The following is a 50,546-nucleotide window of genomic DNA, read 5'->3' as shown; positions in this document are numbered from 1 at the left end:
TCTTTAATACTCGTCATGACCTCCACTTTTCACTATTTTCAATACTCTTCATCGTCTTCCCACTTCTTCGTTTTTTGACACTATCATCTTCACACTTCCTCATCCTCACTTTTCATTATCTCCATTATTCTTCATCTACATTTTTCATAATCATCTTAAATATTCCTCATGGTCTTCGCTACTTTTCATTCTCTTCACTTTTCTTCAATTTCACTCTTCTTTACCTTCAATCTTTTTCATCTTCTTTATCTGCACACTTCCTCATTTTTACTCTTCATCATCTTCATTTCTCTCCACCATCTTCGGTTTTTTCATCTTCACTCAATAACATCATAATTTTGACTACTGTTCTCATTTTCAGTTTCACTTTTCATCATCTGTATTAGTCTTCATCTACATACTTCATAATCACCTTTAGTTTTTTTCATGATTTTCGCTACTGTTCATTCTGTTCAGTCTTCTTCAATTTCACTCTTCATCATCTTCACTACTATTCTTCCTCTCCATTTTTCATCATGTGCATTTCTCTTCAACTTTATTCTTCATAATCATCTTAAGTACTGTTCATGATCTTCACTCTTCTTCATCTCCAATCTTCATCATCTTTACGCATTATTATCTTCATGATCTTCCCTTTTCTTCATTTCGACTCTTTATCCTCTTCGCTCTTCTTCAATTTCACTTTTCTTCCATTCCACTCTTCATCATCTTTATTATCTTCATGATCTTCACTGCTCGTCATTATCTTCATTCGACGAAATTAAAAAATAAAATAAAAAAATTTCACTGTTCTTCATGTTTACTATTCTGTTCATTCTTCATTTTCACTCTTCATCTTTATTCTTCCTCTTCATTCTCTTTAATCTTCATTTGTCGTGCTCACTCTCCTTAATCTTCGTTCTTCGTCTTCATCTTCATCTACACTCTTTTTCCCCGTTCTTTATCTTCGTTCTTAATCTTCATACTTCATCTTCATTCTCATCTTTGTTCATTTTGCACTTCATGTAGGTATACTTTGCGTTATAATCCATCCTCTTCTTTAGTTAATTTTAGGGAGATTCTTGATCAAGAGATACTATGGGAAATTTTACAGATAGAGGAATTTCTTCTTTTCCCTTTTATGAATTATTTTTAAGAGTTCCTTAATCAGTAAAACCTCTTTTCATTGCTTTTTGTTATTTTTATGCAAGGTGTGAAAATTTATCATACATTTATTTTTCGTTTCCTAGTTTTTCTTCTTTTTCTTCAATTGATGAAGAAAACATGTTTTAACATTCCAGAATTTATCGTCATTCTGTCTTCATTCGCAAGTTTGGTTAATCGTCAATACACGGTTAGGTGTTTTAATTTTTTTATACAACTTACCTTTGTTCCTTTATTTTATTAATTAACCAAACATTTGTTCGTAGTCTTTTGCAAAATCCGAAAAAAGAGAAATAAGGAAGGAATTTCAAAAGTCAAAATGCAATGGAAAACACAGTCGGCGATACTTTACTTGTAAACTCAGTTGGCAACTCTGTTCCTTAACTGTCACATCCTATTGTCAACATATTTTAGGTTAAGAATTTTAATCATGCAGTCATGATACTTGAAATAATATGCTATTCACAGAGTTACCAACTGAAGTTGTAAAAGTGCAAAAGTTGTAACAATCTGGTCAGGGAATAATAAAAGGCTTCTGGTTAAAGATAATTTATATTTTATGAAAAATTGAGTCTCATCAACCCTTTCCATCTATATTATTCCACAAATACAACATGGTTTTACAAAGCAGGTAAACAAATTCAAACTAAGACAAAAAATCAATCCAACTTTCTGGGTTTAAAACCCAACCAAAACCCACTTTCTGGTTGTAAGTTAAAATGCGCCTTGCTAATCCTAATGGGTGTCTCAGTCCGGGCAACTGGAACTAGTTCAAATTTAGAAAGCAAATGATAAAATATAGTTTTAATTTCCAGAACAGCAAATCTTGACCCTATAATTCAAACACTGAATATCTACATTTCCACATTTAGTAACCCTACCAATGCAATTCCTTGGACCCCACCCAAACGGCAAAAACGTCCCCGGAACAATTTTCGCCTTATTATCATCACTAAACCTCTCCGGATCAAAACGATTAGGTTCTGGGTAGTAGCGAGCATCCCGGTGTATCCCCATTACAGGAATAACGACATCAACACCCTTTTCAACCAAAAAGGGTTTTTCGCCAGGATTCTTCGACTGGATCACGTAGTCCTTAGTACAAAGTCGATCGGTCTCAAATGCTGCAGGCCACAGTCTTAAAGTTTCTAAAAAAGAAAAATTATTTCTTTCATGGAAAAAATGAACATATTGTCACCTGAAACCACTTGGTCCAGATACTTCATGGAAAGTAAAGCCTCATACGGCACGTTTTTACCAAATTTGCTCCTAACCCCATCAATTTCGTCTTGAAGTTTTTTTTGAACGTCAACATTCACAGCCAATTCGTGTGCCATGAAACTCGCGGTTGTGGTAATGGTGTCAAAACCCGCCAAAAAGAACAACATCGCTTGTGCCATAATGTGCTCATCGGTGAGTTCGACGTGTTGCGTTGTAGAGTCAAAATGGACACCTTCGGTCTTGTCATCGTCTTCAAATTTGAGTTTGCCTTTACGTGCTTCCAGTAGAAGATGGATTAAGTCGGGACGAACGATCTCATTGTCTTGTCTTTTCTTGATGTTGTCTTTGATGATGGCCCGGAAGAACGTGGTGGCGGATGGCGGAAACACCTCGATTTGGAAAAACTACAAAAATCGATGCAGTGTTTTGAAAACTGGAAACTCTGAGTTACCTACTTCAGCCAGTTTTGGTGACGTTTGGGCGACAATTAGTTTGAGAGTTTGCCACAGGTTGAAGTCAGCCAAAAGTTGTCCCATTTTCAAGAATTCGTCGTCTGGTTCTTTTCGGCAGTCGATTTTGATTCCAAAGGCCGTGGTGGCAATTACGTTGCAGGCAACCTTTGAAAATGTGTCCCTCATTTCTAGCTCCATTTCTCCTTCTAAGTTGTCGACGAAGCTCGAAACACATTCTTCTATTAAGAGGTACATGTTTCTCATTTTGCTGCTGGTAAAAGCAGGGCTTAGAGTAGCCCTCATGTTCTTCCATTTTTCGCCGGTGAGGCTCACCAAACTTTTGCTTAGCATGGGGTCGGCGTCCGTTCCTTGTCCGAAAATTGCATGGTCGGTGAAATGGTTGAAGTCTTTCACAGTAATTTGTTTGATTAGTTCCAGGTCGCGAAGCAGAAGGCATTGTTGCATGAATTGCATGTACCCCACATATCTGAAAAGGTCAAAATTTAACATAAATTGTCTGGAAAAGGTTTACTTAGCAAAATTTTAGGATGACGTTATTAAATTTTGGTGGGGATAAAAACACATAAACAGTGATGTCTCTGACCCTATTTTTTATCGACTTAAATCCATCTGCTGGAATAGTTTAAGGTCGTTGCTCCCCTGCACGTGAATCTTGCATTTTTGCTGGCACGTGTTCATTTCTTTAGTGATTGTGTCACCTACCGCCACAATTTAATTTTTAAGTGACGTTTACTTATGAAATTAATAAATTAAGGTTAATTAAATTAAATTAATTAATGTAGAGTTCATAGTTTGTTTTAGGTTACATTCTTGTGAATTAAAAAATATCTACAATGACCAAAAAAAAAAAAACTATATTAAAATACCTTTCATCTACATGTTTGTTGTATAAATTGAACGAAACGTCCATAAAAGCTTCCTTTTTGAAAAGAACTTTTCCCATGCTTCCCACCCCGGGCCAACACGGCGCATGCTTGATTCCTATTAATTTCCAATAGTTGCAAGGTTTTATTAAAAAAATGTAAATCAAAACACTTAAAAGGACACCCAGGAGGAAGAAGAACATTTTCAAGGTTCACTCACAAATCTCACAGCTCTGACTGAACCATAAACAACTCTTGGTTGTATTTATAATTATAATCCCAGTGTTATTAGTTGCTAGCATTTGATAAATAAAAGTATCAATGGTTATTTTTTTTTTATTTTGGTATTTCAAAATGTTTTCTTCAAAGGGTACGCTTTAAAATAATTTTTATCTTTCTGATTAAATTTAAGTTTCAAATTAGGAATTATTTTCTGTTAAGAAGTTAGACAACCAACAATACACATGTCATTGAAAAACGTGTCGGAATCATCCACCACATATTTAATTATTATTAACCTATAAAATGTTGGATAAATCTCACTCCAAATGACTACGACTGGTTATCTCTTACTAAATTTAGCTCAGTTATCGATTTTAGTAGCTATTTTATACACAAGTGGTTGTAGGGGAACATGGGGAACCTTCAAACATGTGAAACATTTTATTGTTACTTGCATCTCACAGATGTCGCTGTACATGTATGTTGGTAATCTATAAAGTAATTTTCCTGGGCCACCAGCAATCGTCGCAATCGCTTAGTTGATAAGTTGTGGTGGTTATGTTGGTACCAAAAGTAAATTATTATCAGTGAACAGTTCCACCTTTATTTTCTGCGACTGTTTGATGCCATTAACAATTTGAAATAAAATTAGTAAGTGATTTAAAATTTGTGTTTTGTTTTGGTTTGATATTCAAAATTTGCATATTTTGTATCTCCCTGATATTACCCGTGCTGTGCTCCCTTATATTATTCACAGTTTAATATTTTTAAAGTTGGCATTGTGTTTCAAAAAGTTTTTTAAATTAATGACAAGTGAGGCAACAGGACGTGAATTTTAGTATCTTCCAGAGCTGTTCAGTACTTCAAGTAAAAGTACTTGAAGTAATACTTCAAGTACTTTAAGTACTTCAAGTACTTTACTTGAAGTACTTTTATATTTAGGTACTTGGTACTTGGTACTTGGAGTATTTCTAAAATGTACTTGAGTTTAGTACTTGATTTTGCCAAGTACTTTACTCCAAGTACTTCACTCAGTATTTTAAATACTCTTGAATTACTTGAAGTATGAAAGTGGAAATTTCAAATACTTTAGTTTCTATTTTACGAAGTTTTCACATCTCAAAATAGGGTCTGTTAAATACTTGCAGATATTAATTCAATTATTTGATTAGATGTATTTTTATAGTAAAATCGTGTTTGTGTCCTGGGAGGTTATATTTTGATCTGTGATTGTGGATATCTTATCCACAATATGACGTACATTTCACTTGCATAATGCCGATAGATAGGTAGGTAAAAAAATTAATGTCATACATATGTCATTTGAGAGCGGATGACGACAGCAGAAGGGTCGGAGATCTGTGTAAAATTTTCAGCGATGTAAAGTTGTGAATATATGAATTCTGTCTTTTTTGTATTTTGGTCTGGAACTTAAGTTTGCGGGTAGTTTTTCAGTACCTTCCCGGTACCCCAAAGGGAATCGGGTTTGTTGACGTACCTGCTAAAGTGCAAGGTCGGATTTGAAAATATTTGAGAAATGATTCAGTACTCGTTCAAAAACATATTTATTCTTTCATTAGTTTCTTAACCCCGCCGTGTATTTGTCAATAAGAAGACTGGTCAGGGCGGAGAACTCGGTAGGGGATTATCCCTTTTATTATAATAGCAATAGCTGATGGCAGGTACAGACTTTCATATTCACCTCTTCCTCGTAGAATTTAAACACAATTTTATGTTAAATATTTTGCAGTTTAATTTTCTTTATCATGTTAGACACTCGTTTTTTACCAAATTTTCTTTTTTTGTTTATACGTGGTTCAGCCATATAAACTTAGTTTGTTATTACTACTTATATTTTCTCACATTACAGTTTCAAATAATCTGTTAAATTGTATGAATTATTTGAACACCAAAAATTTAAAAAGACGTAATGCAGAAAAACAATGATTTTAAAAGTCACACTAACTAGTGTCATTTGTCTTTCCTGTGCGGATTTTATTTATTACCGTACAACAACTTTACGTATTACCAGTGAGTATAGAATAAATACATAGTCAGTGGTATTACATTGCATCGCTTATTACATAAACCCAATATTGTTCAAAATGAAATATGTTTTGTGAAACTCGGCTCGTAGTACCAATGTTTTTTGTAATCCAGTTGATACGACCATTATTGTATGGTTTTGATGAGTACCGAATTGTACTTTGATATTGCTCGAAGGACCTTTGTTTTGTTGTACGCGAAATAATAGATAGGGTTCGGTTTCGATGTTTAAATACAGGACGGTTACAGAAGTACTGAATTTACATTTGTATTTACAATATCAGGTAAAGATACCCAAAAGGGTCAGTGGCCGCTTCCGTAAATGGAACAAAATTCATATTCACATTATAAAAAAATACAAAGTTAATGAAATTCGCGATTAGTTAGTATAATTGCCTAGATAAATACACCCCTACGAAATATTTTAACAATAATAAATTTACTACATATTTACCTGAATTTTCGCAAAAGCCGTTGTTAGGCATTCCCTGAAATCATTGTAGTTATCAGTTACTAATGGCATCTTCTTTGAGTTTTAAGGTAAAAATAAAAAATAAGCCAATCGAAAATGTAAAGGAAAATTCTGAAAGTATTGTGGCATTAGAGGAACAAAATTTTGTATAAATGGACGGAACAGCATTACGAACCTTGTGCTTTGTCAGTGTAAAGTTACATACTTAGTTAGACAAAGATTGTAGTGATTAGTATTTACTATTTAGTCACTGTAGTATTTAGGTTAATTTAATAATTTTTAGAATACAGTAGCGGTCATTTCTACGGAACCACTCGATAAAAAGTCAAGTTGGTAGCCCTGTCATCTAGTACTTTACGCCGAACGCGGTTGGTAGCGGTAGCTGATATGGCAATCGAAACTAGCACAACACGAATGTTTCGGTTGCCCTCAGCTATGCCGCACTGTATCCCGTGCAGACTGTATGTTCTGTTCATCTATTTATTAAAATAAAATATCTACATTAACAATGGGGTCATCTAACCTGTCAAATTTTTGACACATATGTTTTCCCCCAGAAACCCGTCAAGGTCACTTACACCAAACAAATTTTGAAAATTTACACTAGGGAGTGGTTCTATAGAAAAGATCGCGACTTTAGTAAATACGTAAGTGGTAGACAGATATATTCAGGAATATGGGGCATTCATTCCAAGAAAATTCTCAGCATTTTTGGTAAACGCAAAAGTAAAAAACGACTAATTACTTTGATCACCTTGATATTTTTCAAGAGTTATAGTTTTCGCTGAAAATGGACTCTCGTTTTAGGCATTTTATTTTTTATTTAAAAAATTCATGTTTTTTTTTGAAAATGCAACATAGTGTCTTAAACATTTTTATGTCACGAGCATGTATATGTATCGCACTGCTCTTAAAAATTTTTTCTGAAAAATTTCAGTTTCACAAATCCGGCCCTGTGCACTTTCACAATGGGTAATGATTAAGGGTGCTGTAAACTACACACAAACTTAAACACGGAACTAGTTCATAAAATTCATATATTTTTAACACAACTTTATTAAAAAATCAGAACGTTTTGGTGTTGAACCAAAATTCAAAATATTAAAAAAAGGCAACAGAAGCCTGAGAAAATACCATACAGCGCCGATGTTTTTGTTATAAATTAATAGTAAGCATACATAGACAACGCCGTCATGTATTTTATTTTAAATTTTAAATTAGAAATAGACGTTAATTTTGTCGAAGGCATTGTGTCAACAGAAAGATGTAAAAGTATTTCAAAAGAATATTGTTTATAAATAACATAGTATTAGTAATAAGTGAGCTACCATTCTGCATTTAAGTTGATGCTTATGCAATTTTTTATGTGGCGAAATATGTATTATTGTATACTTAAATTCTGAGTATTAAAAAATTCAGTTCTAAAATATATTAAGCTTTTTTAAAAAAACAGGAAAAGTTATCTAATTCTACAGTATTTCAAATAATTAGAAAGTACTTGAAGCATTTTCAGTACTTCAAGTATTTGTAAGTACTTGAAGTATACCTCCAGTACTTCAAGTACTCGTAAGTACTTGAAGTAATGTACTTGGCTTGTACTTCAAGTACATCTGAAAAGTACTTGATACTTGAAATACTCTTGCTGAAAGTAAGTACTTGGTACTTTACTTGAACACTATTTCAAGTAGTACTTTGTACTTGGTACTTCAAGTACTTTTTTTGAGTACTTTGAACAGCTCTGGTATCTTCCATGTTTACATCTGGAAATAAAAATTAAATCTGAAAATATTAAGATTAGGTTTATCTCAAGAGGTATATAAAAAGATTACAAGGTTAGATAATGATTTAATAAGACATACCATTATAAATCACGAAGGTGGGAAATATCGCAAAACAATAAGATAATTTCTCCTTCCTGTCTTTTTTTTTTCTCAAGCCATTCCCAGTTAGTGAAAACTTGCAGCTGCTAAAACATTTTAGTTAAAAAATTACGGGTTTCATAATTTCTATAAATGAAAAAGTTTCCTAGATTAACTCCAAATGTGCTGGATTCTGGATATATGGTAAAATGCTAACCTAAATTTGTATGATTAATTGAACATTCCCGCCAAAAATTTGATGACGTGATCTCAAAATTTTATTAAGCAAGAGAAGAAGATTTCTGCGATAAAAATAATATTAATAATAATAATAAAGAAAGCAAGGCAGATTCATAAACCACAAGTTATAAAATTGCAATGGCGTTTATTAAACATAACAGACAGACGGAAATCATGCTGCGTTTAAATTTCCAAATACTTTATAATAAGTTTTAGGAAAAATTTAAGAATATTATTAATATATTTTTGGAATTAACTCATCGAAATCTATATCCCAGAATTTTTTCAGGATTTTTAGACAAGTTTTTCAAAATCAAAATTTTTTTTGAAAAACAAATTGTGAAAATTATCGAAATTTCCCGTTCACCTTCAAAACTTAACTAATGACGTTTTCTTGTGCATTTCTACTTTCAAAAGTGAGTTTCGGCCCCCATGTCTTGGATAACTCCTACCACTTTTCCAAAATCGTTTATTGGAATATGACAGTTTTATGGATTTTTTTCAAATATTGCATTTCAAGCCAAATATTTCTAAAATTTTGCCCCGGAACCAAAAAATTTGGACCTCCAGAAGTTGCTCCAGAATCCACCATATAACAATTTTTTAGATAAAAAAAATGCATTTCCAACCAAATATTTCTAAAATCTTGCCTCGGGACCACAAAAGGCTATATTTTTTAAATCAGCATGTTGAAAACTATATCATGCAATTTCAATATGAAAATTTTGGAACTTTTGCACCATTTTCGAAAGATTTCTAAAATGCCGACCCGACACCATAAAAACGCTATATTTTTGGAATCAGTACGTCGAAATCTATAAGCCAAAATTTTGTTGAGGACTTTTAGGCAAAGCAAAAATTTTTTAATATGAAAATTTCAGATTTTTTTCACCATCTTCGAAACTTAACTGAAGGTGGTTTCTTAAACATTTTGGCAAACAGAAATTACTTTCAGGCTCATTTTTTTGAAAATTCCTACCATTTTTCCAAAATCGTCCAATGAAATATGACAGTTTTTGGATTTTTTTTGTAAAAATATTTTAAAACCAATACTTGTAACAACTTACCTGGAACCCTTAAACGCTATATTTTTAGAATCAGAACGTTGAAAACTATATCCCAGAATTTTTAAAGTATTTTTAGACAACATTTTCGAACCCAAAATTTTTCAATACTTCCTTCTTATGAAAATTTCTTCTAAAATCTTGCACCGCAACCATAAAAAAGGCTATATTTTTGAAACCAGCACGTCCAAATCTTATATCACAGAATTTTTTGTCAATTTTTAGACAACTTTTCAAAGCCAAAATTTTTCAATATGAAAATTTCGGAATTTCTCCACGACCTTGAAAGCTTGACTAAGGACATTTTCTTGTACATTCCGACATACATAAGTTACTAAGGGCTTCATTTCTTCGATAACTCCTACAATTTTTCCAGAATCGTCGGTTAATTGAAATATACAGTTTTTTGGATTTTTCTCAAAAATTGCATTTCAAACGAAATGGTTCTAAAATGTTGACTCGACACCATAAAAACGCTATATTTTTGGAATAAGAACGTCGAAAACTATATCCTACAATTTTTTGAGTATTTTTAAATAAGTTTTTCAAAACCAAAATTTTTCCATAATAGAGCATTGAATTATGACAATTATAAGACAACAATAAAAGTGCTATATTTTTGCAATCAGCACTTCGAATAGTATGTCACAGAATTTTTGAGAATTTTTAGACGACTTTTCAAAGCCAAAATTTTTCAGTATGAAGATTCTTCGATAACAACTACAATTTTTCCAGAATCACACATGAAACGTGTCAATTTTTTGGATTTACAAAAAAAAAATCATTTCAAACCAAATATTTCTAAAATCTTATCATAATATATTTTTTAAATCAGGACTTCGAATTTTCAGACAACTTTTCAAAGGCAAAATTTTTCAATATGAAAATTTCGGAATTCTTTCGCCATCTTCGAAACTTAACTAAATACATTGTCTTGCACATTTCGACTTACCGAATTTTTCGACCTCGTTTCCTAAATAACTACCATTTTTCCAGAACCGACCACTGAAGTATTATAAATTTTTGAATAAAAAGATATATTATTTCAAATCAAATATTTCTAAAATCTTGCAACGGTACCATAAAACGCTATAATTTTGTAATCATCACGTCGAGATATCACAAAATTTTTGAAGAATTTTTGAACAACTTTTCAAATCCAAAGTTTTTCAATATGAAAATGCACATATGAATTTTCTCACTACTTTGGAAACTTGACTAAAGATATTTTCTTGTACATTTCGACATACAGAAGTTACCAGCAGCCTAATTTCTTCAATAACTCCTACCACTTTCCCAAAATGGACACTTGGAATGTGTCAATTTTTTTGATTAAAAAAAATGCTTTTGAAACCAAATATTTCTAAAATCTTGCCCCAAGAAACAAAAACCGCTATATTTCTGGAATCAGCATGTCTAAATCTATATCACAGAATTTTTTAAGGATTTTTAGACACTTTTTAGACAATACCTTTGAATATGAAAATTTCGGATTTTTTCAACCATATTTGACACTTAACTAACTAATTTTTCTTGTACATTTCAACATACAGGCTAAAGGTCTAACTGCTAAGATAACTCCTACCACTTTTCCAAAATAAATACTTGAAGTGTTTGAATTTTTTGAATTAAAAAAAATGCATTTCAAACCAAATATTTATAAAATCTTACTCCATGAAAAAAAAACACTATATTTTTGGAATCAGCACGTCTAAATCTATATCACGGAATTTTTGAGAATTTGTACACAACTTTTTCACAGTCAAAATTTTTCAAAATGAAAATTTCGGATTTTTATCATCATTTTCGAAACCTAACTGGACTTTTTCTTGTACATTTCCACATATATAAGTTACTAAGAGCTTCATTCCTTCGATAACTCCTACCATTTTTCCCAAATTTTTTTGGATTTGTCTCATAAATTGCATTTCAAACGTAATATTTCTAAAATATTGATCCGAGACCTTAAAAACTCTATATTTTTGGAATCAGAACGTCAAAAACTATATCATAGAATTTATGAAAATTTCGGAATTTTTCGACCACCTTCGAAACTTAACTAAAGACATTTTCTTGTACATTTCGACCTAAAGAAGATACTATCGACCTCTTGATATCTACAATTTTCCGGGATCGACCATTCAAGTAATACAATATTTTTGGATTAAAAAAAATTGTATGCCAAATCAAATATTTGTACAATCTTGGCCCAGGACCATAAAAACTCTATGTTTTTGACATCAGCAAGTCGAAAGTCACAGAATTTTTAAGAGTTTTTAGAGAATTTTTTGTTGAGGACTTTTAGACAAAGCAAAAATTTTTTAATATGAGAATTTTGGAATTTTTTACCACCTTGGAGCCTCAGCTAAAGACATTTTCTTATAAAATTCAACCCCCGGAAATTACTTTCCTCTTAAAAAAAAAGCGTATATTTTTGAAATCAGCACATCAAAAACTATATCACAGAATTTTTTGAGAATTTTCAGGCAACTTTCTGAAAACCAAAATTTTCATTATAAAAATTTCAAAATTTCTTTCACCACCTTGGAAACTTAACTAACGACATTTTCTTCTACATTTCGACATAGATAAATTATCTTCGATCTCATTTCTTCGATAACTACCACTGGTACCACTTTTCCAGAATCGACCATGAAATATGACAATTTTTTGGAATAAAAAAAAAATGCATTTCCAACCAAATATTTCTAAAATCTTGCCCCGGGACCATAGGAGAGTACATTTTTGGAATTAGCGTGTTTAAAACTATGTCAGGAATTTTTCGAGAATTTGTACACAACTTTTTCAAAGCCAAAACTTTTCAAATATGACAATTTCGAAATTTTTTCACCATTTTCAGAACTCAACTGAAAGCAACATTTCTTGTTTATTTCAACATAATAAGTTACTAAAAGCTTCATGTCTTCGATAACTCGTACCATTTTTTTAGAATCGTCCGTTGAAATACGACAGTTTTTTGGATTTGTTTCAAAAATTACATTTCAAACCGAATATTTCTAAAATGTCGACCCGACACCATAAACACCCTATATTTTTGGAATCACTACGTCGAAATCTATAACCCAAAAGTTTTTGAGGACACTTGGACCACTTTTTTAAAAGCAAAATTTTTCAAAATGAAAATTTCGGAATTCTTTCACCATCTTCGAAACTTAACTAAATACATTTTCTTGTACATTTCGACCTATAATATGTATTTCCAGACAAATATTCCTAAAATTTTGCATCGGGACCATAAAATGGTATATTTTTGCAATCAGCACGTTAAAAAGTATATCATAGAATTTTATGAGAATTTGTACACCAATTTTTCAAAGTTAAAATTTTTCAATATGAAAATTTAGGAATTTTTTCACCATTTTCGAAACTGAACTAAAACATTTTCTTTACTTCTCCTACAATTTTTCCAGAATAGACCATTGAAGCATGACAATTTTTTGGATTAAAAGAAATTCATTTCAAACCAAATATTTCCAAAATCTTGCACCAGGATCACAAAAGGACTATATTTTTGAAAACAGCACGTCGGAATCTACATAACAGAATCTTTTGAGAATTTTTTGATAACTTTTCGAAGCCAGAATTTTTCAGTATGAAAATTTCGGAGTATTTTCATCACTTAACTAACGACATTTTTTATGCATATCAACCTCCAGAAATTACTTTTAACCTCATTTCTTCGATAATTCCTATAATTTGTCCAGAATCGTCCAATGAGATATGCCTTTTTTTAATTATATTTTAAAAAATTATAACTTGCCTGCGACCATAAAAACGCTAGATTTTTGGAATGAGAACGTTGAAAACTATATTCCTGAATTTTTTGAGAATTTTAAGTCAACTTTTTCAAAACCAAAATTTTTCAATACCTCCTCATCAAATTTTCGGAATTTTTCGACCACCTTCGAAACTTAACCAAAGACATTTTCTTGTACATTTCGTCATTCAAATGTTACTTTTGACCTCATGTCTTCGATAAATCCTACAATTTTTGCAGAATCGACCATTGAAGTATGTATGACAATTTTTAGATTTTCAAGAAAAACGCATTTCAAACTAAATATTTCTAAAATCTTATCATAAAAGGGCTATATTTTTTAAATCAGCACTTCGAAATTTATATCACAGAATTTGTTGAGAACTTTTAGGCAATTTTTCAAAGCCAAAATTTTTCGATATGAAAATTTCGGAATTTTTTCACCACTTTCGAAACTTACCGACATACATAAGTTACTAAAGGCTCTATTTCTTCGATAACGCCTACCATTTCTCCGCAATCAACACTTGAAATATGACAATTTTTTGGATTTTTTTTCAAAAATTGCATTTCAAACCAAATATTTCCGCAACTCGCCTCGTCACCATAAAAAGCTATATTTGTGGAATTAGGACGTCGTTGGATAACTTTTTAAAATCAAAATTTTTCATTTTTATATTAAAGAAAATTAAGTAATAATATGGGAAATCCATTTGATAAATCTCAGAAAAATCACGTCATGCATTACCAGTATGTAGTTTTCGTCACCACAGAACAGAATATATTAGAACACAGCTTGTATTTTCTATAATTTTAAAAAACTTTAATTGGACAACACACATGATCAAAGAAATCCTTGCTACAAATTATTATTCAAAAAAAAAAAAAACGTAGACAAAGGTTTAAAATCCTCCATCTATCCGTTTCTCACATTGTGTTCAGATACACATTTTCTTTTAATTGGTAGCTTCAACTTGAATAATTATAAAGTACTGTTAAAATGACGTCATAATGATATCCTGGAAAATTCCGCCTCCACAACAAAAGTAAATACAATTTCCTGTAAAGCGTTTAAAAATGTTAATTTAATTAAGATAATTACTTAATGGACACTTAACTTAATTTACCGTTTATGTGGTACCTAAAGAGTCAATTTGTAACCATTTATTTTATTAAAAACTTGCCCTCTTTCGATTTTTCGCTTCTGAATTCCGCCTGAACAAAAAAACACAATTAAAAATAGGCGTCATTTTTTAAATCCACACCTTGCAATTTAAACCAATAAATTTAGAACAAACGGTGTAGGCTGGTCTGCATATAAATGTACTTTTAACCTTGACAATTATTATTCATGAAAAATGCATATTTTTAGAAGTGACAAAAATTTGATCAGTATCATCCTTCGTGTCACTTCAACCACAAATAAATTATCCCCGCAATTATTATTTTTTTAATCTGTGTGAATGACACGACGATAAAAATAGATTAATAAATAAAAAACTATAAATACACCCGTTAAACACCCAAACAGATCGTGAAAAATTACCAACGTATCGATCCTTCCGATCCTCGATAGTAACTAATTATCGGCCAACAACTAATCCCACCAAAAATAAACGCGCTCCAAACATCCGCGCCTCCGATAATAATAATGTTGTCATTAACTTACCAAGTGAGTCACCTTCCAAGGCCGATCGTGTATACAGCTAGTTTTTATGATCCTCTATTTTAGTCCGCACTCGCAGTAAGTTAGGTAATGCACTAGAACAATATTATCAGTGTTTTCTTATCAGTTCCACCCAACCTGATAAAGTCAATCGTTGCAGAAATGTTGTGGATCACATGTGCAGCAATCTTCACCCTAATTTTCCTCTACTACAAGCTCCTCAAACCCATCCGCTACTGGGAAGAACGCGATGTCCCACACGTGAAAGCCTGGCCAGTATTTGGAAGCCTAAAGCCCTTCGTCCTGAAGAAAAAACACCTAACTGAAGTCCTCAACGACATCTACAAACAACACCCTAATGAAAGGTCAGTACTGACAAGTCACCACAATCATGATCATTGATTCTTCCAGATGCGTGGGCTACATGCAATTCACCCGACCCTTCCTCATGATCAAAGACCTAGAACTGATCAAGAGAATCACGATCAAAGATTTCGATCACTTCCACGATCATCTAGCTTTTGAAAACTTAAAAAGCGATCCTCTGCTATCCAGAAGCGTAATGAGCTTGAGTGGCGAGAACTGGAGACGCATGAGAGCCACCTTAAGCCCTGTGTTCACAAGCGGCAAAATGCGGATCATCTACAACCTGGTAACGGAGTGCGCCGAAAATTTTGTCAAACACTTCCAAGACAAAGAAAATGTGCCCATTGAAATGAAAGACGTGTTTTCTAGATTTGCCAATGACGTGATAGCGACGACTGCGTTTGGGGTGTCCGTTGACTCGTTGGCCAACCCTGATAACGATTTTTTTAAAATGGGAAGCAACTTCACTAGTTTTAGTGTGGCGACGATTGTCAAGATTTTCTTGTTGCAGACCATGCCAGTGCTAGCTAACGTAAAGTTGTAGTAGAAATTTGACACTGATTCTACATAGAAGGCGTTTTTAGTTGCTGCAAATCCAGCTGTTTACAGACGACGTGAGTCTGTTCTTTAGAAATTTGGTTAAAGACAACATTAAGAAAAGAGAGACGGAGGGAATAGTTAGACCAGATTTGATTCACATGTTGATGGAAGCTAGAAAAGGACACTTGAACCCCGACAGTGCTAAAGAAAGAGAAGAAAGCTTGATGTGTCTTAGTGAAGAGGTCAAAAATGCTGCTCCTTTGGAACTGAGTGATGACGATATTGTTGCCCAAGCTTTGGCTTTCTTTTTTGCTGGTTTTGACACGGTTTCCACTGGTTCTAGTTTCATGGCACACGAACTTGCACTTCACCCAGAAGTCCAAAAGAAACTACAGTTAGAGGTTGATTCTGTCAATAAAGAACACAGCGGAAAAGTTCCGTATGAAGCCATACAAACCATGAAGTATTTAGACCAAGTAGTGTGTGGTAACTTTGACACTCTTTGGTGATAATTTAGTGACTTTTCGTTGCAGAAACGTTACGGTTGTGGCCGCCTGGTTTCCAAACTGACAGGTTATGCAGCAAAGACTATGTGATAGAGCCGAAAAACCCTAAAGAAAAGGTGGTTTTTGTGGCCAAAGGTTCGTCTGTGATGATTCCCATATTTTCGTTGCATCGTGATCCTAAGTATTTCTATGATCCGGATAAGTTTGATCCGGAGAGGTTTAGTGAGGAGAATAAGGGGGAGATTGTGCCGGGGACGTACTTACCATTTGGTATGGGGCCCCGGAATTGTATCGGTAGAAAGTTAAACTAACCTTGGTGAAATAAGTACTGTCAAATTTTGTTGCAGGTTTGAGATTCGCCCTCCTTGAAATGAAGGTTCTATTTTTCCATTTGTTGTTGAATTTTATTATAGTCCCAGTGGAAGAAACCGCAATTCCGTTAAAAATTAGTCCAAAGAAGATTAATTTTGCTCCAGAAAATGGGTTTCAGTTGAGTTTGAAGCCAAGAACCAAGCGATGAATTGAGGAATATTTAAATATTTGGGGGTTATTAGTTTTTATTTTTATTTACTTGGTGTGACAAATGATGTTTTTTAAGTACATGTTATCGGTTTTTATCAGCCCTACTGCCATGTAAAATTTATGGGGCATGGAGTTACTTTAAAGTTCTTGAACACATTACCATTTATTTGTATACTTATTAGGGACACATAATATGTTATTTTATTAAAAATTTATTTTTTTTAATTCACTTTTATTTGTACCTTAAAATTTTGTCTAGAAAATGGTATTTAAATTTTATAAAATGGCATACTTTTATATTTTTGGTTTTTGAATCAGACTTGATTTTGATGCGCTAACGCGAAGGGCGCAGGTTCGATCCCCTCATGGGTCACTTTTTTCTTACGCTGTGACTGGTTTTATCTGTATTATTTTTCCTAAAAAACTTTTGGAATGTAGTTTTTTAACATAATTTTATTGCAAAATGCAACATTACTAATATTTTTATTTTTGTCAGAAGGACGTCCGGATTGTCGGAAAAACTGAAAACGAAAATTTTTCTTTCTATTGCTGTTATTTTTTAGATAAAATAAAGTGTTCTGTAATTTGCTTATGGAAGAAAATTATAAGGATAACATTGGTGGTGCCCTAAATCAGAATTACTACCGAATAGTTGAAAAAAGAAAAATTCTAGAATTCTAGGTATTTGTGAAAAGACGAGTTTCAGAAAAATTTGGACTCCAGTTCAAGAATGTTGGTAAAGAGAAAAGCTAAAAGTCAGTAAAGTTTGAAGAGACGAAAATCGACAGATTCTAGAAGAGTCCAAAAAAGAAGGGAAGTGACAAAGCTGGGTAGATTTAGAATCTTTCCATCCAGAAAAACCTCTCATAATATTATGTAGTTTCTTTTCTTTCTACTATTACAATATACTCCTATTTCAAATGAAATAAAGTATTTTTTATTTGATCATGGAAGGAAATTATAAGAATTTATTTGGACTTCATTTTAAGAATGTTGGTAGAAAGAGAAGTTAGAAGCCAGTAAACCGCGCCGAGATGGAAGTCGAAGCCATAGCATTGCCAAAAAAATCGAGAAGAATTCTTCTAGAATTCTACGGTACTGGAACTCAAAAAAAAGACAACTGACATCGAATTGGAAAAATTATGGATTTCTGAAAAACTGAAAACCGAAAAGTGTCTTAAAGTAGTTTCTTTTTGTTTCTATTGCTATGTTATCTTTTAAATAAAATAAAGAATTGTGTACATATGGTACTAGTGAAAAAAAAAACATTTTCAGAAGAATTTGGATTTTCAGAAAAGTGACAACGCTGGGTGAAGATTTGGAATCTACCATCGAGGAAAACGCTATTCTGTTGAATTAGAACCACAAGACGAATCATAGGTTTTATAAAAATTGAAAAATGAAAACAGCTCTTATCATAGTTTTTTTTCTACTGCTAAGTCAGTAATTTTCGCCCACATAAATGAAAATTGAAACAATGTGATATTCGAAAGATTCTGTAAGAATTCTTCTAAAATTCTAGGAGACTGAAATCCAAGGAAGAAGAAAAATGACAACGCTAGGTAAAGTTTTAGAATCTTCCATCGAGAAAAGCGCTATTCTGTTGAATTAGAACCACACCACAAGACGAATTATGGATTTTAAAAAAATTGAAAAATGTAAACAATTCTAATAATAGTTTTTTTTCTTCTACTATGTTACATTTTAGAAGGAATAAACTATTTAGTTTTTATGTAAATATGGAAATAAATTATGAGAATAAGATTAGTGGAGCCCTAAATCGCGATCACTAACGAATAGTTGAGAAAGAAAACATTCTAGAATTGTTTTTTTTTTTTAGAAGAATTTATTTGGACTTCATTTGAAGAATGTTGGTGAAAAGAGAAGCTAGAAGTCAGTAATTTTCGCCCAGATGGAAGTTGAAGCCGTGTGATAACTAAAAAAATCTAGAAGGATACTTCCAGAATTCTATGGTACTGGAACCCAAAAAAGAAGAAAACTGACATCGAATTAGAAGAATTATGAATTCCGGAAAAATTGAAAAACGAAGAGTCTTATAATAGGTTCCTTTTCTTTCTATTGCTATGTTATCATTTAGATATAATAAAGAATTTTTTATATGGTATTTGAGAAAAAACCAATTTCAGAAGAATTTGGACTGCAATTAAAAAATGTTGGTGAAAAGAGAAGCTAGACGTCAGTAAATTCACAAAAATGAAAATTGAAACCATGTGATATTCGAAAGATTCTATAAGAATTCTTCTAGAATTCCAAGAGACTGAAGTCCAAGAAAGAAGAAAAGTGACGACGCTAGGTGAAGATTTAGAATCTTCCATCGATAAAAACGCTATTCTGTTAAATTAGAACCACAAGACGAATTATAGATTTCAGAAAAACTGAAAAATGAAAACAACTCTTATCATAGTTTTTTTTTCTACTGCTATGTTACATTTTAGAAGGAATAAACTATTTAGTTTTTATGTAAATATGGAAAGAAATTGTGAGAATAAGATTAGTGGAGCCCTAAATCGGGATCACTAACGAATAGTTGAGAAAGAAAAGATTCCAGATTTGTTTTTTTTTTTTTAGAATAATTTATTTGGACTTCATTTGAAGAATGTTGGTGAAAAGAGAAGCTAGAAGTCAGTAATTTTCGCCCAGATGAAAATCGAAGCCGTGTCATATCCAAAAAAATCTAGAAGGATACTTCCAGAATTCTATAGAACGGGAACTCAAAAAAGAAGAAAACTGGCATCGAATTAGAAGAATCATGGATTTCGGAAAAATTGAAAAACGAAAAGAGTTTCTATTGCTATGTTATCATTTAGATATAATAAAGAATTTTTTAATGGTATTTGAGATAAAACCAATTTCAGAAGAATTTGGACTGCAATTCAAGAATGTTGGTGAAAATAGAAGCTAGAAGGCAGTAAAGTTCACAGAAATGAAAATTGAAACCATGTGATATTTGAAAGATTCTATAAGAATTCTTCTAGAATTCTAGGAGACTGAAGTCCAAGAAAGAAGAAAAGTGACAACGCTAGGTGAAGATTTAGAATCTTCCATGGATAAAAACGCTATTCTGTTGAATTAGAACCACAAGACGAATTATGGATTTCAAAAAAATTTAAAAATGTAAACAAATCGTATAATAGTTTTTTTCCTACTGCTATATTATATTTTAGATGAAATAAAATATGTTTTAATTGATTATAGCAGAAATTGATAAGAATAAGATTAGTGGGGACTTAAAGCGGAATCATAGGCGAATAGTTGTCAAAAAAAGATCCTAGAAGTCTATTTGGGTGAAGATCAATTTTAGAAGAATTTGGACTTCAGTTCAAAAATGTTGGTGAATAGAGAATCTAGAAGTCAGTAAACTTCGCAGAGGTGGAAGTTGAAGCCGTATAAAATCTAGAGGAATTCTTCAAGACTTTTAGGAAGATGAAGTCCTAAAAAGAAGAAAATTGGTAACGTTACGTGAAGGATTTAAAATTTTCCATCGAAAAAAACGCTATCCTTATGAACTGAAACCACAAGAGTAATTATGGATTTTTATAAAAATTAAAAAATTAAAATAACTCTTATCATGGTTTCTTTTTTTTCTTTTTTCTTTCTATTGCTATTGTAAATGAAATAAAATATTTTTTATTTGATTATGGAAGGAAATTATAAGAACAAGATTAGTGGAGCCTTAAATCGGAACCACAAACGAATAGTTGAGAAAAGAAAAAATCGCAGAATTCTATTTGAGTGAAGACCAATTTTAGAAGAATTTGGACTTCAGTTCAAAAATATTGGTGAAGAGAGAGCTAGAAGTCAGTGAACTTCCCAGAGATGAAAATTGAAGCTATAAGGTACTCGAAGTTTCTATAAAAGTTCTTCTAGAATTCTAGAAGACTGGAGTCCGAGAATAAAGAAAAGTGATAACGTTGGCTGAAGATTTAGAACCTCCATTGAGAAAAACGATGTTCTTGTGAATGAAAACCCCAACACTAATTATGGACTTTTAGAAAAATAAAAAAATAGAAAACAACCCTTATAATAGATTTTTTTACTGCTACATTATATTTTAGATGAAATAAAATATTTTTTAATTGATTGTGGTAGGAATTGATACGAATAAGATTAGTGGGGACTTAAATCCGAATCACAGGCGAATAGTTGACAAAAAAGATCCTAGAAGTCTATTTAGGTGAAGATCAATTTCAGAAGAATTTGGACTTCAGTTCAAGAATTTTGGTGAATAGAGAATCTAGAAGTCAGTAAACTTCGCAGAGGTGGAAGTTGAAGCCGTATAAAATCTGGAGCAATTCTTCAAGACTTTTACGAAGATGAAGTCCTAAAAAGAAGAAAATTGGCAACGTTACGTGAAGGATTTAAAATCTTCCATCGAAAAAAACGCTATCCTTATGAACTGAAACCACAAGAGTAATTATGGATTTGTATAAAAATTAAAAAATGAAAATAACTCTTATCATAGTTTCTTTTTTTTCTTTTTTCGTTCTATTGCTATTGTAAATGAAATAAAAAATGTTTATATGATTATGGAAGGTAATTATAAGAACAAGATTAGTGGAGCCTTAAATCGGAATCACAAACATATAGTTGAGAAAAGAAAAAATCGCAGAATTCTATTTGAGTGAAGACCAATTTTAGAAGAATTTGGACTTCAGTTCAAAAATATTGGTGAAGAGAGAGCTAGAAGTCAGTGTACTTCGCAGAGATTCAAATTGAAGTCATAAGGTACTCGAAGTTTCTATAAAAGTTCTTCTAGAATTCTAGAAGACTGGAGTCCGAGAATAAAGAAAAGTGATAACGTTGGCTGAAGATTTAGAACCTCCATTGAGAAAAACGATGTTCTTGTGAATGAAAATCCCAACACTAATTATGGACTTTTAGAAAAATAAAAAAATAGAAAACAACTCTTATAATAGATTTTTTCCACTGATATATTTTAGATGAAATAAAATAATTTTTATTGATTATGGAAGGAATTGATAAGAATAAGATTAGTGGGGACTTAAATCCGAATCACAAGCGAATAGTTGATAAAAAAGATCCTAGAAGTCTATTTGGGTGAAGATCAATTTTAGAAGAATTTGGACTTCAGTTCAAGAATGTTGCTGAATAGAGAATCTAGAAGTCAGTAAACTTCGCAAAGGTGGAAGTTGAAGCCATATGATAACCGAAAAAATCTAGAGGAATCCTTCAAGAGTTTTAGGAAGATGAAGTCCAAAAAAAGGAAAACTGACTTTTAGAAAATTTAAAACATGAAAACAAGTCTTTTTATATATTTTTTCCTGCTGCTATGTTATATATATTTTAGATCAAACAAAATATTTTTTAATTAATTATGGAAGCAAATTATAAGAACAAGATTACTGGAGACCTAAATCGGAATGATTAACGAATAGTTCACAAAAGAAAAGATTTTTGAATTCTGTTTGGGTGAAGACCAGTTTTTCAAGAATATGGACTTCAGTTCAAGAATGTTGGTGGAGAGAGAAGCTAGAAGTCAGTAAACTTCGCAGAGGTGGAAATTTCAGCCATACGATAACCAAAAAAAATCTAAAGAAATTCTAGAATTCTAGGAAGCTGAAGTCCAAAAATGAAGAAAATTGGCAACGTTAGGTGAAGGATTTAAAGTCTTCTAAAATGAACACAACTCTTATGATAGGTTTTTTTCTGCTGCCATGTTATATTTTAGGTGAAATAAAATATTTTCTAATTGATTTATAGAAGGAAATTATAAGAATAAGATTAGTGGGGAGCTAAATCGGAATCACTAACGAATAGTTGACAATAGAAAAGATTCTAGAATTATATTTGTGTGAAGATAAATTTTAGAAGAATTTGGACTTCAGTTCAAGAATGCCGGTAAATTGAGATTCTAGAAGTCAGTAAACTTCGCGGAGGTGGAAGTTGAAGCCATAAGATAACCAAAAAAATCTAAAAAAATTCTAGAATTTTAGGAAGCTGAAGTCCAAAAATGAAGAAAACTGGCAACGTTGGGTGAAGGATTTAAAATCTTCTAAAATGAACACAACTCTTATGATAGGTTTTTTTCTGCTGCTATGTTATATTTTAGGTAAAATAAAATATTTTCTACTTTATTTATAGAAGCAAATATATAAGAATAAGATTAGTGAGGACCTAAATCGGGATCACTAACGAATAGTTGACAATAGAAAAGATTCTAGAATTATATTTGTGTGAAGATCAATTTTGAAGAATTTGGACTTCAGTTCAAGAATGGTAGTAAATTGAGATTCTACAAGTCAGTAAACTTCGCGGAGGTGGAAGTTGAAGCCATATGATAACCAAAAAAATCTAAAGAAATTCTAGAATTTTAGGAAACTGAAGTCCAAAAATGAAGAAAACTGGCAACGTTAGGTGAAGGATTTAAAATCTTCTAAAATGAACACAACTCTTATGATAGGTTTTTTTCTGCTGCTGTTATATTTTAGATAAAATAAAATATTTTTTTAATGATTATGGAAGCAAATGGTAAGAATAAAATCAGTGGGGACTTAAATGGTAATCACTAACGAATAGTTGACAAAAGAAAAGATTCTAGAATTCTATTTGTGTGAAGATCAGTTTTAGAAGAAATTGGACTTCTAGTCAAAAATCTTGGTGAATAGAGAATCTAGAAGTCAGCAAACTTCGCAGATGGAAGTTGAAGTCATATGATAGCCAAAAAGATGTAGAAAAATAATTCTTCTACAATTCTACCATATTAGAACACAAAAAACGAATTAGACTTTCTAATTATGGATTTCGGAAAAACTGAAAAATGAAAACAGCCTTATAATAAGTTCTTTCTTTTTGCTATTACTATGTTATCTTTTAGATAAAATAAAGCATTTTAATGATTAGGGAAGAAATTTATAAGGGTGCCCTAATTCAGAATCGTTGAAAAAAGAAGAAAATCTAAAATTATATATATTTGTGAAAGACCAGTTTCAGAAGAATTTGGACTTCAGTTCAAAAAATCGATAAGAATTCTAGAATTTTCTGAGACTGGAGTCCAAGAAGGAAGAAAAGTGAAACATTGGGTAAAGATTTATATACCCTAAATCGGAATCACTACCGAATAGTTGAGAAAAGAAAAGATTCTAGAATTATATTCTATTCTAAGATCAGTTTTAGAAGAATTTGAACTTCAGTCAAAAATGTTGGTAAAATCTAGAAAAAAGCATCTACATAATTCTAGGAAACTGGAGTTCAGGAAAGAAGAAAACAGATAACGTTTTGTGAAGCATTTATTACCTTCCATTCTTTTTGAAAAAATAGTGGTGTTTCCATTTCAGTTTCTAAACAATTTGTTCAAAAAAAAAAACGTTACAACACTGTTCTCAACGTAAGTGCTACAGTACTGAAAACACTCACTGGCTGACTGACCTATCATCTCTTTTAATACATTGATAACCTGGAACCGGTTGATGACATCTTGACAAAAAAATAACACCACACTCTAATCTTTGAGTCACGCTTCACTATCTAATAAAAATAATATATGTATGAACACTATCACTAGACAAAAAAATGAGTGCTACCACTCACAGGTCACAAGGTTAAGCACACATTCAAGTGTTAATTCTTTTTTTATTACCCTTTTAAATCGCACTTAAATTTGAACAAGTCAATTTTTCCGCACTCAAAACCCCCAACTTGACTCCACGTCTGTGCACGAATTTATCATTGGTAGTAGGCATGATTTCTGGATTACCCGACATCCGATAAAATAAATAGTTACTAAGTAAGCTATCACAGATGTTACCATGGTAATTAAAAAATTAACATTCACGTCTAAATTGTAACAAAGACGTGGACAATTTTTGAAAATACGCAACCACCTATGAATAAATAATGAAAAAAGGTTATTTCATGAACCCTAAATAAAATACACCTTGACCTCTAAAATCATATGTATAGTGTAAATATGTTATCACATATCGCTACGTAATCAGCTATTTGATACGGCTTAAAACGAGAGAATTAATGTGTACAGTGTCATTCAAACATTGGTGTCGTTTCGGTGTTAACTAAATCCACAATCCCAGAATGTTCTACATCCTCTTAGGAGTACTTCTAGGTGTGGTAATCTACAAGTTAATTCAACTTAGCAAATTCTGGGAAGACAAAAATGTCAACCACGAACCAACGTGGCCCATCGTTGGTAACATGGGTGGAGTACTCCTCCAAAAGCAACACACGATGGACCTAATCATAGACCTGTACCGCAAACACTCCCACCGAAGGTAACTATTTTCAACCACCATACACAATTGTCATATTTATTTACTCCAGATACGTGGGAATAATGCAATTCACCAGACCCGTCTTACTGATCCGCGACGTCGACCTTATCAGACAAATAACCACCACGGACTTTGACCACTTCCACGACCATTACAAACCCCAAAACGACCCACTATTGTCTAAAATCCTAATCAACCTAAGTGGTCACCAGTGGAGACAAATGCGAGCCACTTTAAGCCCGGTCTTCACCACCAGCAGCATGAAGATCATGTACCCGCTCATGACAGAGTGCGCCCATGACTTCGTCGGTCATTTCCGGGGCAAAGAACAAGTAGCCGTCGATATGAAGGACATTTTTTCGCGGTTTTCCGTCGACGTGATCGCGAGTACCGCCTTTGGTACCAAAATCGACTCTTTAGATGAACCCAAGAACGATTTCTTCAAAATGGGCAGTCGGTTGGATCAAGGACTATACAAATACGTGTTGTCTAAGCTACCATTCCTAGCTGAGGTGATCAATTATAATGTAAGAGCGTCAACGATATACAAATTATAGATTGCAGGTGCTCAAGTGTTTCCGAAAGATGTTATCGAGTTTTTCCGGTCGGTTATCAAAGATAATATTGATAAGAGACGGAACGGGGTGGTGCGGCCCGATTTGATCCATTTATTACTAGAGGCGCGAAAAGGACACTTGAAGTCGGACTTCGGTGAAGATAAACTTGAAGGGTTCGCGTCAGTTGAAGAGTCCGAGGTTGGTCGAAATGGTCAACCGAAGGAACTCACCGATGACGATATTGTATCTCAGGCGATGTTGTTTCTGTTCGCTGGGTTTGACACAGCTTCGACTACTTCGTGCTTTTTGGCCCATGAACTTGCGATTCATCCTGATATTCAGGTCAAGCTTCAAGAGGAAGTTGATGGGGTTAATCGACAATGTAACGGAAAAATTCCTTTTGAAACTTTGTTGTCGATGAAATATCTTGACCAAGTGGTTTGTGGTAAGTGGTAGATTGTTAGAAATCACGGTGTGAAGATTTTGTTGTAGAGTGTTTAAGATTGTGGCCACCAGGGTTTGAAATTGATAGAATCTGTACTAAAGACTACACAATCCAGCCTAGAGCGTCACACGAAACCGAAGTTGTCTTAGAAAAAGGTACTTCGATTTTGATACCAGTGGTAGGGATACACCGGGATCCTCGGTACTACCCGAATCCCGAGAAATTCGATCCTGAAAGGTTCAGTGATGACAATAAAGCGAAAATTGTGCCTGGGACCTATATCCCGTTTGGACTAGGACCGCGAAATTGTATCGGTAATGTAACACAATTGGTATTAAGTTAAAATTTAACTATTTGTACTTTCAGGTTCAAGGTTTGCCCTTCTCGAAATAAAAACCCTATTTTTCCACCTCCTATCAAAGTTTGATATTGTACCTGTCAGAGGTACGCAAATTCCAATCAAACTGAGTGCGAAGAAGTTAAAATTGACACCCGAAAGAGGGTTCAGGTTGGGGTTCAAACCCAGGAAGGGTCCATCTTACTAAGGGATCATGGTAGTGTATGGTTCAAACTATATAATACTCGTGTAGTTACTAAAATAAAGTCTGTTTTCTATTTATAATAAGGTACTACTTACGTCAGCTTGGACGTCAAGTAACATAAAATTTTCATTTCATTTACTATTTTCTTCGTTGCAGACCCAACCAAATCCCCCCTTTAGCTTCCAACGACAAAGTCTTGGCCAATTGCAGCGGTATCACAGTTTTCGCCACAGGTACTATTTCAAACTTGGACAACAAATTCGCCATCAGTACTTTAATCTCTAGTAAGGCAAAACGTGACCCTGCAAACCCATTTGTCAAAAAACGTACCACCAAAGTACCCTAAACGTTACCTATACAGTTCCTCGGTCCCATTCCGAACGGCATATACGACCCAGGAATAATCTTCGACTTGTTTTCTTCGCTGAACCGCTCTGGCTGGAACTTTTCCGGGTCATCAAAAAACTCCGGGCTGTAATGCAAAGCGATGACCGGAATGGCCACCAAGCACCCTTTTTCAATAACAGCAAGGTTCTCATTGTCCCCCTTGGGTTCGATCACGTAATCTTTGACGCAAATCCGGTTCATGACATAACCTGGTGGATATTTTCGCAACGTTTCCGACACCACTTGATCCAGGTACTTCATTTTGAGGACGTCTTCGTAGGAGACTTGGTCGTTGGTGGACACCACGACGTCCACTTCTTGTTGGAGTTTCTTCTGGATGTCTGGATTGACAGCGAGCTCGTAGGCCATGAAACTCATGGTGGACGAAGCTGTTGTGAATCCAGCTATGAAGAAGACTAGTGCTTGGGCTGTTATAACCTCGTCTGTGATTTCAATGGCGTAGTTCTGGGTAGTACCGATTTCTGACTCTTGCACTGTGGCAAAACCTGTGTCTAAACCACTAGATTCGGGTTTTTCGTACTTGAGACGACCTTTCCTCGCTTCCATGAGCAGATGGATCATGTCTGGTCGCACAACGCCATCTTTCTCCCGCACGTGAATCGCGTCTTTGACAATGTGTAAAAAGAAATCAGAAATGTGGTTAGGGAGAGCTGGAATTCCGAAAAACTGATCACTGATTAGAAAATTTACTTGTTTTTTCGAATTACCTCAAATATCTTCGGGAAGAACCCGTAAAGAAGGGTCCGAAGCAGCCGCCAAATAGTTGGCGTCGACACGAACCTCCCCATTTTGTAAAACTCGTTGTTCTCATTAAGGAGGGAGTTACATTCAATCCCAAACGCGCAATTCGCTATAACATCGTTAGTGTATTTGGTAAAAATGTCCTTCATTTCTACCACGACGACGTCGTCTTTTTTATCCAGGAAGTGTCGAGTGAAGCTGGTTGCGGTCTGACAAATCAAGCTATACATGGACCGCATTTTGCTGCCTGTGAAAGCGGGACTTAACGCCGACCTCATTTCCCGCCATTTCTTGCCCTTCAAAGAAAATAAGTTGAGACCCAAAATTGGGTCGGTTTTGTCGCTCGTGAAGCCCGAGTGGTCGGTAAAGTGCTCAAAATCCTTGACGGTTATTTTTTTAATTAGTTCTACGTTGCGTACAAAGAGGGATGGTTGGAGAAACTGGTAGCTACCGTAGTATCTGAAAAAAGTGTGAGGTTTGTTTTAAGGTTATTAGTGGGGTTCACCGACCTTCTGTCCGGGTATTCATTGTACAGTGCCCGGATGGACTCCGCGAATGACTCTTTGCTCAAAAAGACTCTTCTGAATCTGGACCATGGTCGGACGTAGTAGATGTTGCGGCGTTGCCAGTAGAAAAATGGTACGATGAATTTAAAGTAGATAACACTGATTAGAGCGAGTACTAGTAACAACACGGCGAACATTTTTGATGGACTGGTTGGAATAACTGCGCGTTTGCTTTCACCTTGATCTGCAGAGTTTGATGAACTCGGGGTTGTGACTTAAGTAATTTTGGGTTGAGTAAGGCACTGGTCTCGATGATTGGTTTGATTTATTTACCATAATTAATACTGATATTGAGGTTTTTGTGTTTTAGAGCATTCAAGTGTGATTGTTTTACGCTAAGAGGGTCAAATGTAAAGTATGCAACCCAAAATACAGCCGCGCGTTTGAGAGCACAGACATCAAAAAAGAAAAAAAAACCTGTTGTAACAAAAATTAAGGAAGTTTTTGTACTTTTAATCTATAACTGTAAATTTTTTATCAAACTTGTGACTAGAACTCGTGATAAAATTAGGATAAAATAATACAGAAATTTCCTAATTATTGGACATGGTGCAGCCATGATTATTATTGTTATTAAATAGTGGAAGATTCACTGAGATGAATAAACTGCAAGTCACAAATTATAGAGTAGTAAACATATCACATGCTTTTGGAGTACATTGTACTCCAAAAGCATGTGATATAGAACTCATTGAGGACATTATGATTTAACGTTAATAGTCGTGATTACATAAAATGAGTCTGTGTACAAATTTTTTTTATATATAAGGAAATACTTCAGAAAATAATAACTTTATAAAAAATGGGTCTAAAGTTATTTTGAAAGAACTTCTCTCGCCTCTGAAATACAGTCCAACAAGTCCTGCTTCTTTTAAAAATTATAAAACTTGATTTTGCGACATTTTATTTTGCGTGGTAAACCTCTATGGAGTAAAAATAACACAGAAAGTACAAGTCACAGTGTAAGAGAAAAAAAGAAGGTTTCACCTTCTTAAAAAAAGACAGTCGAGGCCCCGAGAAGGGTTCACATTCTTTAAAAAAACCAGTTGGGGCCCCCGAAAAGGTTTCATTAAAAAAAAAAGAGAGATGAAGCCCCCTAGAAGGTTCCCCATTCTATTAAAAAAGACAGTTGGGACCCCTGAGAAGGTCTCATCTTAAAAAAAAACAGTTGGGATCTCTGAGAAGGTTTCATCTTCAAATTTAATACACATTAGGCAAAAATGACAGAATTTTGATAAACGATTTACCAGGCTTGATTTCAGAGCATTCGGTTTTCGGTTACAAAGTTACATTGCAAAATATTGTTATATACAATTTAGATTGTTTACGGAAAAGGACGAAAAGGACGGAAACTACGACGAAGGACGAAAAACGACGAAAAGGACGGAAAATCTGTATAAGGACGATAAAGGACGAAAAAGATGAAAAAGGACGAAAAAGGACGAAAAGGACAAATAAGGCCGAACAGTACGAAAAAGGACAAAACAGAACGAAAAGGACGGAAAAGGACGAAAAAAGACGAAAAAGAGCAAAAATTGGAAAAAGGACGACAAAGGACGAACAGTACGTAAAGGGCGAGCAAGGACACAAAGGACGAAAAAGTACGAAATAGGACGAAAAAGGACGAAAAGGAAGAAAAAGAGGAAAATTTAGGAAAAGGCCGAAAAAGTACGAAAAGGATGAAAAAGAACGAAAACGACGACAAGGACGAGAAAGGACGAAAAGGACGAAACATTTGGAAAGGACAAAAAAAGACGAAAAGGACGGACAATTTTTAAAAGGACGTAAAGCACGAAAAATGACGATGAAGGACGAAAAAGGACGAAAAGGACGAAAACGGACGAAAACTACGAAAAGTACGAAAAAGAACAAAAAGGACGAATAATTTGGAAACATACGAAAAAGGACGAATAAGGACGAAAAAGGACGAAATGGACAAAAGGGACGAAAGGGACGAAAAACTAGGAAAAGAACGAAAAAGAGGAAATTTTAGGAAAAGGACGAGAAGGATGAAAAAGGACGAAAACGACGAAAAGGACGAAAACGGACGAAAAAGACGAACGAGAACGAAAAGGACGAAAAAGAGGAAAAATTGGGAAAAGGACAAAAAAGGACAAAAGGACAAAAAGGACGACAAGAACGAAAAGGACGAAAAAAGACGAATAGGACGAAAAATTTGGAAACGGACGAAAAAGGACGAAGAGGACAACAAAGTACGAATAAGGACGGAAAAAGACGAATAAGGACGAAATGGACGAAAGGGACGAAAAACTATGAAAATAACGAAATAGGACGAAAACGACGAAAAAGGACGAAAAAGGACCAATAAGGACGAAAAGGACGAAAAAGACGAAAACTTAGCAAAATGACGAAAAAGGACGAAAACGACTAAAAAAGACGAAAAAGGGCGAAAAGGACAAAAAAGGACGAAAAACAACGAAAAGAACGGAAAGGATGAAAAAACAAAAAGGACGAAGAAGGACGAAAAATTTGGAAAAAGACGAAAAATTAGGAACAGTACGAAAAAGGACGCCAAGGACGAAAAATTAGGGAAAGGACGAAAAAATACGAAAAAGGGCGAAAAGGACGAAACAGGACGAACAACGACAAGGACGAAAAAGGACGACAAAGGACGAAGAGGACGAAAAAGAGGAAAATTTAGGAAAAGGACGAAAAAGGGAGAAAAGGACGACAAAGTAAATAAATAAATAAATAAATAAATAAATAAATAAAGTTTATTGCCCAACAGAACTACACATTCCAGTTACAAGACAATTATAAAGAATATAAAAACAATGACAACAATTCAGAATCAAAGAAAATAACAAATTAATAAATTAAATGCATAAATAATCAAAGATCTCAATATAATGAAAAATAAGAACAGTAACTTAACTTAAATAAAATTAAAATAGAAATAAATGAATGAATGAATAAATTGAAGCCGAAATAAATACCTACATTTATCTGCAATATCAAAAATCAAACACACAATCTGTAAATCTAGGCATATACATCAAGAAGTAAATAACTTAAATTAAAATACAACAGTATGAAAACCATATCTGAAAGTAAAGTGTAAACTACTTAAGCTTAATTCTAACAGTGTCTTTTATAGACTTAAGGCTAGTGTTAAAAATGTCAAAATCGGAATTCATTTCTATTTCTTTTAAAAAATAACTTATTACATATATCGGTGCTTTTCTCCCAAAATTAGTTCTAGCAATGCTAGTGTATAATGTTACAGAATGCCTGCTGCTAGTTCTAGGTACCAGAAAGGATAAAGAATTAGTTAAAAAAAAAAAAAAGGACGAACAAAGACGACAAGGACGAAAAAAAAACGAATATGACGAAAAACTAGGAAAATGACGAAAAAGGACGAAGAAGGGCGAAAAGGACGAAACAGGACGAAAAACAACGGAAAGGACGAAAAGGACGAAAAAAGACGAAAAAGACGAAGAAGGACGAAAAGGACGAAACAGTACGAACAAGACCGAAAGAGGACTAAGAAGGACGAAAAGGACGAAAAAGAGGAAAATTTAGGAAAAGGACGAAAAAGAACGGAAAGAATGAAAAAGGACGAAAACGACGAAAAGGACGAAAAGGACGAATAATTTGGAAAGGGACGAAAAAGGACGACAAGGACGGCAAAGGACGAAAAAAGACGACAAGGACGAAAAAGGACGAAAAGGATGAAAAAGGACGAAAACTATTTACGAAAACCAAAATTGACTTCAACGTCACCCATTTAAAATCTCTAGTTACACTAATTTTAAAAAGAAAGAAACCAAAATGAATTTGGTTCCGAAAAGTAAAAAAATATTTTGAGGAAACTCTATTGAGAATCTGTTACAAACATATTTAGACAACTTAGTTTGATTAAAAATTTGTCATGCATAACTTTAAAACATCTACAACATTTCAAGGTATTCGGTTTTGCAGAATTAAAATTAAATTGAAAAATGTTGGTTTGCAGTTTTGATTTTTTTTCCAAGAATTTGGACATTTCGGGTCAACACTCAACACGGTGTTATAAACTACATGTGTAGAACTATGTTATTTTATACAATTTAACACCCATTTACTATGTAGAATTTTGAAGTCACGTCATCTTATTGATGGGGATGATTAGACAAATTTTGGTTAGGGTTTTACCATCTATATGATATTCTCCCAATAACTTTCACAGCATTCGGTTTTTGCAAATTCAAAGTTAAATTGTAAAATATTATTATATACAACTTTGATTTTTTACAGTGAAAAAAATTTGATAAACGATTTACCAGGATTACGATAATCACCTTAAAACCTTTGCAAGATTTCAGAACATTCGGTAAGGAGGTAAAAATTTACATTTACTTAGTAATTTTATTCCTAAAAAATTAAATTTGGCGGAAAGAACAATGCCCACTGTATTTTATACTATTTTAAACTACGACATAATAGTCAAATTTATTTTGTCCTAGGAAGAAACACGGAAATAAAAATTAAATTTACTAAATTACATTTTAATGCCTTTGCCCCAATTATTTACAACAATTTTTTTAATAAATGGCTTGGTTTCTCTTTCAGTCATTTTTCACAGTAGTACACATAAAAATTTTAACATTGTAACTGCTACTTCCAACATGTTAACACCGATCATTTTCGTTGTTCTCTGTTCTCCAATAAGTGGTAACTTGATCAAATATGAGGTGACATTTTTGGACCCAGAATTAAAAGAAAATTTGTCAGGGAACGTTATAAGCGTTGACAACAACATCTTCAAGGTAACTGTTTTAGAAAATTTGCCAGAACTTCGCAATGGTATGCTAAACATAACAGACCTCCATTATTTGACAGTAAATAACGTCAACTTACAATATATGGAAACAGGAGTGTTTGATAATCAAAATATTAGCCACATTTCGATTGCGGGTAACAAGCTGACTAAAATCCAGTCGAGGATTTTCGACAGTCTTTCAACAGAAACCCTGAATTTAAGTGAGAATCAAATCGATTTCATTGAAGAAGGAGCGTTCAGAAACATGTTGAAACTGTGTCACCTGATATTATCACGCAATAAGCTTACACGAATTAGTTCTAGTTATTTTGACAACACTCCCAACATAATTGTGTTCGACATCAGTTTTAATCAAATAACGAAAATTGAAGAAGGATGTTTTAGCTTTCTGGCAGAAGATTATCTCATTATTACTATCGGAAACAATGCAGTTGAGGAAATTCACCCGAGAGGATTTGAAAACTTGAACATAACAGAGCTTGTTCTCAGCCATAATTTAATTCGGAACGTTCCAGAAGAACTAGTTACTAGAAACAAGATCACGATATTGCAACTGGATTATAATCAGATACGAGATTTTCCAGATACTTTTTATGCGGAGATGAATTCAACTATAGAAGCACTCATGATAAGTTTTAACCCTCTTAAATGTCAAGTGGTGGAAAAAATAATGGAATTTTCGGAAAAAGTCATAGGGCCTTTTTGTTTTTCAGATGAAGATTGTTTTGAGACTTGTCAAGAAAACTAAAAACTTGAAAATGTAATGTGCTTATTATTCACTATATTATAAGTAATTGTTAAAAATAAATACAAGATTATAGAGAAAAATGTAAAAGCTCATTATCATTCTCACTGGAATTTCCCTTCTGAAGTGTGCATGTTACGCTACTGACTGACAGTCCGTTGTCAGATTCTGATGGCTCACCATGTTGAACTTAAAATAATAATCTATCTCTAGTAACCCTTGTTGAAAATAGTTTGATTTGAATTAGTTTGTATTCTCAAAACACAGGACTAAAATTAGTAATTAAACCATAATCGAACAAAATGTTCTGAATATCATAATTCTTATTTTATCATCATTATATACAGGGTGAGTATTATAATAACGGGACCCTGACCAATTTTCAATGCAACAAAACGTACATCTATCAGTTATTGTCAGATTCCAAAAAAAACACATACGTTTTTAGGATCAACGTACGTACTCTCAGGTAAGCAAACTTTTCGAGCCGAATTAAATCTCCGTACAGACAATTTGTATCTTCTGCTGAGATATTTCATCGGATCCGAAACAATTTTGGAGATTTGTTCATTTAAAAAAGAAGAGTTTAGGACTTCCGTCTAACATGACATTTCGGGAGCAACAAATTTCAGGTGGTAATATTATAGTTGATTCCTTTGCTAAATATTTCAGTTCGGTATTTTTATCATCAAATAATAATATAATGGGAAGGATGGTACACTGCCTGCCTCTTTTAATAATTTAAATCGGTAATATTCTTGAAGACAGAGTTTTAGGTAAATTAAAATCTTTGAAGCCCAAATTCACAACCGGTCCTGATTTAATCCCTGAATTTGTTATAAAAGACTACGCGGCCATTTTTAGCAAACCTCTAACATTTCTTTTCAACTTAATTCTTGATAATCGTAAGTTTCCTGACAGATGGAAGGTATTTAAAATTGTTCCTTTATTCAAAAGCGGTAATCGCTCGGGTATTGAAAATTATAGACCGGTCTCTATACTAAATAACTTTGCGAAAGTTTTTGAGATGATTTTGGTTGACGATTTGTCCTATCAACGTAAAAATCTTATTGCGGAGAATCAACATGGCTTTGTTCTAGACCGTTCGACGGTTACTAACTTATTGACCATAACGCAATGTTTAGCTAATAATCTAGACAAGGACGAAAGACGAAAAGGACCAAGGATGAAAAGGACGAAATCCACGAAAAGGACAAAAAAGACGAAAGACGAAAAGGACCAAGGACGAAAAGAACGAAAAGGGACAAAAGGGCGAAAAGGACGAAAAGAACGAAATTGATTAAAAGTACGACAAGGATGAAAAGGACGAAAAAGACGGAAAGGATTAAAAGGACGAGAAGGACGAAAAGGATGAAAAGGACGAAAAGGACGGAAAGGATTAAAAGGACGAGAAGGACGAAAAGGAGTAAAAGGACGAATAGGACGAAAAGGATTAAAAGGACGAAAAGGGCGAAAAAGACGAAAGATGAGGAGGACGAAAATTATTAAATGGACGAAAAGGACGAAGGACAAAAGACGAAAAGGACGAAGGACGAAAAGGACAAAAATGACGAAGGATGAAAAGGATCAAGGACGAAAAGGACTAGGGACGAAAAAGACCAAGGACGAAAAAGACCAAGGATGAAAAAGACCAAGGACGAAAAGTAACAAAGACGAAAAGGACGAAGGACGAAAAGGATGAAAGACGAAAGGACGAAGGAGGAAGCACGAAAAGGACGAAAAGGACAAAGGACGAAAAGGACTAAGGACGAAAAGGACAAAGGACGAAAAGGACCAAGGACGAAGGACAAATGACAAAAAGAACGAAGGGCGAAAACGACAAAAAGGACGAAGGATGAAAATGACCAAGGACGAAAAGGACCAAGGACGAAAGAAACCAAGGACGAAACGGAGCAAAGACGAAAAGGACGAAGGACGAAACGAACGATGAAGGACGAGAAGGACGAGAAGGACGAAGAACGAGAAAGACGAAGGACGAAAAGGACGAAGTACGAAAAGACCAAGGACCAGAAGGACCTAGGATGAAAAGGACAAAAACGACAAAGGACGAAAAGGACCAAGGACGAAGAGGACGAAAGGAACGAAAAGGAACCAAAGTACGAAAAGGACGAAAAGGATTAAAAGAACGAAAATGACGAAAAGGATTAAAAGAACTAAAAGTACGAAAGGTACGAAAAGGATTAAAAGGACGAAAAGGACACAAAGACAAAAATGACGAAGAATGAAAAGGACCAGGGACGAAAAGGCCCAATGACGAAAAGCAGCAAAGACGAAAAGGACGAAAGACGAAAAAGGTGAAAGAGGAAAAAAACGAAGGACGAAACAAACCAAGGAAGAAAAGGACGAAAGACGGGAAGGACGAAGAACAAAAAGGACGAAGCACCAAAAGAGCGAAGAACGGAAAGGATGAAAGACGAAAGGACGAAGGAGGAAGGACGAAACGGACTAAAAGAAGTAAGGACGAAAAGGACGAAAAGGATTAGAAGGACGAAAAGTACGAAAAGGATAAAAAAGAACGAAAGGGAAGAAAACAACGAAATGAATGAAAAGGACGAAAGGGATTAAAAGGACGAAAAGGACGAAATTGACGAAGGACGAGAAGGACGAAAGACGAGAAGGACGAAGGACGAGAAGGACGAAGGACGAGAAGGCCGAAGGCCGAAAAGGACGAACAACGAAAAGGATGAAAGACGAAAGGACGAAGGAGGAAGGACGAAAAGAACGAAAAGGACAAAGGACGAAAAGGACCAAGGACGAAAAGGACTAAGGACGAAGGACGGGAAGGACGAAGGCGAGAAGGATGAAAAATTTTAAAATAATGAAAAAGACGAAGGACGAAAAGGACAAAAAGGACGAAGGATGAAAATGACCAAGGACGAAAAGGACCACGAACGAAAGAAACCAAGGACGAAAAGAAGCAAAGATGAAAAGGACGAAGGACGAAACGAACGAAGGGAGAACGATGAAGGACGAGAAGTACGAAGGACGAGAAAGACGGAGGACAAAAAGGACGAAGAACGAAAAAGCCAAGGACCAAAAGGACCTAGGCTGAAAAGGACAAAAAGAACGAAAGACGAAAAGGACCAAGAACGAAAAGGACGAAGGAGGAAGGACGAAAAGGACAAAGGACGAAAAGGACCAAGGACCAAAAGGACCAAGGACGAAGGACGAGAAGGATGAAAAATTTTAAAATAATGAAAAAGACAAAGGACGAATGACAAAAAAAACGAAGGACGAGAAGGACAGACAGGATGAAGGATGAAAAGGACCGAGGACGAAAAGGACCAAGGACGAAAGAAACCAAGGACGCAAAGGAGCAAACACGAAAAGGACGAAGGACGAAACGAACGAAGGGCGAACGATGAAGGACGAGAAGGACGAAGGACTAGAAAGACAAAGGACGAAAAGAACGAAGAACGAAAAGGCCAAGGACCAAACGGCCCTAGGATGAAAAGGACAAAAAGGACAACAGACGAAAAAGACGAAAGACGAAAAGGACCAAGGACGAAAAGGACAAAGGACGAAAAGGACCAAGGACGAAAAAGACGAAAGCAACGAAAAGAAACAAAAGTACGAAAAGTACGAAAAGGATGAAAAGAACGAAAATGACGAAAAAGATTAAAAGAACGAAAAGAACGAAAGGTACGAAAAGGATTAAAAGGACGAAAAGAACGAAAAGAACGAAAAGGATTAAAAGGACGAAAAGAAGGAAAATACAAAAATGACGAAGAATGAAAAGGACCCGGGACGAAAAGCAGCAAAGACGAAAAGGACGAAAGGCGAAAAGGGTGAAAGAGGAAAAAAACGAAGGACGAAACAAACCAAGGAGGAAAAGGACTAAAGACGAGAAGGGCGAAAGACGAGAAGGACGAATAACGAGAAGGACGAAGGATGAGAAGGACGAAGGCCAAAAAGGACGAAGAACGAAAAGGACAAAGCACCAAAAGAGCGAAGAACGGAAAGGATGAAAAACGAAAGAACGAAGGAGGAAGGACGAAACGGACGAAAAGGACGAAAAGTATGCAAAGTACGAAAAGGATCAAAAAGAACGAAAAGGAAGAAAAGAACGAATAGAATGAAAAGGACGAAAAGAACGAAAAGGACAAAAGGGATTAAAAGGAAGGAAAAGGACGAAAAGGACGATAATTGCGGAAAGGATTAAGAGGACGAAAAGGACAAAAAAGACGAAAAGGACGAAAAGGATTAAAAGAACAAAAAGGACGAAAAGGACGAAAGGGATTAAAAGGACGAAAAGGACGAAATTAACGGAGGACGAGAAGGACGAAAAACGAGAAGGGCGAAGGACGAGAAGGATGAAAAATTTTAAAATAATGAAAAGAACGAAGGACGAATGACAAAAAGGACGAAGGACGAAAAGGACAAAAAGGACGAAGGATGAAAATGACCAAGGACGAAAAGGACCAAGGACGAAAGAGACCAAGGACGAAAAGGAGCAAAGACGAAAAGGACGAAAGAGGAAAAAAACGAAGGACTAAACGAACGAAGGACGAAAAATCAAGGACGAGAAGGACGAAGGACGAGAAAAACGAAGGACGAAAACGACGAAGAACGAAAAGGACGAAGGAGGAAAAGGACGGAGGACGAAAAGGTCGAAGGACGATGGGACGAAGGACGAAAACGACGAAGTACGAAGGACGAGAAGGACGAATGACGAAGGACGAAGGACGAAAAGGACCAAGGACGAAAAGGACCAAGGACGAAAGAGACCAAGGATGAATAGGACCAAGGACGAAAAGGACGAAAAGTACGAAACGGACGGAAAGGATGAAAAGGGTGTAAAGGACGAAAACGATTAACAGGACGAAAAGGATGAAAAGGATTAAAAGGACGAAAAGGACGAAAAGGGCGAAAAGGACGGAAAGAACGGAAAGGACGAAGGACGAAATGGACGAAAAGAAATCCAATCGAAAATTTTCAGTCTTCCAACAGAAACCCTCGATTTAAGAGACAATAAAATCGACTTCATTGAAGAAGGTGCGTTTAGAAACATGTTGAGACTGCGTGATCTGATCCTAAGTCGGAATAAGCTCATACAAATTAGTTTTGGTTATTTTGACAACACTCCCAACATACTTATGTTCGACATCAGTTTTAATCAAATAACAAAAATTGGAGAAGGATATTTTAATTTTCTGACCGATGATTATCTCGTCCTTAATTTCGAAAACAACGCAGTTGAGGAAATTCACCCGAGAGCATTTGAAAACTTCAACATAACAGAGCTTACTCTCAGCCATAATTTAATTCGGAACGTTCCAGAAGAACTAGTTACCAGAAACAAGATCACGATATTACAACTGGATTATAATCAGATCCGAGATTTTCCAGATACTTTTTATGCCGAGATGAATTCAACTATAGAAATATTAATAAGTTTTAACCCTCTGAAATGTGAAGTGGTGGAAAAAATAATGCAAAATCATCGGGTCCTTTTGTTTTTCATGTGAAGATTGTTTTGATCCTTGTCAAAAAAACTAAAAACTTGAAAAAGTAATGTGTTTATTGTTCATTATATTTAAGTAAATGTAAAACATAAATACAAGATTACAGAGAAAAATGTAAAAGCTCATTATCACTCTCACTGGAATTTCCCACAAATTCTTGCAAGGTGAATACAAAGCTGAATTAAATCAAGTAAAATTTGAAAAAAAAAAAATCTTTTGTTTTTGATGAAGAATCTAACCACCATCTAAGGTTGTTTCTAGAATGTAGATCGTATGGAAACTAAAGAGAGCTATTAGAACGTTTTGGTCTAAATTAATACAGACTTTGAAAGGAAGACGATATAAATGTTTTCGGTCTCGGAACTAAAAATTAAACGTTTCACACCAAATACATAAATTACATTTTAATGTTTGTGTCTCTATGTTATGTAGGTACAGGAAGAAATAAATCACCTATTTTTTGCTTTTTTAGTTTTGCAAATGACATGATTTCTTTTTTTACCATTCTTTTATATTGGTGCACATACAGTTCGAACATTGTAACTAATATCTCCAGAATGTTTACATCGGTCATTTTAGTCGTGCTCTGTTCTCTAGTTAATGGTCACGATTCTAATAACTTGATCACATATAAATTAATGTTTTCAGATTTCTATCCAACACAAAAACTGTCAGGAAATGTTATAAACGTTGACAACAACAACATCTCTGCAGTCAGTGTTTTAGAAAATTTGCCCGAACTCCGCAAAGACATGTTAAATATAACTTACCTCCATTTTCTCTGCATAAGTAACGTTAATTTACAATACATGGAGGAAGGAGTTTTTGATAACCAAAATATTACCGTAATTTCACTTGTGGGTAACAAACTGGCTGAAATCCAACCAAGAATATTCGACAATCTTCCAATAATTTGTTTGGATTTAAGTGGAAACGTAATTAACTTCATCGAGAAGGGAGCATTTAGAAACATGTTACGACTGCGCCAGCTAATATTATCCCGAAATAAGCTTACCCAAATTAGTTCTAGTTATTTTGACAATACTCCCCACATACAATATTTCGACGTCAGTTCTAATGGGATAACCAAAATTGAAGAAGGAAGTTTTAGTTTTTTAAGCGACGAGGATCTATTAATTATAATTGACGACAACGCAGTTGAGGAAATTCATCCTAGAGGATTCGAAAACTTGAACATAATGCAGCTGTCTCTTTGCAAAAATTCAATTCGGGACGTACCAGTTGAATTATTTACGAATAACAAAATTGGGATGTTGCAGCTGGATTCTAATCAAGTAGAAGAGTTTCCGGATATTTTTTGTGAAGAGATTAATTCAACTGTGAAGACGGTGACGATGTATGATAATCCTCTTCAATGTGAAACTGTAGAAAATTTGATCGACTCTGCGGGAAAATCAGGCGCATTTTGTTTCTTAGACGAAGATAGAGTTGCTAAGTGCCGTCAAAATTAAACACATAAAACTGTGATGTGTTTGTTTATTATAATATGTGTAAAAAATAAATACTGGGTTAAAAAGGAAAACATAATATCTTATTATGACACCTTAAAAAAGTTCAATCAGAAAAAAATAAAAATTTTGCACCTGATTATAAAACAAAATAGGAACAGAATTACGTAAATTAAGAAAGGCTTTCTACTAGAAAGAAATTAATGTCGACGGCATTGCAAAGAGGCATCCGTCATCGTTTCTCTGTCATGAAGAACTTTTCTACCTGCGATGGGTACCTGTACCTGTTTAAATTAGTACCTAATAGATTTATCCGCATTTGTGCTAGCGTCTTGACCAGTTCACTTAAGTTTATGTTTCCGCGTGTTATTATTTGCGATTTAAAAAAATAAATTTAAAAACCACCCCCTGCTGAAGTGTGCATATGTTACGCTACTGACTGACAGTCCGTTGTCAGATTCTGATGACTCACCATCTTGAACTTAAAATAATAATCCATCTCCAATAACTCTTGTCCTTCAACACTAGGTAATAGCAATCTGACGCTCAAGGTTTATTTATGTTTATACTTTCATCGAAAGAATGGCAAGTAGAAAATAGTTTGATTTGAATGAGTTTGTCTTCTCAAAACACAGGACGAAAAAGATTAAAACGACGAAAAGGACGAAAAGGATGAAAAGGACGAAAAGGACGAAAAGGACAAAAAGGACGAAAAGAACGAAAGGGACGAAAGGAACGAAAAGGACTAAAAGGACGAAGAGGACGAAAAGGATTAAAAGCACGAAAAGGACGAAAAGAACGAAAGAGACGAAAAGGAAGAAAAGGACCAAAAGATGAAAAGATCGAAAAGGACGAAAATGATAAAAAGAACGAAAAAAACCAAAAGGACGAAAAGGACCAAGGACGAAAAAAACCAAGAGGACGAAAAGGACCAAGAACGAAATGGACCAAGGACGAAAAGGACCAAGCATGAAAAGGACCAAGGACGAAACGGACCAAGGACGAAAAGGACCAAGGACGAAAACGACAAAGGACGAAAACGACCAAGGACCAAAAGGACCAAGGACGAACATGACTAAGGATGATAAGGACAAAAAGGACGAGACCTTTGAACCAAGGACGAAAAGGGCGAAGGATGAAACGGAAAAAATGAAAAGGACGAAGGACTTAAAGGACGAAAGACGAAATGGACGACAGACGAAAAAGATGAAACGGACGAAGGGAACGAAAAGGACGAAGAGGACGAAAAGGATTAAAAGGACGAAAAGGATTAAAAGGACGAAAAGGACGAAAGGGACGAAAAGGCAGAAAAGGACCAAAAGGATGAAAAGGTCGAAAAGGACGAAAATGATAGCAAGGACGAAAAAAACGAAAAAAACGAGGTGCGAAAAGAACCAAGGACGAAAAGGACCAAGGATGAAAAGGACCAAGGACGAAAAAGGCCAAGAACGAAAAGGACCAAGGACGAAAAGGACCAAGGACGAAAAGGACCAAGAACGAAAAGGATCAAGGACGAAAAGGACCAAGGACGAAAAGAACGAAGAGGACGAAATACGAAAAACGAAAAGGACTAAGGACGAAATACGAAGGACAAAAAGGACGAAGAGGACGAAATACGAAGGACGAAAAGAACGAAGGACGAAATACAAAGGACGAAAAGGACGAAGGACGAAAAGAACATAGAACGAAAAGGACGAAGGTCGAAAAGGACGAAGTACGAAGGGTGAAAAGGACGAAGGACGAAAAGGACGAAAGATGAAAAGGACAAAGGACCAAGAGCAAAAAGGACGAAGGACGAAAAGGACGAAGGACGAAGGGTGAAAAGGACGAAGGACTAAGAGCGACAAGGACGAATGACGAAAAGGACGAAAGATGAAAAGTACGAAGGACGAATAGTACAAGAGGGACGAAGGACAAAAAGGACAAAGTACAAAAAGGACAAAAAGGACTAAGAATGAAAATAACCAAAGACGAAAACGACCAAGGACGAAAAAGGCCAAGAGCGAAAAGACGCAAAAACGAAAAGGACGAAGGACGAAAAGGCTGCAGGACGAAAAGGACGAAAGACGAGGAGGACGAAGGACGAAAAGGACGAAGGACGAAAAGGACGAAGAGGACGAAATGCGAAGGACGAAAAGGACGAAGGACCAAATACGAAGGACGAAAAGGACGAAGGACGAAAAAAGGGAAGAACGAAAAGAACGAAGGTCGAAAAGGACGAAGGACGAAAAGGACGAAAGATGAAAAGGACAAAGGACCAAGGGCGAAAAGGACGAAGGACGAAAAGAACCAAGGGTGAAAAAGAGCAAAACCGAAAAGGACGAAGGACGAAAAGGACGAAGAACGAGAAGGACGAAGGACGAAAAGGACGAAGGACGAAAATGACGAAAGAGGAAATAAACGAAGGACGAAACGAACGAAGGACGAAAAGGACGAAAGACGAGAAAGACGAAGGACGCGAAGGACGAAGGACGAAAAGGACGAAGGACGAGAAAGACGAAGGAGGAGAAGGACGAAGGACGAGAAGGACGAAGGGCGAAGGACGAAACGGACGGGGGACCAGAAAATCTTAGAACGAAGGAACGAAGGACGAAAGACGAAAGACGAGAAGGACGAAAAGACCATGGACGAAAAGGACCAAGGACGAAAAGGACCAAGGACGAAAAGGACAAAGGACGAGCAAGACAAAGGACGAAAAGGACGAAGGAAAAAAAGGATGAAAAGGACTTTAAGGTCGGAAAGGGTGAAAAGCACGAAAATGACGTAAAGGACGAAATGAACGAAAAGGACAAAGAGGGCAAAGACGAAAAAGACGAAGGACGATAAGGACGAAAATAAATCCAATCGAAAATATTCAAGTCTTTCAACAAAAACCCTGGATTTAAGAGACAATGAAATCAATTTCATTGAAGAAGGAGCGTTTAGAAACATGTTGAGACTGCGTGATCTGATACTAACTCGGATTGAGCTCGTACAAATTAGTTCTGGTTATTTAACACTCCCAACTTAATTAGGTTCGACATCAATATTAATCAAATAATAAAAATTAGAGAAGGATATTTTAGCTTTCTGACCGATGATTTTCTCATCCTTAATTTCGAAAACATTGCAGTTAAGGAAATTCACCAGAGAGCATTTGAAAATTTGAAGATTAAACAGCTTGTTCTTAGCCATAATTTCATTCGAGAAGTTTCAGAAGAACTAGTTACCAGAAACAAGATCACGATGTTACAACTGGATTAAGTAATAATCAGATTTTCCAGATACTTTTTATGCGGAGATGAATTCAACTATAGAAGCAGTCATGATAAGTTTTGACCCTCTTAAATGTGAAGTGGTGGAAAAAATAATGCAAAATCATCGGGTCCTTTTGTTTTTCAGGTGAAGATTGTTTTGATACTTGTCAAAAAACTAAAAACTTGAAAATGTAATGTGTTTATTATTCACTATATTTAAGTAAATGTAAAACATAAATACAAGATTATAGAGCAAAATGTAAAAGCTCATTATCACTCTCAATGGAATTTCCTACAAATTATTGCAAGGTGAATACAAGGCTGAATTAAAACAAGTAAAATTTGAAAAAAAAATCTTTTGTTTTTTATGATGACAGAAATCTAACCACCATCTAAGGTTCTTCCTAGAATGTAGATCGGGTGGAAACTAAAAAGAGCTATTAGAACGTTTTGGTCTAAATTAATACAGACGATATAAATGTTTTCGGTCTCGGAACTAAAAATTAAACGTTTCACACCGAATACATAAATTACATTTTAATGTTTGTGTCTCCATGTTTTGTAGGTACAGGAAGAAATAAATCACCTATTTTTTGCTTTTTTTTTATTTTTCCAACTGACATGATTTCTTTTTTTACCATTCTTTTATATTGCTGCACATACAGTTCGAACATTGTAACTACTATCTCCAGAATGTTTACATCGGTCATTTTAGTCGTGCTCTGTTCTCTAGTTAATGGTCACGATTCTAATAACTTGATTACATATAAATTAATGTTTTCAGATTTCTATCCAACACAAAAACTGTCAGGAAATGTTATAAACGTTGACAACAACAACATCTCTGCAGTCAGTGTTTTAGAAAATTTGCCCGAACTCCGCAAAGGCATGTTAAATATAACTTACCTCCATTTTCTTTGCATAAGTAACGTTAATTTACAATACATGGAGGAAGGAGTTTTTGATAACCAAAATATTACCGTAATTTCACTTGTGGGTAACAAACTGGCTGAAATCCAACCAAGAATATTCGACAATCTTCCAATAATTTGTTTGGATTTAAGTGGAAACGTAATTAACTTCATCGAGAAGGGAGCATTTAGAAACATGTTACGACTGCGCCAGCTAATATTATCCCGAAATAAGCTTACCCAAATTAGTTCTAGTTATTTTAACAATACTCCCCACATACAATATTTCGACGTCAGTTCCAATGGGATAACCAAAATTGAAGAAGGAAGTTTTAGTTTTTTAAGCGACGAGGATCTATTAATTATAATTGACGACAACGCAGTTGAGGAAATTCATCCTAGAGGATTCGAAAACTTGAACATACTGCAGCTGTCTCTTCGCAAAAATTCAATTCGGGACGTACCAGTCGAATTATTTACGAATAACAAAATTGGGATATTAGAGCTGGATTCTAATCAAGTAGAAGAGTTTCCGAATATTTTTTGTGAAGAGATTAATTCAACTGTGAAGACGGTGAGGATGTATGATAATCCTCTTAAATGTGAAACTATGGAAAAATTGATCGACTCTGCGGGAAAATCAGGCGCTTTTTGTTTCTTAGAAGAAGATAAAGTTGCTAAGTGCCGTCAAAATTAAACACATAAAACTGTGATATGTGTTTGTCTATTATAATGTGTGTAAAAATAAATACTGGGTTAAAAAGGAAAACATGATATCTTATTATGACACCTTAAAAAAGTTAAATCAGAAAAAAATAAAAATGTACACCTAAATATAGGAAAAGAATTTCTCTGTCCTAGAGAACTTTTCTACCTGGGATGGGTACCTGTACCTGTTTAGATTAGTGCCTAATAGATTTATCCGCATTCGTGCTAGCGTGTTGACCAGTTCACTTAAGTTTATGTTTCCGCGTGTATTTGTTTGCTATTTAAAAAATTAATTTAAAAACCACCCCCTTCTGAAGTGTGCATGTTACGCTACTGACTAACAGTCTGTTGTCAGATTCTGATGACTCACCATGTGGAACTTAAAATAATAATCCATCTCCAACAAACCTTGTCCTTCAACACTAGGTAATAGCAATCTGACGCCCAAGGTTTATTTATGTTTATAGTTTCATCGAAAGAATGTCAAGTAGAAAATAGTTTGATTTGAATGAGTTTGTCTTCTCAAAACACAGGACGAAAAATATTAAAACTACGAAAAGGACGAAAAAATGAAAAGTACGCAAAGGACGAAAAGGACGAAAAGGACGAAGGAGGAAAAGGACAAAGGACGAAAGGGACGAAGGACTTAAAGGACGAAGGACGAAGTGGACGAAATACGAAAAAATGAAACGGACAAAAGGAACGTAAAGGACGAAAAGGACGAAGTGGACGAAAAGGATTAAAATGACGAAAAGGACGAAAGGGACGAAAAGGACGAAAACAGACTAAAAGGATGAGAAGGTCGAAAAGGACGAAAGTGATAAAAAGGACGGAAAAAACGAAAAGGATGAAAAAAATGAAGTACGAAAAGGACCACGAACATGACTAAGGATGAAAAGGACAAAAAAGACAAAGGACGAAAAGAACGAAGGACGAAAAGGACGAAGAGGACGAAATGTACGAAAAAGACGAAAAGGATTAAAAGCACGAAAAGGACAAAAAGGAGGAAAAGGACGAAGGACGAAAAGGACGAAGGAGGAAAACGACGAAGGACCGAAAAGTACGAAGGACGAAAAGTACGAAGGACGAAAAGGACGAAGGAGGAAAACGACGAAGGACGAAAAGTACGAAGGACGAAAAGTACGAAGGAGGAAAAGGACGAAGGAGGAAAACGACGAAGGACGAAAAGTACGAAGGACCAAAAGTACGAAGGACGAAAAGGACGAAGGACGAAAAGGACGAAGGAGGAAAACGACGAAGGACGAAAAGTACGAAGGACGAAAAGTACGAAGGACGAAAAGGACGAAGAACGAAAAGGACGAAGGACGAAAAGCACGAAGTACGAAAAGGACGAAGGACAATAAGGACGAAGGACGAAAAGGACAAAAAGGACGAAGGACGAAAAGGACGAAGGACGAAGGACGAAAAGGACGAAGGACGAAAAGGACGAAGGACGAAAAGGACGAAGGACGAAAAGGACGAAGGACGAAAAGGACGAAGGACGAAAAGGACGAAGGACGAAAAGGACGAAGAACGAAAAGGACGAAGGACGAAAAGGACGAAGGACGAAAAGGACAAAAACAACGGAGAATAAAAATGACCAAGGACGGAAAGGACCAAGGACGGAAAGGACCAAGGACGAAAAAGAGCAAGGACGAAAAGGAGCAAAGACGAAAAAGACCAAGGACGAAAAGGACGTAAGAGGAAATAAACGAAGGAGGAAACGAACGAAGAACGAAAAGGATGAAACACGAGAAAGACGAAGGATGCGAAGGACGAAGGGCGAGAAGGACGAAGGACGAGAAGGACAAAGGACGGGGACGAAGGACGAGAAGGACGAAGGATGAGAAGGACGAAGAACGAAAACGACGAAGGACCAAAAGGGTGAAGGACGAAAAGTACGAAGGACGAAAAGTACAAAGGACAAAAAGGACGAAGGACGACAAGAATTAAAAGGACGTAGGACGAGAAGGGCGAAGGACGAAAAGGACGAAGGACGAAAAGGACAAGAGGGACGAAGTACAAAAAGGACGAAGGACGAAAAGGACGAAGAATGAAATTGACCAAAGACGAAGAGGACCAAGAACGACAAAAACCAAGGATGAAAAGAAGCAAAGACGAAAAGGATCAAGAACGAAAAGGACGCAGGACGAAAAGGACGAAGGACGAAAAGGACGAAGGACGAAAAGGACGAAGGACGAAAAGGACGAAGGATGAAAAGGACGAAGGACGAGAAGGACAAAAAGGACGTAGAATAAAAATGACCAAGGACGAAAAGGACCAAGGACGAAAAGGACCAAGGACGAAAAGGACCAAGGACGAAAAGGACCAAGGACGAAAAGGACCAAGGACGAAAAGGACCAAGGACGAAAAGGACCAAGGACGAAAAGGACCAAGGACGAAAAGGACCAAGGACGAAAAGGACGAAAGAGGAAATAAACGAAGGACGAAACGAACGAAGGACGAAAAGGACGAAACACGAGAAAGATGAAGGACGCGAAGGACAAAGGGCGGGAAGGACGAAGGACGAAGGACGAGAAGGACGAAGGACGAAAAGGACGAAGAACGAGAAGGACGAAGGACCAAAAGGGCGAAGGACGAAAAGGACGAAGGACCAAAACTGCGAAAGACGAAAAGTACGACGGACGAAAAGGACGAAGGACGACAAGACTTAGAAGGATGTAGGTCGAGAAGGGCGAAGGACGAAATGGAGGGAGGACGAAAAGGACGAAGAACGAAAAGTATGAAAGACGAAAAGGACGAAAGACGAAAAGGACGAAGGACGAAAAGGACAAGAGGAACGAAGGACAAAAACGACGAAGGACGAAGAGGACAAAAAGGACGAAAAACGAAAATGACCAAGGACGAAAGAGAAAATAAACGAAGGACGAAAAGAACGAAGGACGAAAAGGACGAAAGACGAGAAAGACCAAGGATGCAAAGAACGAAGGACGAGGAGGACGAAGGACGAGAAGGACGAAAGACGAGGAGGCCGAAGGACGAAAAGGACGAAGAACGAAAAATACGAAGGACCAAAAGTACGAAGGACAAAAAGTACGAAGGATGAAAAGGACGAAGGACGACAAGAATTAAATGGTCATACGACGAGAGGGACGAAGGGTGAACAGGACGGAGGACGAAAAGGTCGAAGGACGAAGGGACGAAGGGCGAAAGACGAAAAGGACGAAAGACAAAGGACAAAAAGAACGAAAAGAACCAGGTACGAAAAGGACCAAGGACGAAAACGACAAAGGACGAAAATGATGAAAAGGAGGTAAAGGACGAAAAGGGCGAAAGGGACGAAAAGAACGAAAAGGACGAAAAGGACGAAGGACTTAAAGGACGAAGGACGAAATGGACGTAGACGAAAAGGACGAAATGGACGAAAAGGATTAAAATGACGAAAAGGACGAAAGGGACGAAAAGAACGAAAAGGACGAAAACAGACTAAAAGGATGACAAGGTCGAAAAGGACGAAAATGATAAAAAACGAAGAAAAAAACGAAAAGGACGAAGTACGAAACGGACAAAGGACGAACCTCATTTTTACCCAAACTTCGAAGAAACTGTTAAAACAACGACTGCTGAATGGAGAAATACCAAATATAAATTTAGGTCTGTTTTAACTCATTAATAATAATTTAATATCCTTTTTAATACTAATGTCAGGTTAGATAATAATGTCAGGTCAGATTAATATCAGTTTTTGCTGTATCTGTACCTTTTGTACCAATGTTTTTAATTTATTTATTTAAAATTGGTTCAATAAAAATTATTATTATATTATTAATATTATTAACATGACTAAGAATGAAAAGGAGAAAAAGGATGAGACCTTTGAATCAAAGACGAAAAAGACGAAAAAGACGAAGGACGACAAAGACAAAGGACGGAAAGGACGAAGCACGAAAAGGACGAAGAAGACGAAAAGGATTAAAAGGACGAATACGACGAAAATGAGGATAAGGACGAAAAGGACTAAGGACGAAAAGGACGAAAGAGGAAACAAACGAAGGACGAGACGAACGAAAGACGAAAAGGACGAAAGACGAGAAAGACGAAGGAGGCGAAGGACGAAGGACGAGAAGGACGAAGGACGAGAAGGACGAAGGACGAGAAGGACGAAGGACGAAAAGGACGAATAACGAAAAGAACGAAGGACCAAAAGTGCAAAGGAAAGTATTTTTATTAAATTTCATTTCACTCTTAAACCAATTTATTTCGGTGATTATGATACCGATATTGTGAAAAAAGCGACAGAAGTGTCAGATAATTTCCGTACATGTTTTATTGTCAGTTAAACTGTGAAAACTAAAATTAAATGTGCCATGCTGAATGCACAGATTGAATTTTAATACTCATTTTCCTCCCAATTGTACACAAAAACTTTGTTATTCTTTTGTACTTGAATGCATTAATTTTGGATTATATGATAATTGCCAATTCAAAAATATTTACGTCATTCATTGCGCAGTTTGCTCCGTCTTTATCAACGGTCACTCTTCTAATAATTTGATCAAATACCAGTTATATTTGATTCATTGTCAAACTCAATAAAAAAGTTATCAGAAAACGTTGTCAATAATGGCTACTTTAAAGTCACTGTCTTCGAAACATATACTTTTCAGCACTTTATTAGTCTGTTTTCAAATAATCGAAGCCAACTCCCAGATTAAGTATCAGCTGGAATTAGCTACCTCT

General features: G+C 35.2%; 8 protein-coding genes across 12 annotated transcripts; 6 read left to right on the top strand and 2 right to left on the bottom strand.

The window, feature by feature from the left end:
* Positions 1 to 1,682: 1,682 nt before the first annotated feature.
* On the bottom strand, positions 1,683 to 15,210 carry LOC135132145 (cytochrome P450 9e2-like). Of its 2 annotated transcripts, none has more exons than XM_064060120.1 (5): positions 15,051 to 15,210; positions 2,820 to 3,303; positions 2,342 to 2,768; positions 2,025 to 2,291; positions 1,683 to 1,975 (listed from the first exon to the last, which is right to left on the bottom strand). In XM_064060120.1, the coding sequence occupies exons 2-5, from the start codon at positions 3,288 to 3,290 to the stop codon at positions 1,803 to 1,805; spliced, it is 1,338 nt and encodes a 445-aa protein (XP_063916190.1). In that variant the 5' UTR covers positions 3,291 to 3,303; positions 15,051 to 15,210; the 3' UTR covers positions 1,683 to 1,802. The 2 variants fall into 2 exon arrangements, with proteins under 2 accessions (XP_063916190.1, XP_063916189.1); XM_064060119.1 differs by lacking the exon at positions 15,051 to 15,210 and adding an exon at positions 3,704 to 3,966.
* Positions 4,455 to 17,206, top strand: LOC135132144 (cytochrome P450 9e2-like). Of its 4 annotated transcripts, none has more exons than XM_064060117.1 (6): positions 4,455 to 4,573; positions 15,208 to 15,412; positions 15,459 to 15,945; positions 15,998 to 16,439; positions 16,487 to 16,753; positions 16,807 to 17,206. In XM_064060117.1, the coding sequence occupies exons 2-6, from the start codon at positions 15,210 to 15,212 to the stop codon at positions 16,977 to 16,979; spliced, it is 1,572 nt and encodes a 523-aa protein (XP_063916187.1). In that variant the 5' UTR covers positions 4,455 to 4,573; positions 15,208 to 15,209; the 3' UTR covers positions 16,980 to 17,206. The 4 variants fall into 4 exon arrangements, with proteins under 4 accessions (XP_063916187.1, XP_063916188.1, XP_063916186.1 ...); XM_064060118.1 differs by lacking the exon at positions 4,455 to 4,573 and adding an exon at positions 14,855 to 15,125; XM_064060116.1 differs by lacking the exon at positions 4,455 to 4,573 and adding an exon at positions 14,855 to 15,134.
* A 7,636-nt stretch (positions 17,207 to 24,842) lies between these two features.
* On the top strand, positions 24,843 to 26,926 carry LOC135132122 (cytochrome P450 9e2-like). Its single transcript, XM_064060081.1, has 5 exons — positions 24,843 to 25,248; positions 25,298 to 25,760; positions 25,806 to 26,250; positions 26,298 to 26,564; positions 26,617 to 26,926. The coding sequence occupies exons 1-5, from the start codon at positions 25,052 to 25,054 to the stop codon at positions 26,793 to 26,795; spliced, it is 1,551 nt and encodes a 516-aa protein (XP_063916151.1). The 5' UTR covers positions 24,843 to 25,051; the 3' UTR covers positions 26,796 to 26,926.
* LOC135132121 (cytochrome P450 9e2-like) lies at positions 26,841 to 28,855 on the bottom strand. The gene is made up of 4 exons (XM_064060080.1): positions 28,451 to 28,855; positions 27,908 to 28,400; positions 27,146 to 27,866; positions 26,841 to 27,094 (listed from the first exon to the last, which is right to left on the bottom strand). Exons 1-4 carry the CDS (start codon positions 28,642 to 28,644, stop codon positions 26,931 to 26,933), a joined length of 1,572 nt encoding a protein of 523 aa, XP_063916150.1. The 5' UTR covers positions 28,645 to 28,855; the 3' UTR covers positions 26,841 to 26,930.
* Positions 28,856 to 33,135: 4,280 nt separating this feature from the next.
* Positions 33,136 to 34,038, top strand: LOC135131714 (carboxypeptidase N subunit 2-like). The gene has a single exon (XM_064059560.1). It carries the CDS (start codon positions 33,136 to 33,138, stop codon positions 34,036 to 34,038), a length of 903 nt encoding a protein of 300 aa, XP_063915630.1.
* A 2,883-nt stretch (positions 34,039 to 36,921) lies between these two features.
* Positions 36,922 to 39,524, top strand: LOC135131712 (leucine-rich repeat protein soc-2 homolog). Its single transcript, XM_064059559.1, has 3 exons — positions 36,922 to 37,032; positions 38,577 to 38,821; positions 38,996 to 39,524. The coding sequence occupies exons 1-3, from the start codon at positions 36,922 to 36,924 to the stop codon at positions 39,522 to 39,524; spliced, it is 885 nt and encodes a 294-aa protein (XP_063915629.1).
* A 5,395-nt stretch (positions 39,525 to 44,919) lies between these two features.
* LOC135131711 (leucine-rich repeat-containing protein 15-like) lies at positions 44,920 to 45,834 on the top strand. The gene has a single exon (XM_064059558.1). It carries the CDS (start codon positions 44,920 to 44,922, stop codon positions 45,832 to 45,834), a length of 915 nt encoding a protein of 304 aa, XP_063915628.1.
* A 1,754-nt stretch (positions 45,835 to 47,588) lies between these two features.
* LOC135131710 (uncharacterized) lies at positions 47,589 to 48,912 on the top strand. Its single transcript, XM_064059557.1, has 2 exons — positions 47,589 to 47,743; positions 48,483 to 48,912. The coding sequence occupies exons 1-2, from the start codon at positions 47,589 to 47,591 to the stop codon at positions 48,910 to 48,912; spliced, it is 585 nt and encodes a 194-aa protein (XP_063915627.1).
* Positions 48,913 to 50,546: the final 1,634 nt, after the last annotated feature.

The sequence above is a fragment of the Zophobas morio genome, unplaced genomic scaffold (assembly GCF_036711695.1).
Source record: "Zophobas morio isolate AGI-343-1 ecotype UQ-CSIRO unplaced genomic scaffold, CSIRO_AGI_Zmor_V1 ptg000021l, whole genome shotgun sequence".
Lineage (NCBI taxonomy): Eukaryota > Metazoa > Arthropoda > Insecta > Coleoptera > Tenebrionidae > Zophobas > Zophobas morio.
Note: the sequence above shows the minus strand (reverse complement) of the source record. Positions and strands in the feature narration are given on the sequence as shown.

What these genes read in the sequence shown, in the direction of transcription:
- LOC135132145 (XM_064060119.1), bottom strand. Translation starts at nt 3,903, where the DNA reads ATGTTCTTCTTCCTCCTGGGTGTCCTTTTAAGTGTTTTGATTTACATT. An exon ending in AACAAACATGTAGATGAAAG is followed by an intron (nt 3,304 to 3,703) that starts GTATTTTAATAT and finishes TGACCTTTTCAG; the next exon opens with ATATGTGGGGTACATGCAAT. An exon ending in CGTCACCAAAACTGGCTGAA is followed by an intron (nt 2,769 to 2,819) that starts GTAGGTAACTCA and finishes CGATTTTTGTAG; the next exon opens with TTTTTCCAAATCGAGGTGTT.
- LOC135132144 (XM_064060117.1), top strand. Translation starts at nt 15,210, where the DNA reads ATGTTGTGGATCACATGTGCAGCAATCTTCACCCTAATTTTCCTCTAC. An exon ending in TTTAGACCAAGTAGTGTGTG is followed by an intron (nt 16,440 to 16,486) that starts GTAACTTTGACA and finishes TTTTCGTTGCAG; the next exon opens with AAACGTTACGGTTGTGGCCG. An exon ending in GGGGCCCCGGAATTGTATCG is followed by an intron (nt 16,754 to 16,806) that starts GTAGAAAGTTAA and finishes ATTTTGTTGCAG; the next exon opens with GTTTGAGATTCGCCCTCCTT.
- LOC135132122 (XM_064060081.1), top strand. Translation starts at nt 25,052, where the DNA reads ATGTTCTACATCCTCTTAGGAGTACTTCTAGGTGTGGTAATCTACAAG. An exon ending in TCTTGACCAAGTGGTTTGTG is followed by an intron (nt 26,251 to 26,297) that starts GTAAGTGGTAGA and finishes ATTTTGTTGTAG; the next exon opens with AGTGTTTAAGATTGTGGCCA. An exon ending in AGGACCGCGAAATTGTATCG is followed by an intron (nt 26,565 to 26,616) that starts GTAATGTAACAC and finishes TTGTACTTTCAG; the next exon opens with GTTCAAGGTTTGCCCTTCTC.
- LOC135132121 (XM_064060080.1), bottom strand. Translation starts at nt 28,644, where the DNA reads ATGTTCGCCGTGTTGTTACTAGTACTCGCTCTAATCAGTGTTATCTAC. An exon ending in AATGAATACCCGGACAGAAG is followed by an intron (nt 28,401 to 28,450) that starts GTCGGTGAACCC and finishes CACTTTTTTCAG; the next exon opens with ATACTACGGTAGCTACCAGT. An exon ending in TCTTCCCGAAGATATTTGAG is followed by an intron (nt 27,867 to 27,907) that starts GTAATTCGAAAA and finishes ATCAGTGATCAG; the next exon opens with TTTTTCGGAATTCCAGCTCT.
- LOC135131714 (XM_064059560.1), top strand. Translation starts at nt 33,136, where the DNA reads ATGTTAACACCGATCATTTTCGTTGTTCTCTGTTCTCCAATAAGTGGT.
- LOC135131712 (XM_064059559.1), top strand. Translation starts at nt 36,922, where the DNA reads ATGACCAAGGACGAAAAGGACCACGAACGAAAGAAACCAAGGACGAAA. An exon ending in AGAACGATGAAGGACGAGAA is followed by an intron (nt 37,033 to 38,576) that starts GTACGAAGGACG and finishes CGAAAAATCAAG; the next exon opens with GACGAGAAGGACGAAGGACG. An exon ending in AAGGACGAAAAGGACGAAAA is followed by an intron (nt 38,822 to 38,995) that starts GTACGAAACGGA and finishes GAAAATTTTCAG; the next exon opens with TCTTCCAACAGAAACCCTCG.
- LOC135131711 (XM_064059558.1), top strand. Translation starts at nt 44,920, where the DNA reads ATGTTTACATCGGTCATTTTAGTCGTGCTCTGTTCTCTAGTTAATGGT.
- LOC135131710 (XM_064059557.1), top strand. Translation starts at nt 47,589, where the DNA reads ATGAAACACGAGAAAGACGAAGGATGCGAAGGACGAAGGGCGAGAAGG. An exon ending in AAAAGGGTGAAGGACGAAAA is followed by an intron (nt 47,744 to 48,482) that starts GTACGAAGGACG and finishes AAAGACGAAAAG; the next exon opens with TACGACGGACGAAAAGGACG.